General features: G+C 35.9%; 1 protein-coding gene across 1 annotated transcript; it reads right to left on the bottom strand.

The window, feature by feature from the left end:
* Positions 1 to 42,379: 42,379 nt before the first annotated feature.
* Positions 42,380 to 54,463, bottom strand: LOC149546191 (uncharacterized). The gene is made up of 2 exons (XM_089791053.1): positions 53,229 to 54,463; positions 42,380 to 42,607 (listed from the first exon to the last, which is right to left on the bottom strand). The coding sequence occupies exon 1, from the start codon at positions 54,307 to 54,309 to the stop codon at positions 53,929 to 53,931; it is 381 nt and encodes a 126-aa protein (XP_089647179.1). The 5' UTR covers positions 54,310 to 54,463; the 3' UTR covers positions 42,380 to 42,607; positions 53,229 to 53,928.
* Between the last annotated feature and the right edge of the window lie 17,626 nt (positions 54,464 to 72,089).

The raw sequence follows: 72,089 nt of genomic DNA, 5'->3' as shown, positions 1-72,089 counted from the left end.
AAGAATTTATGTCAAAACAACCCAAACCCAAATAGAAGTTTCACAAAGCCAAACTCAAGCCATCTCAGTTATACCAAGAAATTTTAGCCAAGAGAAAGGAAGTAACACCAAGCCCTCGAATTACCAAACTCCACAAAGCAAAAGACAAAGCTGTCGAAAAAGCCCTTCAAGATGCCTGGTTAGATCACACTATCAGATTTAGCAAACATCTAGGAGTTAACCCTGCTTATGGCTTACCAACTAGGCATGATTTCTATGATTAGGCCCCCTTGTTTCTCCACATCTTCTTGCATAAGTTTCACTTTAGAGTCATCTTTGTAGGAAAGCCAGCCATTCTAGGTTATCCCTTTAAGCATTTTAGCTCATCCATCTCATCTAGTTCCTTGCCTTAGAACCAAACCATCTAACCAGCAATCAAAAAGTTCACATCCAAGCCTTCAAAATTGTTGTCACACTGCCAGAACTTTCTTTTCCTATCATCTTGCAAATCCACTAGTCTCACCAAGGTTATCCCTCTGACAGAGATTTGTCTAGGGTAATCTAGCCTTGTCACTTGTCATCCCTCATCACCTTGAGCTAAAGGTTGGGATCCACAAGTGGTCAATCTCGTGTTTTTACTAAGGGATCATTAGTCTATCCTTAAATTGACACAATCACCACCAAGCTTGCACATAAAAAATTAGACCTTTTGTGCTTTGGCAACATATCTTTGAAGTTAGAATCCTCAATGCAGTCTTCCTTAGGTTTGTCATATAGCTTTGCCTCAGCTTAGGAAATCATTTGCATAAAAAAGCCCCCCCCCCCCCCCTTGCATCCATCAAAATTGTTGCACCTCATCCCTAGGAACATTTTCATGCCACCCGTCACTCACTTAGCCAAGAAGAAGAAGGAAACAATGGAGCCCTATCATTTGGATCAGACAGCATCGCTCCCCTTGAGCACTCAACCATCCTTCAGCCCAAAGAATGTTATACCATCACCTACTGACATTGAAGCTTTCATGAACCAACCAAGAAATGCAGTATTGGTGAACGCCATTATAGACAAGAACAAAGAAACAATCATGGAAAACTTTTAGAGGGACAACGTAGGAGCCTTCGATTTTGGAAGACCTCCTCCCTTATTAGATACTTCTCACCCTCTGTTTGGGTAGCTGCCACCACCCATAGGCTCTTACGATCCAAATCATCCTTTGTATATACCAAAAGAAGAGCCTCAACCCACCTCATATGATCCAATAGACCCAAACATACCAGCCTCCACTCAAGTTGAAATCTCCATTCCGCAAGCCAATCGAGCTACCACCACTCCACCATTGGTCCATACCACTCCATCCCAAACCCCCTTTGCCAAAAACACCTCATTGTTCACTCCCTTCACTATTACTGTTGCTGCTCTCCAACCCTGTCTTCCAAATCCACCCATCTCCCAAATCAGTGCTAGCATCTTTGGCCAAGCTCAGCAATATACAACTGGGATGCCACCCATGGGGCCAAGTAATCAACCTTTTATCATCCCCAGCTTGTTTACCTCAACTCAAAGCACAATTCCATCATTTCCACTAGGTCCTTGGAGCTCAGTGCCATTAGCCACAAATCCACAAGCTACTACCAATGTTCTGCCAAGCTCTCAAGTGACCCAAGCTCCTGCCACCACTCTACCAAGCTTTCAAATCCAGCCACCAAGCTATCAAACCCCATTAGTTCCATTTCCAAGCTTTCAATTCCCACCACCTCCACCACCAACTAATCCATTACCTCTTATTACTAACTATTTTTCTATGCCACTTCTAGGATAAAATCCACCACCACCAACCACCAATTACTTGGCCTCTTTTTCCATGCAGATACCCTCCCAAATGGGGACACAACCCACATATATTGGTCAAACTCCTCAAATCCAAAGTCAAGTTCCACAAGCTCCCCGATCCTTTCCCCAAGCTTCACAACCATCTTATACCTTACCTCCACAAAGCAATCCATTTATCCTACAGCCAGCTTGTGTTCCTCAATCCCAACCTCAAATCCAATATCAATAGCAAGCCTCGCAACACATGCAGCAATATGTGCCACCTCCGCCTCAGCAACCCATCATCCACCATTCAGTTGCCCAAGCCATGTACAATCCCTACCAACCCATACCTCAAAGCCATCCATATTCAATTGACCATTCAACGCATATCTCCCTCAAAGTGCTCCTACAGTGGAGGCACCACAACTATCACCCATTAATTCAGAATGGGAAGCCATGAAGACAGCTTTGAAGAACATCCAAGAAGGAAATGACCCAAAAAACTTCAAGTTTGAGAATATGTGTCCTTACCCATTTGACAGAGCCATTACCATGACACCATTTACCAAACACTTTGAGATACCCAAGTTTGACAAATTTAGAGGAAAAGGAGACCCTGTCACACATATCAAAGAATTTTACATGCACTACTAGGAAGTGGCATACAGTGACATCTTCCTTTTGCGCCTCTTCCCCAAAAGTTTGGTCGAACCAGCTCTTGAATGGTTTTATAGAATCCCATATGGCACAATAAAAAACTTTGTTGAATTGTCTGAGGCATTTGTAGCCCAATATGCCCATCTTGTTAAGACAGAATTATCAGTGGTTGATCTTGTCCACACCAAGTAAAAAGGTGGAGAAAGTGTTGGTGAATATCTACAAAGATGGCAAACCCTTACCATCTGCATATCTTGCACCTGCCAGAGCGCCATTTGGTGAAAATGCTTATTGATAATGCCCATCCTAGCTTAGCTCACCACATGACCATGAACTATTTGCAGACCTACAAAGATATCAAAGAAAAAGGAATGATCCTTGAGCAAGGACTCATTAAAGATGGTGTGGTCAAGATTAACAAGGAAGCCAACCAAAATCAAACACATTCAAATGACAAGTCTTGGTATTGGAACAAAAAAAAGCACGTTGCAACAGATGGGGTCATTGACACCAGACATGAATATCAATCAGTCCAACCTACCTTATCAACCAAACAATCAACAAGCTATCAACAACCAACAGCAGAATCAGCAAAGCTTTCAAAGCCACAATCCAAAGCCCAACTTTCAAGGGTCTAACATTCAAGCTAATGCCATCAATGTAGCTACAGGACCAAAGCCCAAGTTCCAACCTACACCTTGAAACTATACACCCCTTGGTGAGCCATTGGATGTCATTTTTGAGAAATTAGTCAAGGAAAACCTCATCAAATTTCCTCCTACCCAAAAAATTGACGCAGGCCAATCCAAAGCTGCATGGTATAGAGACAATGAGTATTGCAAGTTTCATAGGGTGAAAGGGCACACCACCCTCAAATGCATGAAGCTGAAAGATTATGTGCAAACCTCATTGATTGGAAAGAAACCACAGTTGGAGCACAAACCTCTCCCAATGTAGGCTTGCAAATCTATCAAAATGCTTTTCCTCCTCACAACAACCAAAATCCTAGAAAAGAACCCATCCAAACCAACAACAACAACACCAACAACTGCCAGCCAAACCAATAGCATGGGTAGAACAATGACCACACTTCATCTTACATAGACTATGGTAGCCTCATAGGTTGTATATCTGAGAAAGAGCCTTCTATTAATGTTATCAATATCTAAGGCCCAAACAATGAGTGTGCAGTCAACACTCGAAGAGTGCAATTGAACATCGCAACCCCATCAATCCCATCAGCACTATCAACCCCAACAACATCATCAACTCCATCAAAAAGCCAGTACAATATCTTGGAACACCTTGGGAACATGCCAACCCAAATCTCCATTTTAGACCTTCTCCGCACTAGTCTTGTGTACAAAGACATCCTTGATAGTGCTCTCATAGAATCCTGTGTCCCTTCGGATATCAATGTGACTAATTTTCATAATCTTGTTGGACACCTTTCATCCTCATGTGCCTTATCATTCAAGCCCACTGACATACCCGTGGTCAAGCCAGATCACACCCTTCCACTTCACAGAGCCATTATGGTATCCAATTCTGTCGTAAAAAGAGTAATGATAGATAATGGATCAACCTTGAATATTTTTACCCTAAAATTTATAAAACAAGCTAACTATACTGAGGCGGATATCATCAGTGAGGTTATCACCATCAAAGCTTATGACAACTTGGAGAAAACCACGGAGGGCACAATTTTGCTACCCATCAAGGTTGGGTCGGTCATCCAAGAGACAATTTGCCATGTTGTTGATCTAAACCTACCATTTAACATCCTCCTCGATCACCCATGGATTCATGCCATGAAAGTTGTTCCATCCACATATCATCAGTGCCTCAAATTTCCACAACAAGGCACTGAAGTGATCATCCATGCCGATCCAGAACCCTTTGCTTATTGCAATGCGGTTGAAGCCTCATATACAAACCATTGCCCTAGCATTGAAATCGGCCAATCCATCGCCAGTTCATCCAACACCTATAATGACCCAAAAACCATCCTCACCTCCACCCTATCTACCGTAAAGATCAAAAACAAAGGTTGCGGAGAATATAGCCTGCCTGATGCATTTGCACTTGGTGCATTGCCACTTGATCCACACACCCATGGACGGTCTACATATCATAATGCCAAGGAGACTCCACCTCCTCAATACACATAGCTTGGCCAAACAACCTTTGTATCCCCGAGAATCCCTCTTCATGAGGAGCTCACTCTAGATATCAACAATTGGTTACATAAGGATGCACCTCCAAGAAAACACGCATGCCTTGATCACTTCAGCTAGAAGTATCCCCAAGCACATAAGCTCATCACTAAAAAATGGAACTATCAAGGCGGTGGTCTAGGACGAGAGGAAAGAGGCATGCAGTGTCCCATCGAAGCACACAAACGAAAAAAGAAGTTAGGTCTAGGCTTTGGCATACCCACAACTAGGGGCACCAATACGGACGGTCATGCTTTTTTGAACATCCATCGTGACCTTTTAGAAATTGAAGACATTTTGGAGGAAGTTAAAAAGAGAGCCTACGATGATATCCCAGACCAAATCTCCCTGGGAGACTCTGTTCTCCAAGAACTATCCATCCATTTCATCGACCTACTACTCGCTCACCCTGAACTCATAGATTGGGACCAACCAAGTGTCATACACATTGATGAGTTCACATCAGAGTTAGCGCTTCTAAGATTCATGGGAGTTGAAAATCCTCACAAGAAAACAAAGCCAGATTCTGCCTATATCTATAAGCTAGATCCCAAGGGGTATTTTGGAGAAAATCCCCAACCTAGTTCCGATACACCCAAAACTAGAACTAAGGCAAACCTGAGACTAGCTTAGGCAGATGAGAAAATCTAGAATCACAAGTAGAACATGAGGATTTAGCATTGCCTCCTCAAGATAATCGACCAGAGGTGTCTTCTATTCTAATTGAGGATACTAGAGAAGTCAACATCGGTTCTTTAGAGATCCCCAGACTTGTTCACATTGCTACATCCCTATCGCAAGACCAAGCTGATCTCCTCTTTGAGGTCTTAAGAGAGAACATTGGCCAATTTGCATGGTCATATCAGGACATGCCAGGACTTGATCCAAAGCTTGTAGTTCATCATCTTGTAGTCGATCCAAAGATCAGGCCCGTCAAACAAAAGCTTAGAAAAATGCACCCCAAGGTGGCATTACTAGTCAAAGCTGAATTAGAAAGAATGTTAGCTACTAAGGTTATCTAACCTATCGACTACTCAGAGTGGATCTCCAACATGGTATCCGTCACTAAGCCTTCTGGTGACATCAGAATCTGCATATATTTTAGAGATCTTAACAAAGCTTGTCAAAAAGATGATTTTCTCTTAGCCAAAATAGATATGATTGTAGACCTTACAACTGGACATGAAATTTTGTCCCTCGTGGATGAGTTTTCTGGGTATAATCAAATCAAGATTGCAGAAGAGGATCAGCATAAGACAACATTCACTACCCCTTGGGGAACCTTTTGCTACAACATGATGCCTTTTGGCCTAAAGAATGTTGGGGCTACCTATCAAAGATCTATGATAGCCATTTTCCACCATCTTATCCATAGCATTTTGGAGGATTATGTGGACGATATCTTGGTTAAATCTCACACCTTCATGGATCATCTTGCTGACATGGAGAAAGTCTTTGATAGGTTAGCCAAATATCATCTCATGCTAAATCCCAAGAAATGTGTCTTTGGGGTCACATCTGGCAAGCTTCTAGGCTTTATAGTTTCTAAACGAGGTATAGAGATCGACCCCAAGAAGGTCAAGGCTATCTTAGACATGCCTCCTCCCCAGACACTATGACAGCTTCATACTCTTCAGGGAAACCTTCAATACATTTGGTGCTTCATCTCCTAGCTTGCAGATAAGTGTACGCCATTTGCACATCTACTAAAGAAAGATAAGAACTTCAAGTGGGATTCTTTATGTCAATGCAACTTCGATCAGCTCAAGCAGTATCTCGCCAATCCCCCTATCTTGGTTCCACTAGTTGTTGGTCATCCCTTCATCTTGTACATATCAGCAACGCCTATTTCTCTAAGGGCACTTCTAGCACAGCACAATGACTATGATAGAGAAAGAGCCATCTACTATATTAGTAGAACCCTAGTTGGTTATGAACTCAATTACACTCCTATGGAAAAAGCTTGTTTGGCAATTTTTTTCTCAACTCAAAAGCTTTGCCACTACATGCTAAGTCATCTCGTCTAGCTAGTATCCAAAATTGATCCTCTCAAGTATATGCTCTCTAGAACAGAACTCATAGGCCATTTGGCCAAATGGGTTATGCTCCTTAGCTAATTTGACATCCAGTATGTGGATAGAAAGGCAATCAAAGCACAAGCTATAGCAGATCACCTAGCTGATGTACCTCTAGTAGATACATATCCTTTGATCACGGAATTTCCAGATGAACATATCTTTCTAATTGAAGAACAACCCCCATGGAAACTTTATTTTGATGGCTCATACACATCTCATGGATCAAGGGTAGGAATATTGTTAGTCACACCTCAAGGAGATTACATTCCAAAAGCTTTTAAGCTATAATTCCCTAGCACCAACAATATAGCTGAATATGAGGCTCTCATAGCAGGATTAAAGATAGCCGCAGAATGGAACATCATGGAGTTACAAATCTTTGGGGATTCTTAGCTCATCATCAAGCAAGTCCTAAATGAATATCAAACCAAAGATGAAAAGCTATTACCCTACAAAGAGCTAGTTGATCAGCTAACACAGCATTTTACAAAGCTTCAGTTTACACAAGTGCCTCGAATGCAGAACAAAGCAGCGGACGCTATGGCTACTATCGGCTCGCTCTTGGAAATTCCCCAAGCGGCTACACAGTATGAGTTTTTAGTCGAGCAGCTCCTCACACTCACCTATGCAAATGAGGATTCAACTCGTGTTTGCATCTTGGTTGGTCCTCAATCCCCTTGGTACCATGAAATCCATGCTTACCTTAAATATGGTATCATATCCCCTCACCTCACACGAACCCAATGCCAAAACCTCATCCGAAAATCATCCCGCTATGTCATCATAGCCAATACCCTATATCGTCGGGGTTATCACAATACTCTCTCTAGGTGTTTAGGCCAAAATGAGGCTGCGATGGCGTTAAAAGAAGTACAGTCTGGACTTTGCGGTGCCCACACGAGTGGTATTGTCCTAGTGTGACAAATCCTTAGAGCAGGCTACTATTGGCCTACAATTGAAGAAGACTCTTGTGACTTTGTCATAAAATGTCTCACATGTCAGCAACACACCAATCTTGTGCACGCTCCAGCACAAGATCTACAGCCTATTGCACCACCTTGGCCCTTTGCATGTTGGGGCCTTGATCTAGTTGGAACTATCACACCTCTCTCATCTGATGGACATAAATGGATAATAACAACTACAAACTATTTCACTAAATGGGTGGACGCGGTCCCCCTAGTCTCAACTACAGAAGTTCAGGTCTCCAAGTTCATCTTATACCACATTGTTTGCCGCTTCAGCATCCTGTCCACCATCTTCACCGACCACTGAGTTAACTTTGAAAATCTCAACATGGAAGAATTATGCACTTCCCTCCACATCCATCACCGCTTTTCTAGCCCATATTTCCCACAAGGTAATAGCCAGGCAGAGGCAACTAACAAAACCCTCCTCAAAATCCTAAAGAAAGTTGTCAATGATTCCGGCCATGATTGGCACCTACAAATAAATTCAGCCCTATGGGCCTATCGAACCTCCTTCCGTACATCCACAAGAACAACTCCATACTCCCTAGACTATGGTGCCGAAGTAGTACTACCCATAGAGGTTGAACTTCCCTCCTTGTGCATATCTTTGCAAGGGAAAATATCAGATGAAGAATACAAAGTAGCTCAGCTCACCCAGCTAGATCTCCTAGACGAGAAGCAACAACACGCCTATGATCACCTCACAGTCTATCAATCTCATCTCAAAAGGAACTTCAATAAGAAGGTGCTTCCCCGACACTTTTGGCCGAGTAACATAGTCCTCAAAGAAAATATGAAAGTCCAAATCGATCGAGAAAAGAAAGGCAAGTTTGAACCTACATGGCTTGGTCCTTATGTTGTCACTGCCTCCTTTGGCTTTGGAGCCTATCAGCTATCTACATCGGAAGGAGAACTCTTGAATGATCCTACTAACATCATTCATCTCAAGAAGTTCTATGCTTGAAGATCCTTGGTATACCCAGCTTTTGAAAAATACAAAAAAAAATAGTAAAGAGAAATAAGCGTCCAATGGTGAAAACTTGGCAATTCAAGCACCTTGGATAGGTACCTTAGTGAAAACCTGGTAATTTAGGTACCTTGTGTGCTAAGACTAATCCATTATCTATCATTATCCTATCCCTCATCCATCCAGTCACCATCCCATAAAACACCTGCTTGTTCCCTTGGTGTTCCAACCAAATATCCAACATCTAATGAAGCTTGTAAATATCTCTTGTATAGCTTGTAAATATTGTACCTCAGCTTGTAAATCTTGTACCAAAGCTTGTATCATACCTTGTAAATCTTGTATCATCCCTTGTATCATAGCTTGTATATCCAAATCTTGTCCAAAACTTGTACCATATTCCAGCTTGTAAATAATCTTGTATCCTAGTTTGTATCCTATCACATGCACAAAAAGAATCCCATTTTCCTTAAGCTTTTCACAAAACCATCAAATTATCCAACTATCCATCCAACACACTCTAAAATATTTCCATCTCACAAAACCCAAACATGAAGAACCTTGTACATTTGTAACATATCTTGGTCTGTCAGCTTGTACATCCTCTTTAGCTTAGTACCATTGTATCTATCCAGCTTTTAGTCCATCCTTGATCAGCATCTTGCACACATCGCACAACCCTTGGTTAGCTATTCCAATGCATCTTTTAGGTAGATCTCTTATCACCAAAGTGTTATCCTTCTTAGTTCAGCTTGCCAGACGCATCACTCATCCAGATCCATCAGCTTAGGTGCTCTCTGATAGATCCTTGTAGGATATAGCTTTCCTCATGTCTAATCTTGGTCCGTTAGTACCTCATCCTACCCATCTCATTGGCAAACGGTTCTCTTTTGGATTTTCGCTTTCTTTTGATTTGGAATCTTCCCTTTGGGTCTTGAAGCATATTTTCCAAGCAATCTTTTTGTTCCCTCCTCAAGGTTGCCACGATCTTCCATACCATGGTATACTGTCAATGGGGCAATCTGAGCGTAAGGTTTTGATCAGGTCTTTTGTTTGTTTTTCTTTTTTTCTTGTGGGTTACCCAATGTCAATTCCACGCTACTTTCTCTGGGATTCATGTGTGCTACTGGGGCAATCCTTGCATGTTTTGAGTCAAGTTCGTTAGTCCTCTAGACAGTTGGTGAAAAGGCCTTGATGTTCTTGGTAACCTTGGCAATTAACCAACAGTCCTATAGCAAATCTAGTGCTCAACTACATGGTGGTACTTCTCTTTGAAGTATCCCCCCACTCAAAAAGCTTCAATGGAATCCCTTCATCTCCATTATTCCCCATCCATATCCAGCATCTGTCTCTCCTACCCTAGCTTATGCATCAGTATCTCTTTGAATCAATCATCACTCTTAGCTTTAGGGATCCACAATCATAGTCTTAGGATCCACCAATCAAATCAATCCACCAAGCCTCATCTTTCGAGATCCACAATCCTAGTCCTAGGGATCTCCGAAACACATCTCTCGCCAATCTAGCTCTTTGAAATCATGTTGCATCAGCTTTATCATCCCATCATCCATCTCCCTATCCTGGATTCCTTTTTATAGCGCTCTGCTCCTTCATCCTCCCCCCAATCCTAAAAGTCTTGAGCTTATTTACTCTTGTGCCTCTGATTTTCCCCTTTATCATTCTCCCATAGTGAGAGTTTGAGCTAACTAAACCTCTTCTCTTAAGCCACTCTTTGTCCTCCCACCCACCAAGATTCTTGTACTTTTCAAGAAGTCGTCGAGCCTCGCTTTCTCTCCCCGTCGCCTTCTTGAGTGGGCATCTCGCAGTCCATTCTCTCCTCTTCTGCTCTAGCCTTGGGCATCTTATTTTCTTATCTTTGATGCCATGCCACTTGCGGCATCACATCAAAGAGGGGCAAAATGTAGACACCTTAAAATCCTTTAGAAAATAAAATATTTTTATTTTCTAAAAAAAGTCTGTGATGACATCATCATTTTCTTAATTAATTATTTATTTAATTAATTAATTAATTTTTATGCCAGTAAATCTCTTTATCTTAATTAAAAATATATAATTAAGGAATCCCTCCCAAAAATGTTTAAATCTTATTTAAACATTATTTCCTTATTTATTAATTATTTAATTAATAAATTGACCCAAAATCCTAAAATAAATAAATTATTTATTTTTTGCCCAAAACTTGGCCAATTTCCTTAAGACCACTAACCTCTTCCAAAATCTTCTAATCCTTCTTTGATTTCGATTAAAGGCTAATCCCATCATTTCCTATCCCCTAATCCCAACTCAAAATATTTAATTAAGATTAAATATTAATCCTCATGTTTATTAAAAATGTTTTAATAAATATCTCCTAAACCCAAACCCTTGAAATAAATAAAATTTTATTTCTTTTTTAAAAAACCTTTTTTATCCTCATCCTAAGAAGTTCTAGACTCTTCTAGAAAGTCTTCATCCTCATCCAAAGCTTAGACTCTTCTAAAAGATGTCAATCCTTATCTTTAATCCTAATCCTAATCCCCTCCTAACCTTGTCACATTCCCTAAACATGGGTTAAGACTTGCTAACCCAAGCCAAAGTTAAAAAATATCTCCTCCTTCACCCACCCTTATTTATTTCCATCCACTTGCCTATCCCTAAGCTAATCCTAAACCATCCTAATCCATCCTCTAATCATTTGCACAATCTTAAGCAAGCTTAAAACCTTCCTAATCCAACCCAAGTCAAAATTCTTCACCCTCCAACATAAATGACCCTCAAATATCTCTTACACTCTCCTTCAATGCTCTTACAAAGCACTTATGAAGGGTCTTTATGAAGATATTATCCCTTGAGCCTCCTTTGTTGACTCATCCTTGCCCTTTCCTCCATCCTCTCACCCTATGACATGTGTCACTCATTGATTGGTTGTAAAGAAGCACAATCCATGTGCTCTCCTCTCATTCAATCTAAGCTCTCCATAAGATTTCTCATTTCCTTCCATCTTAGCCCTCCATCCCTCAAGCCTCTTGCCTATACATTGGATCCTTCCCCTTTGCAAAAATAACACAATCTAGAAAGTAAAGCCATAATGTCATTTTGAGAAGCCATTTTTACATCAAATCCATTCACCAAAATCTATCAAAATTTTTCAATTGAAGCTCATTTGAGCATTTGAGCGTACATACATAATCAAGCCATCTTAGCTATTAGAAACACCTCTACATCAAGTCATCATCCTCATTGAGAGAGCCTATCCATGGCTCATATTCTCATTTGAGGACTTCACTTTGTCTCTCATGAAGTTATGTTAAATTAGTATGCAAATGCTTTTTGATTGTTTTAATTTAGTGTTTCTAACATACTAAAGTAGCATATACAACATTTAACAGTGTGTTGTAGCCTTTAAAAGGGTAGGCCTTTCACAAGGCACTACTTCAGAAGAGTGAGAATTGAGTAGCATGTTACTAGTGGTTTTTCCCAAATTAGATTTTCACATAAATCATTGTGTTATGTGTTGATCTTTTATGTTTTATGCTTGCATGTTGATTTACAATAACTTGTTGAATAGGAATATTAAAGCTTGGATGAATGTATGGTTGAATGGGCTCACTACACTTAGTGAAAAAACTTGAATTGGACATGTTGGACCTTAAATAACTGATTCACCCCCCCTCTCAATTATTCTAAAGAATTTCTAATAGTAGATACATTGTATTGTACCTAATATGTCCAAACCCTAAAATAAATGATGAAAAATGGCATTCTAATTTCCTATTTATAGGAATCTCTGGTCATGAAGCAAAGTGTAAGAGAGAGAAGATCAGAGAAGACAAGGGGAAAAGAAAAAAAACTAAGGAGAAAGGTTTTGCTTCATCAAGTGACCAAAGAGGTGACTGCATTGGCATGCTAAGAAAGAAGGCTTAAGGAGATATATACTTGAAGGGTGAACAAGCTATTAGAGCTGCAAAGAGTGAAAACCAAGCAAGATTGAGAGCTAAATAGAGATCTAAAATCTGCAAGAGAAGTTGTAAGTTGTATGATATCAATGCTCTACTATTACTCTCTAACAATTGTATCAATTTAGAGAAAAATCCTTTGGACTAAGGTTGACCTAATAGTCATTTGAAAATCCTTTAATAGGGTGGCATTCCAATTGAATGGCCTAAAGTCCTCTAACAAGGCTCACTTCTAGCAGGGTGATTGAAATCTCTTAAGCGGGTCACATTTAACAATGTGTATTGTAACCTTTAATAGGTTTGGCATTTCACAAGACATTACTTCAAAAGAGTGAAAAAAGAGTAGCATGTTACTAGTAGTTTTTTCCAAATTGGGTTTCCACATTAAATCATTATGTCAAGTGTGTTGATGGATCTATTATGTTTCATACTTTACATTTCTACAAGTTGATTTGATAGTAACCTACAAGTTTTAGATAATTGCTTATTCACATGGATACATGCATGGATATGAATGTTTAATGGGTTCACTAATGCTATGAAAAGTTTTATTTGTACATCTGGACCTTGGATAACTGATTCACACCCCCCCCCAGTTATTCTAAAGAATTTCAACAAATTTTTTGTTCTTCCTATCTCTGCAAATCTTCACACCAAGGATTTATTTTGATGCCCCCAAATCCTTCATAATAAATGAATGTGCTAATTATTCATTTCACCCCTTAACGTGTTCTATGTTAAACTTAGCTACAAGCATATCATCAACATATAAACATAAAATAATGTAGTTATCATCATCCAACCTCTTAAAATTAAGACAATGATCTGAGTGACACCTAATGTATCCATGTGCATGCCTAAACCTATCAAATTTTAGATACCAATGCCAAGGTGCTTGTTTCAAGCCATATAAACTTTTCTTCAATCTACACACTAAGTTTTCCTTACCTTTGACCTACAATCCCTATGGTTGTGCCATATATATCTCTTCATACAAATCACCATGAAAGAAGGTTGTTTTAACATCAAGCTACTCCAAATGCAAATCTTTAGTAGCCACAATACTTAAAAGAGTGCGAATAGAAGTCATTTTGACAACATGAGAAAATATCTCATCAAAATCAATACCCTTTTTTTGTGCAAATTCTTTGACCACTAACCTAGCTTTAAATAATTTCTTACCTCCATCCTCTTCTTTTAACCTGTAAACCCATTTATTCTGTAAAATCTTTTTACCTATAGTCAACTTGCATTAATCCCATGTCTTATTTTTCAACAAAGAGTTTATTTCTTCTTTCATTGCAAACTCCCACTGAATCTTTGTATCCACTTGTACAATTTCATCATAACATTTAGATTCACTAGCATCAGTAAGTAAAATAGAATAAAAACAAGGAGAAAATCTTTTTAGAGTTCTACTTAGCCTTGTTGATTGTCTAACAGTCACTGAGGTGTGTGGTATTTTTTGTTGTTGATGTTGTAGATCACGAAAAATTACTAAAACATCATCTTTTGGAGTATCATCCAGCACTACATAATCATTTTCTTTCTTCTCATATTGCTAAAATAGATTTTTGTACAACAGTTTTTCATTGAATATGACATTCCTGCTTCTTACAATTTTATGATTTTCAAAATCCCAAAGCCTATAACCAAATTCATCAATGTCATATTCAAAAAATACACATTTCTTTGACTCAGCTTCCAACTTGGTTCTATTTTTAGAACATTTATGAGAAAATGCTTCACTACTGAAGTTTTTGAGAAAAGAATAACTCATCTTCTTACCACTCCATGCTTCCTCTGGAATACCATAGCCCAAAGGAGTAGAGGGACCTCTATTAATCAAATATACAATAGTATTTACAATCTTTACCCACATGTTTAAGGGAAATCCTACATGTAACCTCATGCTCCTTGCACGCTCCATCATAGTCCTATTCATGCATTCAGCCACTCCATTTTTTTGTGGAGTCCTTGGAATAGTTTTATGTCTATGAATACCATTAGTGGAGTAATAATATTCAAATTCATGACTACAATATTCACCACCATTATCAGATTTAAGACATTTTAATTTCTTTCTAGTCTCATTTTCAACCAAGCATTTCCATTTTTTAAAAGTTTGAAATACATTAGATTTTTGTTTAAGGAAATAAACTCATATTTTTCTAGTTGTATCATTAATAAATATAACACAATAATGAGATCCACCAAGGGAAGATACCTAAGTTGATCCCCATACATCTATATGCACAAGCTATAATCTCTCATTTTTCTTTTCCTCCCCACTCTTTACAAAACTCATTCTCTTTTGCTTTCCATACACACAACTTTCATAGAAATTCATATTAACACATTTCAAACTTGGTGAAACTTTTTTGAATGAAGTACTTTCATATGTTTCTCACTCATGTACCCAAGTCTGTGGAGTCATAACGTTGTATCAGAATCTACAGCAGTCATTTGTTCTCCCTACTCAACTACAGCAACTATTACTGAACATTCATCTTTCTCTAAAACAATCAAATTAGAAGGAACAGTATGACATGTACAAAGATATAAGGTGTCTACTTTCACACCTTTTGCTACTACAAGGAAACCTTTTCAAAACTTCCAATTTTTATCATTAAAGTAACTACACAACCCTCATCATCAAGTTGCCCTGCTGAGATTAAATTCCTTCTCAACCTTGGAACATGTCTTACCTTGTGTAGTAGCCAATGATTCTCATTTCATAACTTAATCTTAACTTTTCTCTTTCCAGCAATCTGATAGGTTTCATTATCTCCCAAATAAAGAAGCCCAAAATCCCCTTGGACATAATCAATAAAATAACTTCTATGAGATGTAGCATGAAATGAAGCACCAAAATCTAAAATCCATGAATCATCAATACTTTCTAAAAAAAGAAGCAAAGAATCCTCTTTGGATTTTTTACTTACCACATTTGCCTCCTTATTCCCTTCTGGTTTATCTCCTTCATTGTTCTTTCAAGTCCAACAATATTTCTTCTTATGCCCTAGTTTACCACAATATCAGCAATCTCTTGGTCCTCTAGATTAAGACCTCTTTCCCTTCGACTTTCCTCTTGATTTCCCGTGATTTCCTAAATTACTTCCTCTCTCAATCATTTTGCCTATGCTTTGTGTGTTCAAAGCACTTCCTGATTTAGATCCACTTGAGGTTTTCCTATGAGTATCCTCACTCAAAATAACACCAATCACATCATCAAATTTTAGGGTATTAGATCCAAAAATAGAATTACTCACAGCCATCACCAAGTCATTCTAGCATTCAGGAAAAGAACACAAAATCAAGAGAGCCCTAATTTCTCCATCAAAATTAATATCCACAAAAGATAGCTAACTAGTAATAGTATTAAACTCATTTAAATAATCTACAGTTGATCCACCTTCTATCATCTTCATATTAAATAAATGCTTCATGAGAAATACCTTGTTTGAAGCAGAGGGCTTTTCATACAATTTCGCTATGGTTTGCATCAACTCTTTTATCTTCTTTACTTTTGTGATGTTAAATGTCACCAATGGTGCCAGGCATAATCTAATGCTTCCAAGTGCCTTTTTGTCTAAATTATCCATGTCCTCATCTATCGTAGTTCCCTATTTCTTGGATTTTCCTTCCAATGGCTTCCATAAATCCTTCTGATAAAGAATCCTCCATTTGCATCTTTCATAACTGAATGTTCTTCCCATTAAACTTCTCCACCTTTATCTTACCCTCGTATGCCATTGTTCCCACTCAACCATGAGACCTTCCTATAGGTGATCGCTAAAAAAGAAAAAAAAATGGTGATAGTCTAGCTTTGTTTTTTTTAAATAATGACCAACCTAACATTGATACCACTTGTTAGGATTAACCTCAGACAGAAATAATAGTTACATGCAAATATAAACAATATCAAAAAATAATAATCGCATAGAAGAGAACACAAGACACCAAGATCTAACTTGGTTCACCCAATCCCTAGGCTACATCCACCAACAGCAAGTCCAATATTATTGTTATCCAATGATTACAATCTACAACCCCTTACAACTCAATACCACTACAAGAACCTACAATATCACCATTACATTTTCAAAATCCCTAATCCTAAGCCTTTTTATACAAGCCTTTTACTGCTTACAAAATTAGGGCTAGAATAATTCATCCAATAGAAAAATAGTAGCCGACACCTTTTACAATATAAGGTCATTTTTGGCTTTGGGGGTGCTGCCCCCAAAAACCCCTGTGGAGTGTTATCCCTCAACCCCACCCTATACTACGACAGGGAGCGCTCCTAGGGCATTACCCCAAGGCCCCGTAGAGGCACTACCCCCAAATGCCTATAGAAATAATATGGGGAGAAAATCATGCCAAATAAACCTTTGAGTCTGATTACGCTCCACATCACAGCAATTTCTTAAATTTCAATTGTTGAAGATCAATATTCTATCTATCATCTCATCCAATCATCATAGATCACCCTATCCACCCATACAAAAGTGAAGGATAGTGAAATACCATTGTGAAATCCACCAACACAAAATTTTGACAATATTGGTTGAATTTGAAATTTTGGTTACTAGTTTTCTATAAAAGTTTTGATGAAAATGAATAAATTATAGTATGATCTTTATGTACTACTGATACAAATTGTGTATACTTATCACTGAATACATATTACATACTTAATATGGTCATATTTATAGTTGATACAATTTTTAATGAATATACCTATCACTAAATACACATTGTACCTATGCCTTTTATAACCATCACTAAATAAATATTATAATTTCTTCCTTATTTGACTATCATTAAATTAGCTTTATAGTAAAAAAGTATAGTTGTATTTGTTGTATGATACATAGGAAACCTTGGAACACCTTGCTAGTGATCAAAGCCTTTAGAAACTTAAAAAACTCATATACCAAAAAATTGAAATAATGGAATGTTTGTATTTTAGAGCAATTATTGTGAATTAAAGACCATCCAATATGTGTAAACCTTTTTCCCACATACTCTTCAATACATTGATAATGATCTATGATTTAATATAAATACATTATGTGTTTTCTATGTTGGATAATAAGTTAATGATCAAATGTATTGGAAGAGCTAATTAGGTGCAATAGATTTACAGGTTCAATCAATTTGACAATATATTGTGGGGTAGCTTAGTCCATTGAGAAGGTTGAATAACATGCTTCTACTCAAGTTTAGAAGGAAATGTAGAGGATTAGGTTGCTCATGCTTAAATATTTGGAAAAAGAGATATGGGCTCAAGATAGAGATTGATTCATGTGCCAAAGACACCAAATTGAGCTCTACAAAAGGGTATTTATGATGAAGTCCAAAAAAGTATAAAGAAAGGTATAAAGATACAAGTTGTGCACTTTTATCTATTACATTTCCTCATTAGTTAGATACATGTGAATCTACATGAATCATGCATGAGAGAACATAGAATGCAATAAATAAAATTATCAAACAAATATTAGATATAAAATCGACTTATACAACAATATATAGAGAAATGAAATCTTATATGCCTAAACTCAAAAGAGTTTAGACGCTCACAAACATTATTAATCAAAAAATAATTAACAATATTAATAACATTAATTAATACGATTATACTAATCCTAATCTATGTCTAATATTATGATAGGAAAAATCCTTTAAAATGGTCATGACAAAGTAATAAGATATAACCTACACCCTTTAGGTATTAATGTTTAATCTAGGTCAAGTGATGGAAATATACTAGGGGCTTGAGTTGGTTCTCCCACATAATCAAAGACCGCATCTATGACCTATCAATGAAAAAATGATGCAAATAAATCAAAACGCATATGCAAATATAAATATCCATCTATTTAAATGAACTTATTCAGATATTGAAAATGATCAAACATTACAAATGCATTACTTATTCAAAGTTTTTTTTTTTAACAAGCACAAATGTTGAATTATCTATATTGTTCCTACGTAAGCAATTCTATCATACAATGTATGCACTTTCCTTGCAAAAATAACACATATGTTTCATTTAAGACACATGGTATTTACCTAAACTAATAGTTTAGAGAACTTGTATCATTTCACTAATCGATGTGATGACAATGACAGATGATTGCATTGTATGCTCATTGTTTCCTATAAAAAAAATGTGCAAAAACCAAGAGAGAAAGAGAGAAATGGAAGATAGGGTAGGAAATTTACCAATAGTTCCACACCCTGCACCTGATGATATGTACACCCGACTAGGGAACCCAAAAGAAATTAATCTAAAGTTTCACTAAGTTTGTCAAACTTTTTTTTTGAAAGATAATAACCAACAACAGATAATACAGTGGAAGCAATAATAACAATGAGATAAAATGGTGGAAGCAATAACTCACATACATACAATCATCATAAATATATTACATCTCCTAAGGGTCCCATGAAATTGAATCACATTTAAGTTTAATTAAATAATAAATCTAACACAACCAAAACCACATCATGGAATAATCATAAGTACAAATCCATTTAAACAATATACAATCCTATAAGATGCCACTTGGCAATACTCTGAAATGCTTAATCATTCGATGTACAAGTCACAAGGTATGAAAAGTTCAAAGAATATACAACATATATAAAATGCATCATCTCATAAGATCTATGATAAATCAAGTACAATATAACATGATATAACCATCCAAGAGAAATATAAGATCAGAAAGAAAGGAGCATTTGCACAAGCAAATCCAACAATGGTATCCAATGGTCAGATCTCAATGGTATAAGAAAAATGCATTACCACCCGACCTGGTAGAACCTAAATGGCCCACTCCCACCGCACTGAGGAGATAAACTCAAGTCTCATACGTATATCAAAACACAAGTCATAACCAACATCTAGGTCAGGAAATACCTGAAAGAAAACTATCTCAAAGGGTACAAAGACAAGTATCATCTAAACCCAGAGGCAGCAAGACACATAAGATGGATAAGATAAGATAAATATATTAATGTCCAAAAAAAGACCACAGCGTGGGTATATGGGACTGGAAGCTTACAACAAGGAAAAAAAGCAAACAAACGGAGCACCAAACGGTGTCCAAAAAAGAACAAGCACAACAAAAGAAGAAGAAAGCAGGAAACATCATGGAAAAGATTAGGTATCCATCTTCACAAGGAAAAAATCCAACAGTGACTGATCTGTGCGGCTACCAGAAGCCCTATGATGAAGCTGAGTGCCACATAGGAAATCTACTATGTAAGTGGGCAAGTGTCATCGCATAAGCCAACTCTAAGGTTACCCTGGCAGCCTCGCTAAACTTCAGCCCCCTAGTGTCTCTATGCGGCATTAGTATCCTTTTGTAGAGACAAGGCATACTAATGAGTCAACTCTAAGGTTACCCTAGAAATCTCTCAAGACTCCACCCCCTAGTGACTTTATGTGGCACTAATATCTTATTAATTCATTTTAAACACATTTAATGAAATGTTATCACTTATTTAAACAACCTAAAATGGGTTACCCAAGCAGCCTCTTAGGGCTCCGGCCTCCATTGCAAGCCACTTCCCAACATGGCATACAAATAACCTACCCTAAGCTCAACAAAAGCAGAAGATCTCATACAATCATAAACCACACATCAGTTCTTAAATAAGCAACTGGAAAGCATTGAAATATCATTGATCAAAATCATAGATTTCACCAATACAATCATCTTAACAAGATTGATCCAAAATCAAGTACACATATACTAATCCATGACATCACATGACATCACCAAAAACAAATCACAATAATCACTTCAATCCTAAACAAGAAACTAGAAAACAATCCAAAGATAATTGATCGAAGACTTAAAGGTTATATCGAAAAAGTCATACCATTCACTTCAGTTTTACATAAGAAAATTGGAAAGCATAACAAAACATCTGATCAAGCTCATCATAGAACACAAATGACACATCACCATGATTGGGTATAAAAGATCATAACCAAAATAAGCCATAACACCATCATAGAACAAAACTCTCAAAGTCTCTAGTAAACATCTTAACTAGTCAAACCACTAAGTCAATCTCAAAACCCAACATGAAATACCACGCATCATAAAAAGTACATCGCAATGTTAGTTTCATAAATCAATAGGTTTTGAAAACACAAAAGTTTAATTTTCACTTATAAGTTTTCAAGTTTTCATTTTCGTTTTCAAGTATTACATATTCGCTAAAGTTCTCGAGTCCGCATGAGTCTCAACACTCAACAAATAATAAAAAGTCGTTTAAACATAAAACTTTAAATGAAAAACCACACACATCTCATCAGAGTCTTTTAAACATTTTTTTTCATAGTTCGTTAGGTTTTCTTCAAACATAAGAGTTCAGTATACAAACAGGATTTCAGTTCTCGTTTCTAAGTATTGCAGTTTATAGAGTTTTCGATTACAATCAAGGTTCACATTTTCATCTTCTCAAAATATTATAATGACCAAGGTATTCAAATAATAAAAATTTCCTAGTATTACAAATCATTTTCATATATCTAACATCCAAGCTTATAAAAGAAAACATTAATTCTCCCAATTATTATTTTTTATTTTTTATTTATTTTAAAGTTATATTTAAATAATAAATTAATAAATCAAATTTTCAAATAATTAAATTTAAAAATTTTATAATACTTATTTAAATTATTAACAATAGCAATTATCAATGACTACCAAAATAATTTTATATTTATTAAACTTTGGAAAAACTTTCCCGAAATGGAAACCTACTAAAAATGGAAACTTTCTCGAAACATAAACTTTCTACAAATGATTTTTTTCCCAAAATAGAAATCTTCTACAAATGGAAACTTTCCAAAAACACAAACCTACTAAAAATAGAAACTTTTCAAACATGTAAACCTACTAAAATGGAAACTTTTCAAAAATGGAAACTTGCTAAAATGAAAACTTTTCAAAAATAGAAACTTGCTAAAACATAAACTTTCTAAAAATGGAAACCTGCCAAAAATTGAAACTTTCCAAAAACAAAAACCTACTAAAAATGAAAACTTTCCACAAATGAAAACTTGCTAAAAATGGAAACCTACTAAAAACATAAACTTTCTCGAAATGGAAACCTGCTAAAAATAGAAACTTCCCTAAAAAGGAAACTTGCTAAATACGAATTCCCAAAATTTCATCAAATAAGGGTTTCAATCTTCATTTGTTTGCAGACAATTTAGAAATGAAAAATAATAGAATCACAACAAGGGTTTCAAATTCCCACAAGATCCTACATGGTTATGATGCTAAAATAACGAGCATGAAGCTCGCAAGCAATTCCCTTTCTTCTGAATGTGTTGCACCCGATTCCTATAGTCTAATAAAAAAATAAAAAAAAATTCCCTTTCTTCTAAAATCCTTCTCAGAAATTGGCTCCTCCAAATCTCGATATGGAGAAATGAACTCTAATTTCCTAATAAAGAGTTTTTCCCCAAATTAGGGCTTCGATTGTACAATCATGCAAAACCCCTTTTCCTTAATTACTTTTATTATATTTTAATTTTCATGTGCAACCTATTTACAATTTAATTAAAATATTCTTTATTAAATCAATTCTTTCTCTCTCTTATTAAATCATCAAATGCTTTTAATATAATATTTATTAATCTAACTAATAATATTATTTAGAGTTTATTATTAAAATGAAACTCATAAATAATTATCATTAAATTAAATAACTATAAATATGTCAAAATTAGAACTTTAATTAAATATTTTAAATTTAATTATTTTATTTAAGTAATTTCTAAATTAATTAAATATAATTAAATATTGAATTTTTTTATAAAATTTTCATTAAATTAAATCAATAAATTATCTTTTAATTTGATTTAATTACAACTGAAAATCACACCATACCCACAAGACTAAATATGACAACTTAACTGAAGACAAAGAACAAAATCAAACTCCAGGGTCAGAATCATGAATTCACATCACTTGACGAATGCAAATGGATAAACAATGCAGATACTTGCCCTAATTTCTAGGACAATTGGCTTAGGTTAGGATTTGGACTCAAGAATTATCTCCCCACTTATACCATTGGGATATTGTGATAGGGTATGCTCATCCTAGTAATTCAAGGAAGTTGATAGCTAGTACCTACAATCTGCATAAAATCCATGGATGTACATACTCATATATTCTAAACTAAACATGCAATGGCAAGAAGTGGTGGATCATGTAGATCCTGACTAGCAGGTGACAATGACTCCCTATCTGAACCACATCAAAAACATCAATCATAAAGTAAAACATACATGTGCACCATACACATGCAAGTATGGAGTAACCAAAGAACTGCATATAAATCATTCCTCTAACTAACATCATGAAATAACTAAAATCACTATATGAGCATACATGTAACATCATCGAAATAATCTTGAAGACATGAAATAACTAAGTAACTCATCACATAAATCAATTGAATATGAAATAAATTTAATCTAATTTAGTGACCGAGTACCAATAATCATAGAACAGACATAAAAGAATCCAACAAAACAAATCTGAAAAGTCAACTAGGGGTAGGCATTACATGATATCTTTGGAAGTTACACTGATGCTTCTCACATTTGATGCCCACCATTGCTATCCAAATGCACTAGAAGACTTTTTTTATCTCCTTTAGATTCCAAATGCTAAATGTGCACAATGACCTCCAAAATTGACCAAACCAATAATCCAACTAAATGACATAATTAATGTCTCAATCCTTAAGGTTTTATCACTCTTCCTTCTTTACTAGGCATCACCAACACCCTTAAATAAGGATCCCACCTTCATTGACTTGTTCCAATAATTCAAAGGGCTTCAAAATACCTTATGCATCTTCACTCAAAGGTCTATACTTCTTCTGCAAGTGATCACACACCAACATATTCAAGAAACATTACAATCTCGTTCCCAGTAGCCCTTTCAATCAAGTATTTCTAGTTGTTCACCAAAATTTTCCAAACACCAAGAAAGAAAATACATACTCAGATACCCTTTTCATAGTCATGTAATATATTCTAAAATCAACTATGACTCCTTTGGACTAAGTGTCTAGACTATAACTTCCCATTTTACGAAGGGGTCATATTGAAAATACTTCACTCGAATACTCCACACCATGACACAAACTTGTATTATGATCCTAATCAAAGGATTTTTTTCAAGTTTTAATGGCTTTCATGCTCATCTAACCAGTGATTTACCAAAACCTCACTTCTAGGCCTAAAAACCTAGACTTTCTCAAACAATATCTTCTAATGACTTCTCGATTCAAAAATTGATTCTAACACCATGTAAACATCATGCCCTAACACTTCCCAACATAAAATTTACCCTCATTACGGTATACCTCTCAGACCTTCACCATGCATCGGGTATCTCACCATTCACCATGCATTTTTGTCTGAATTTTGGTGATCACCATTCACAAAGCCTTCTCCTTGCAACAATGTTAGTATGTATAAATATAATATATGATTTCAAACCCATCCCATGAGAAAAATTAGGTGCTTAAAATGGGAGAGCCTATGTTTCCATTGAGAATCTCAAACTATACAAAATTGTTCAACAAAATGCCTTTTTACACAATCAATCAATATGGTACATGAAAATTACTTAAGTAACTTCAAAATAGATTGTAATATCCCTTAGAGAAGGGTTATAAAATTTGCAACATTCATCCAATCCAAATAAGGCATGATAAAACTTTTGTCATATAAGAAATGCCCTAAAATGTCATACAACTTATAGGAAACAATTTAATGCTTTATTCAATTTATCCAAAACTTACATTCTTCCTAGCACTCCCCTTGTCTCAAGAAAAAGTATGCCTCCATAGACTCATTCAACCAATCAACTACCCAAAAATTAACCTTCAAATTAGCTACCATTAATTGACAAGTTTTCAATGACTTTGCAAAGTTGTCTTACAACTTATGTTGCAATTTCACAACTTTTAGCAACTTTACCTGTCTAACTATCCTATCACCCAAACCTTACTACATTTTGATTATTTAAGGAAAAAAATTACAAAATAATAGAAATCTTCCCTTGGTCTCACAAATTTGATAATTTTGACCCAACTGGCAACTTTTGCACAATTGACAATATTTGAACAATTTGACTTTATAAGTTGAACTATCACATCCTATGATCCTATGTGGTTTTATTACATCAAAATTGGAAACACAAGACCTTATTACATACAAAGGAACTTAATTATATAATATTTGGGTTTCAAGTTTCTCAGGACCTTTAGGGGCTCTACAGCATAGTCCCCCTATTGATTTGTGGTGATTGATCAGGAATGTACTGTACAGTTTTCATATGTTGTGGGGTTAACTTGTTAAACCAACATAAGTAATGTAATATTGGCTTAGGGTTAGGGTAAAAGAAAAAGTGTCAATAGTCTAAAGTACGAATGTGTTAATATGAATTTCTATGAAAGTTGTGTGTATGGAAAGAAAAAGAGATTTAGTTTTTAAAAGAGTGGGAAGGAAAAAAAAATTGAGAAATTAGAGCTCATGTATATAGATGTATCAAGGCTATATGACATATCTTCCCTTGGTAGCTCTCTATATTATGATACATTAAATGATGACACAACTAGATAAGTATGGATTCATTTCCTTAGATGAAAATATGATGTATTTAAAACTTTTTAAAAATAGAAAAGCTTGGTTGAGAATGAGACCATTAAAAGATTTAAATGTCTCAGATATAATAATGGTGGTGAGTGTTGCAACAAAGATTTTGAAGATTATTGTTCCACTAATGGTATTCATAGGTAGAAAACTATTCCAAGGACTCCACAAAAAAATGGAGTGGTTAAATGCATGAATAGGACAATAATGAAATGTGCAAAGTATGTGATTGCATATTGGGAGGCCCTTAAACATGTGGGCAAAGGTCGTAAACACTATTTATGTGATTGCATATTGGGAGGCCCTTAAACATGTGGGCAAAGGTCGTAAACACTATTTTTTATTTAATCAATAGATGTCCCTCTACTCCTTTGTGTTGTGGTATTCTAGAGGAAGCATGGGTGGGTAAAAAAGTGAGTTAATTTTTCTCGGAACATTCAATTGTGAAGCTTTTGCATACGCAAATTCTAAAAATAGGACCAAGTTAGAATCTAAGTCATAAAAATATATTTTTTGGATATGGCATTGATAAATATAGATATAGACTTTGAGATTTTTAAAATCATAAAATTATAAGAAGTAGGATGGCATATTCAATGATAAAGTATCATCAAAAAGTTTGTTGTAGCAACATGAGAAGAAAGACAATGATTATGTAGTGTTGGATGATACTCCAATAGATTATGTTCTTGTGGTCTCTCATGGTCCACAACCAAAACAACAACATATACCACTAAACCTAATGAATGTTAGATGGTCAACAAGGCTAAAATGACCTCCAGAAAGATTTTATCCCTCTTTATTTTATTAACAAAATTTGGTGAACCATAAGGATATGATGAAGTTATGCAGGTGAATACAAAGATTCAGTGGCAATGATAGGAAGAATGGAGTCCTTGCTAAAAAAATCAGACTTGGCTGCTATGTAAGTTTTTTGCAAGCAAAAGGGTTGTACAAAATAAATGGGTTTATAAGTTGAAAGAGGAGGATGGTGCTACAAAAATATTTAAATCTAGGTTAGTTGTAAAAGGACTCATGCAGAAAAGGGGCATTTTTTATGATATATTTTCTCCAGTGATTGAAATGACTTTTATTTGTATTGTTTTAAGTACTATGGCTACTTAAGATTTGCATATAGAATAACTTGATTGTAAAATGAATTTTCTCCATTGTGATTTGGAAGAAGAAATATATATATATATGGAACAAACATAGGGATTTGAGGTCAAAGGAAAGGATAATTTAGTGTGTAGATTGAAGAAAAGTTTATATGGTTTGAAGCAAGCACATCAACTTTGGTATATTGAATTTGACAATTCTATGCCTGAGCATGGATACAATCTATGTCATTCGAACCATTGTGTTTATTTTAAGAGGTTAGATGATGATAGCTACATTAATTTATGTTTGTATGTTGATAATATGCTTGTGGAAGTGTGTAACATGAATCGCATTAATGGGTTTAAACAATAATTAACAAATTCCATTGCAGTGAAGGATTTGGGGACAACACAACAAATCCTTGTATGATATTTTACAGAAATGGGAAGAATAAGAAATTGACTCTATCTCAAGATGATTATGTTGAAAAGGTATTACAGAGATTTTATATGACAAATGTAAAAGTTGTCAGTACATATTTTCCTTGTCATTTGAAATTTGACTAAGGAAGAGGAGAGTGAAATGTCCAGTATTTCCAAGCTTCACTAAAATTAAGATCCTCTAGATACAAGCTCTTGAATTCCTTCAATCCAACAACCTCAACCTATATCTTTGTCAGCAAAATCTACAGAAATGTGAAGAATAAGAAATTGACTCTAATCTCAAGATGATTATGTTGAAAAGGTATTACATAGATTTTATATGACAAATGTAAAAGTTGTCAGTACATATTTTCCTTGTCATTTGAAATTTGACTAAGGAAGAGGAGAGTGAAATGTCTAGTGTTTCCAAGCTTCACTAAAATTAAGATCCTCTAGATACAAGCTCTTGAATTCCTTGAATCGAACAACCTCAACCTACATCTTTGTCAACAAAATCTATCTCTTGTTAGACTTTCCACTCTCTTGTTTCGAACCAAAAGTGTAACTTTTCTTAAATTCAACCCATTTCAAATGCCTTTAATTCAATTTTCCTTGACTATTCAAATATTGTGAAGCTTAATTATTAGTATATAAAACAAAATCCTTAGGAAAAGATAATGTCTCCATTTCTTCAGTGCCTAAACTATACAATAAAAAATTTGATCATAAACAAATATTTTCCTTTGGCATAATATAACTTCTTGTTGGAATATGTAATGGGTCGACCTTCATGACTCAAAATAGGTCCAATTCTATTTCCACTAGCATCATAATTTGCCTGAAACATTGTTGGTTAACAGTTTGTTCTCCTATTAGATTTTATAATCTTGACCCTTTGATACCAAATGCTTGGAGAGACAAAAGGATGTTTACCAACAAATGGGTCAGTGTATGTACTCTATCACTCCCCTCTGAATTGACTAGGTGTAACTCCCTATGATTTGCAATGAATATGTTTTTATGAGATCAGAAGCCTTGATATTATAATCTCTTAACCTGAGAGTAGTAAAGGATAACCAAATTTTTTGTAGACATGAACAATTTAGGCAAAATAGATTTAGACAACCTATCACACCTAATGGAATTACTGTAATAGACTATCTTGAGGTTCCTAACTCTTACTTCTATTCTAAATGCAGTGTTAACCATCTAAATGCAAAGAGGGATGAAAAAGAGATGCACATGAGGGCAAATGGAATTGCTTTGACTACCAGACTTGAATGAAATGGAATTCAGCAAGTTATTAATAGATTCATACACATTTATTCATCAATTCTCAATGAAACTATCTAACATGATATGAAATGAACAAGAGAGGAAGCAAAATCATATATGAAGAAAGTAAATGGAATCACTTCTACTACTACAAATATCAAAATGAAATGAAATCCACGTAATTATCACAGGATCATATATAATTGTCCTTCAACTCTTAATGCAGAACTAATCTATCCATGGGCAACAAAACATGACAAGAAAATAGGGTAAATGGAATTACAGTAAATGGTTAATAGTTTGTTCTCCTATTAGATTTTATAATCTTGACTCTTTGATACCCAATGCTTGGAGAGACAAAAAGGATGTTTACCAACAAATGGGTCAGTTTATGTACTCTATCACTCCCCTCTGAATTGACTAAGTATAGCTATCTATGATTTGCAATGATATGCAATGAATATGTTTTTATGAAATAAGAAGTCTTGACATTATAAGCTCTTAACCTGAGAGCAGTAAAGGATAACCAAATTGTTTGTAGACACAAACAATTCAGGCAAAATAGATTTGGACAACCTATCACACCCAATGGAATTATTGTAATGGACTATCTTGAGAATCCTAACTCTTACTTCTATTCTAAATGCAGTGTTAACCATCTAAATGCAAAGAGGGATGAAAAAGAGATGCACACGAGGGAAAATGGAATTGCTTTGACTACCAGACTTGAATGAAATAGAATTCAGTAAGTTACTAATAGATTCATACACATCTATTCTTCAATTCCCAATGAAACTATCTAACATGATATGAAATGAACAAGACAGGAAGCAGAATCATACATGAAGAAAGTAAATGGAATCACTTCTACTGCAAATATCAAAATGGAATGGAATCCACCTGATTATCACAAGATCATATATAATTGTCCTTCAACTAACTCTTAATGCATAACTAATCTATCCATGGGCAACAAACATGACAAGCAAATAGGGTAAATGGAATTACAGCCCAATTCACCATCAAGTTTGCCAACCTTTGCATTATCAAATGAGGTTACATTTATGGTTTTATCTCATTTCTCAATTCAACAGAGCAACAATCAAATAATAAAAAAATGAAAATAAAATATAAAATTATCCAATCTGTATCATGATATGAGCATGTGGTATCTCTTCTACTAATGATTATGAATCCTTGGTATTCCTGAAAACACTCCATGACTTTTCATCTTCATGTAATCTCAGAAAATCCTACAGAAAAATCATTTACTCTTCATCTTCTATTGTTTTCGTTCCAAACTGTGTTTTTCATATTCCAACAATCATCATAACTTTGAATTCTCATTGTTGATCTCAAGTTGATGGTCGAGATTAAAACGTTATAACCTTCCTTTATAACTTCCTTTGCGAGTCTCTCTAAGTACACGTGTTAAGCAGTCATTTTTTCACCATGATTATTTACCTTGCAACTTTACACAACGAGATGGCAACAAACATAGATCCTTTTCCAATCTAACGGTTTTACGATATCTTTGAAAACTCTTTATCACTTTATGGGATGAACAAGTACTGCTTCCTTCAATAAATAAATTCATTCGATTTAACTTTGATCAGCTACGAAGGTGCGACAAAAGGGACTTCATAATTGGGGGCCACTGAGACATGTGTCCACTGCTCACTTTCCTACATTCAATAAACTTTAGGCATCTTTGGAAAGCGTGGAAGCGCCAATCGTAGATCAACTAAAAAATGTCAATCGCTAGGGAAACTGAAAAACTCCTTGTTATTATTGTGTCTGTGATCTCATGATCTGGGATGATACGATAACCTATCCATCGTCTAGTCGAAGGTCTTCTTTCCAACCCTTAGAATCATACGCTGGACAATGTATCGTAAGGTTGGAATCTTGAAAATATGCATTCACGATGTTAAGATAATGTGTAACACTTACAATCAGGTGACGATACGATCTGATGATATCATCGTAGTATCTCAACCTTGATATTGAAGGTCTCTGATCCTTTGATAGGAATCTCAACCTATGATGTGATGATGATACAATCTTATGATGCTTCATAACTTCTTAACACTTTGACCTTAGCCCTCCAATGATAAGATGCACTTGACTGTTCACGATCTAAAGACGATACGATCTTACAATTAGGTGTAACATCTTAACCTTTCAAAATCAACTTCCCGATCATACGATATCTCCTATAGCTTACGATCTTTCGACAATGTGATCTCATGACCAATCGTGGCATCTCAACTCAAGTTGTCAAGGCTTCCGGTCATGTGATTGTCATGGTATCGTATGTCATTTCTTCACCTTTTCTAATCTCACGACTAGGGCATCAAGGCATAACATCATAAGTCTTAGATCTTTTACGATCTTACAATACTCTAAAGCATCACTTGAAATGAACTAACTAGGACCTATTAGACAGGTAAGCACTTGACTTTTCAATAGGCCAATGGCATGCATTCTTTCATCCATTTGACTTTTCATCAACCCACGTAGCTTATCGTTATCACATATGAACAGTCCATTTACTGAATCAATGACACACATTCACCAATCTTTGATTTCGAGGGTCTTGACTGCTTTTAGCAACACGAATTGCTTTCTCTACATTCTAGTCTTGATCATCTACAGTGTCTTTAATGAAAACTGCAACATAGCATAAATCCTCATCTTCAACATGAATAGGAATAAAGAATGATGAGTCAGTAGAAAATCCATACCTTCTTCTCATTGGGAAACACATAATAAACCCTCCAAAACCTAATCACCTAGCCATGGGCTAATGCATTGCTCATATGATTTTCTTGCATCAGGTTAGCTCAAAGGAAAGATGAGAAGAAAGGTTATTCTATGGGCAATCTAGACTCATACTTACGACATTGACATTTGACTTGACTCAAACCCTAAGTTCAAAAAGATATGAACTGAAACTTGGGTAGCAAACACCTTATTAAAATCTGGCAATGGTAAAACAAGTTGTTATGTAACTTTCTATTTCAATAGTTCAAAACTCTTATATCCTTCTATAGTCCACTTAAACTCTTTCTTATCCCCTCTCATTGTTTCAGTTGAGGGTCCATGGATATTGCTAAAACTTCTAATAAATTTTATGTAAAGCCTAGCCAAAATCTAATTAGAAGATATATCGGTAGTGATTGTTTCCACAGTACTAGAGGTGACATTAGATACACTCAAAGGAGATGCATATTTTTATAGGAAAGGCATCTCATGTACAACATTGGAGGAGGCATTTGAAACACTTGGAGGAGATGTGGAATTTTAGAGGAAATGTGTCTCAATATACAAGAAAGGTTGGAACATTTATGTTATGATGACAACTTTAATTTTTAATGTCAGGAGATCCACTGATGCAATCAGTTTAATATTTCTTGAGTAAGCGATGAGGATTGGTAAAGGTGCTTCATCAAAGTCTCTAGATAAGATAAGATAAGATAAGATAAATTTATTAATGTCCAACAAAAGACCACAACGTGGGTCTATGGGACTGGAAGCTTACAAAAAGAAAAAAGCAGACAAACGGAGCACCAAACGGTGTCCAAAAAAGAAAGAACAAGCACAACAAAAGAAGAAGAAAGCAGGAAACATCACGGCAAAGATTAGGTATCCGTCTTCACAAGGAAAAAGTCCAACAGTGACTGATCTGTGCGGCTACCAGAAGCCCTGTGATGAAGTTGAGTGCCACGAGAGGAGTGTCATTGGCAAAAAGGTCCCCTGCGGGGTCTCACCGATATGGAACAGCCCGTGTTAGGGAAACTATACAGTCACTTCACACCTCGAGCTGGAGTTAAGGGCGAGAAGAAGGTCGTAATAAGTTGTGCCTAGGTCTGACTCCTAGGAAATGAAATCTGTAAAGTATGGTCACGAAGCTGTAAGGACTCGCGAAGATAGAGTGCAATGCAATGTTGATCGGTGTACCTGAAAAAATCTGAGAGGGATCTGCAATCTCTAAACAAACAGTAAAGCCTCCCTCTAATCTCGTAGTATATGGGGCATCTGAAAAGAAAATGAATCTCAAATTCTACCTTTGCTAAGGTACAAAGTGTACACACCCGATCCTCTCTAGCAATATGGTGATCAACCTGAATTCGGAGTTTGTGCGAGCCCACCCTAAAGGAGCCAAGGGAGATATGCAGGGCGTAAGTCCAGTATCTATGTAAGTACTCAGGGTGTATGATAATCCCATCTCAAATAACTAAGAAGTGCTCAGCGTACAAAGCCATCCTTGGGCGTAGTCCCCCTCGAGGATCCACCCAGGTCCGTGTGATATACTTCTTGTAAATGTCAAGTCTGACATGCCCGTTCAACTCCTACCGAGAAGGGAGTAGATGAGCAGGGGCATCCAATGAGAACTGGTAGGGAGGAAGATGATCAATGTCGATCCCCACTAAACTCAGTAGGATAGTAGCCTGAGCATACCAACCGCGGGCTCTAGTGGCAGGATCGACATCAACAATAGCAACTGAGGAGCAGTAGGCTAAATAAGGGTATCTGTGTTGGCCTTCCTCCGAGTCAAAAAAGCCACGAAGACAGTGGAGAAACCAAATCAAGTCAAAAATGGTTGCAAGTTTGAATGGGTGAGCACCAAACTCAGCCAAAATAATACTGTGGGGGGTAGAACCGTGACATCTGATAATCCGACAGAGGAACACAATCTAGGTACGCTCGATCATGGCCCAATCTGAGTCTAAAAGAGAAGGACCCCAAACCACCGAACCATAGAGCACTGTGGGTCTTACTAAGGAATCCAGGAGGGATAGCTTAGACGATGTATCCTGAAAGTGGTGTTTGAAGCACTGTCTCTCGAGCATGGCAAGGGAACCCAACCCTTTACTGATTCGAGGTTGAATAGTTGATCTCAAGCTGAAACAAGATCCAAAAAACTTAACCCCAAGGTATGTGTAAGATGATGTAATCTCAACTTCCCGACCCTGGAAGTGAAAATGGAGATGCGAAGTCTTCAGACCGTTGAAGACCATAACCCGAGTCTTCTCAAGGTTCACAATTAGCTGTCTCATATCACAAAAAGATGCAAGTCTATCTCAAAGCCTCTGAAGACCCTCAGGAGAGGAAGCAAGAAGAACCACATCATCATCAAAGAGAAGGATGGAGATCAATACCTGGTGTAGATGACAACCATCACCTGGAAGCGAGGAGTCACTAAGAAAAGCCTCGAGTTCATCAATGTAGATCCCGAACAAGGTGGGTGAGAGAGGGCAGCTCTGCTTCACCCCAATGGTGCTCTGGATAGGATCAAAGAGGCCCTCTATGGTCCTGAGTCTACCAATCACAGTCTCATATAACCTCATAATAGCTGTCAATAAGATCTCAAAAATACCAATATCTCTCAGTCTCTAAAAAAGGACTACTCTGGGGATGGAATCAAAAGCCTTACGAAAATCCACAAAACAACAGTAGACTTCTTCGAGGATGAGTTTAAAACTCTTGAAACTTCCACTCTTGTTCAAACCAACGTAATAAGGTGGGAAATGTCAACATATTACATTAAAGTAGGTTAGTTTAGGTGAATAAAAAAATGTTAGTTGAGAAGTTATTCCCGTGGTTAGTGATATTTTATAAAATTAAGGCTTAAAAAGCCATTACATAGCAATGTAAATTCATTTGATTACATACAAAAAAGTATAGATGCAACATTATAAATCAAAATATACTTTGATCAAATGTTTTTTGCTTTCAATGCTCTTATACAAAACCCTTTTGATTTTTTAGTGGAAAATAATTTAAACAACATATTCTTTGTGGGTTTTTCTCAAAGATTTATAAGTCTTCATCAAAAAGAAATGGGCCTACAAAAAATGCACATTAGGGTTCATGCCACTTGTTCTTTGTCTTTCCTGAAGTTTGTACCCAAATCTACCTTTCTTCATGCATTGGGAACCATACCTCGAGTTTCATGATCTATTTATCACCTCTTCATGATTTCTCATTTTCTATGCCTTGGAAAATATGTAGATGGTGTCTTTGACCAACACAATGTTGGAATGTAATAAAAAATTACAGCACATGGAAGCAACAAATGGTGACTATCTTCGAGCATTTCACATTGATGAACTCATATTGAGTAAGCATTCTCACCCTACTAGATTTGTACAAGATTGGAATAAGTTTTATGAGTGCAATTGAGAAGCAGACATGCTTAATATGCTTTTAGTAACTAATTATCAGTTACTGCAAGTACCATTTGACAAGATAGTTGAAGAAATTTGGACTATTCTGAACGACCTCCATGAGAAATCAGATAAAAGTCATTTCTTTTTCCTAAAGAAAAAAATATTTTCTATCATGAAGGATGAGTGTATATCCTTATAAGAGTATTTGACAAAGATTAAGGACATTTGAGATCAGTTCAAGGTCTTTGGCTGAAAAGTAGAGGAAGGGGATATGGTAGTTAAAACTTGAAGAGTCTTCCTAAATCCTATTATCAATTCATCAAAATGCTCAACATTACCATGAATGTTGACATAAAGTTTCTAAACATGTGTACCAAAATTTTGAAGTAGGACCATTGGAAGCAGTTGTTTGGTAGTAATGCAACTTCATCCTCCTCAAGACAAGCCTATAAAATGAAATCATTTGACAAGGATGAGGAAAAATCTCAATAAACTCGACTAAAAGACTCCAATCAACCTCAGGATAAATTGAGAAAGAAGAAGAAAGTTTTGTATATCTACTGCCATAAATTTGGCCACTTGATAAAGGACTATCAGAATCAAATTATTTCTATCAACAAAAGTAGGAAGGATCTCATCCTAAGGCCAATGCCTTATAGAGCACTCAAAGTGGACAGATTTTGCATTTTGTGCTTTCATGGTGAAACACCTTATAGATCAAGATAAGTCTTCTTAGTACATAGACTCCAATGCTTATCAACGACACTTATTCATTATTAGCTCATAGACTTCTAACCTTTTATTGATTCATTTATTTTTGGATGAGGAAGACTGTATTGTTGTCAACAAGGCAACATGCAAATACACTCTACTAGAAGGAATCACATATTCCTTCATGTTTATTGCATTCCTAGTATGGAATTGAATTTTCTCCCTGTAAGCCAAATTATGCAATTTTCCTCAACTTTATGTAGCATTAAGTTCGCAAATTGTTTGATTGTTGATCATGCAACTCACACTATTGTGGTTGCTGACATTGAGGATTGTGGTCTATACAAACTTGTGGATTTGGGTGATTCTTTTGAACATACCTTTGAAACCAAATCATCTTCCATCAATAGTTTCGAGCACCAACAATATGGTCACATAAACATCCACTATCTTGGTTAGCTTGTTTGAGAGGATCTAGTTCTTGGCTTACCTAAGATTTAGAATGAGCATCGTTGTGTTTGTGGAGCTTGACAAGCCATGAAGCACCACGAAATACCATTCAATGATGGTGACACATGGCAAGCCTCAATGGTATTGTAGTTAGTTCACGTTGATGTATGTGCTCCAATGTATAAGCCTTATGTTACTAGTGTGATGTCTCTCTCTATTTTTGTTGATGATTTCAATCAAAAAATATGGGTGTACATTCTTAGATAGAAATCTTATGTGTTTACAAGATTTCAAAAGTTTAAGGCCTTAGCATAAAAAAAGTTAGATTGTCCCATAATCACTCTTAGATTAGGAAATGAGGATTTTGTTTAAATATTTTCTCCAACTCTTATGATACACATGGCATCAAAAGTCAATTAACCATACCTTGCACTCCTCAATAGAATGGTATTGTTGAACTTTGAAACTGTGTTATAATCGAAATGGCTAGGCCAATGATGGAACGAAAGAGTGTTCCTAAGAAATTTTGAGTAGAAGCATTCACTGCAGAACATCTCCTTACTTGTTCTCACGCATGGGTTGTTAAGGGGGAGACTCTTGAAGAAGCTTGGATTGGTTGCAAACCTATGATCGGTAATCTAGAAATCTTTGGTTTTTTTGCATATGTTTAGCTTCCAAATGCCCAACACCCCAAGTTGGATTCTAGGATTCAAAAAGTTTTGTTCAAGGGGAATAGAGCATAATGACAACCCCAATGTTTACCAACTAATTGATGTAGATGCTAATCATCTTATCTTTCGTTGCGATGTTGTCTTTGATGAACATCCCAGACCTTTTCAACTTTTCTCATGTAGAGAATTATGAGAATCAACTTTTCAAGGCTACTAATTTGGGTGTTTGTTTTCCATTTGGTTCAATTCATGAGAGGGATCATGTAGACACTAAATTTGATGATGTCCTACTTGAATTTTCTCCATATGATGTTCATCCTATTGAATTGATTCCTTTTGTTCATTTGACATCTAATGTCAGTTCTTATGCTCTTCAATCAAAATGGTGAGCGAAAACATCCAAATCTTACAAAGAATAACACTTGGATTCTTTGGATTCTTTCTGATCTTCCTCTAGATAATCATCTCATTAGTTGTAAATGGGTCTCTATAGTCAAGTATGAAGTTGATGAGGCCCTTGACATGTGCAAATATTGTATCATTGTGAAGGGGTTCTCACAAATAAAAGGCATTGATTACGAGGAGACTTTTGCTCCAACAACCAAAATGAGTGCCATATTGCTCATTCTTGCTTTAGCATGTTAGTTTGGATGGGAAGTCCATCAAATGGATTGTTAAGAGTGTTTTCCTCAACAATGAATTGCAAGAATTTTGCATGACACAACCTTCTAGTTTCAAGGTTGAATAGAACATCATGTTCGTAGACTGGTGAGATCTTTCTATGGCTTGAAATATGCTCCCCGATTGGTATATCAAAATTGACTGACATCAAACAAATTTGGTGTCAATCCTTCAATGTGATAAACTTGGGACATCTGCACTAGTGTTTTAGTGTTGAAGCTTTGCATACTAAAGGTAGTATCTTCCTATCTCAATCTAAGTATGTTTGCAATCTGTTGACAAGTTTCACATGGAAGACTACAAACAACATCCACACTTATGGAGAAAGAGTTGAAGCTAATAGCCAAATCAAACTCATCTATGGTGAATAAACCAACATTCAAGCAATTGGTAGGTAGTCTTGTCTACCTTACTACAACTAGGCCTCACTCGATTTTGCAATGAGCCACATTTTGCACTTCATGAGACCTCCCAAAGTTTATTATTGAGTAGTAGTAAAGGGTGTTCAATATTATATAACGGGCACTTATGGTTTAGGTCTTCTATGCAAAAGAAGTCGCAGTCCTAGACTTATTGGTTTTACAAACTTAGAATGGACAAGTTCAATTGATGAACAACAAACTTCTTGGTATGTTTTCGAATTGGGTTGTGGTACAATCACTTGGACTACCAAGATGGAGCAGTGGTGGCTCTATATTTGACAAAAGTTCAATATTGAAGAACAATTAAGGTAGTTTGTGAGGTAGTAATATGTTGATATGGAGATGTCTCTAGTTGATCCTAATGCCCTTTACTAAGAAAACCAAAGGGTGTGGCCTTTCATGAGAGAATTGGTATTTAATGTTTTTTATTAAGGAAAACAAGTTTTGAAGGGTGCCTAAAACCCTGTTACAGATCGAAAAAAAATTCAATGAAGCCCATATCAAACAATAGTATAACACATAGGTGAAATAGGTCACCAACTAGAAAAAGGTGACCAGGGTGGCAACATAAATAACACAGTACTCCACAGCCACAAAAATAGGTTTTGAACGGGCACCTGAAACCCCATGATTAAAAAAGAGATAGACAATAAGTCCCTAACCACACCATACAACAAAGGACATCAGGCCAAAAAAAGCCAGGAGAGCCAAAACGGGACAAGGACTTAAGATTTCCCTTTCGGTCCCATCTTTTGAGAATGTAATGCAATATCAAAGCTGGAGTGGAGGGCTTGACCTTTTTTACTTTTATAGTTGTCCATCCATCCTCCACCAAACCAACAACCTTCTACCACACAAAGTCATCATCATCACAACCAGCCCCCAAAACCCCTGCGGCTTAGGAAGAAATCTGGACCACAGCAAGAGGAGGGACAGCAGCATCATCCAGAGACGAAGCCACAAGAGGGGCAACAGTTGAGTCACCAGTGACAAAAATTGAAGGGAGGTCACCACTATTGGGGTAGCATTCGTATCATCAACTGCCACCGAATCTGCCACCAAAGTGTTCTAAGACGAGCCACAATCCCTCACGAAGGGGGCTTTCTGAACCATGTAGTGATCATCTAAAACCCCCTTCCACCAAGAAAGAGACTTCTTCAGTCTAGATTTTTCAGAGGAGCATCAAACAACAAGGTAGCCGATCTTGTGGCATTTCCTACATCCGAAGGGGATACCCTCATAATCAAGAAACTAAATCCAAGAGCCAAGAGGGGAGACCAACTTGATCTTTTCAGGGAGTACCTTAAAGACATCAATCTCCACAAGAATGCAAGCATACGTCATCTGAAACACATTGGAAACGTCGTATCAACCAGCAAGAAGTCCCCAAGGGCCTCCCCCACCGCCTCCAGGACCAACCATAGGTGAAGGGGGAGATTCGACAACCTAACCCACAATGGAATTTTATTAAAGGATTCTGACGATGGGTCAAAATCCTTATACCAAGGTTTAGCCATCAAGGGGGACTTCTCCCCCCATGAGAAACCACGACGCAGGATGTCATTTCTATCTTCAGTAGTAGCAAATTTCACAATGAAAAAACCCCTTTCCACAAAGTAAAATTAGGTTGTTTCCGAAATGAGGGGCTCCGAAACTCGAGAGATCCAGGCATGCAAATCTGACAGAGGGCCAGAAGCCCTTAAAACGAAAAATAGCAATGGTGGAAGAGAAGTCATCGGCATAAGTGGAGATTTCGTCAACAATATCAAACTCTAAATCAATCATAATCAGGTTACTTACAGCAACAAGCACAAGTTCTCGGATCCCCGAACGCACAACCTGACCTTCAAAGCCCCCTCATAAGCGGCAACATCAGCGTAAGAGATGGTTGAACAACCTGCAGCACCACGAGGTGGAGAACAAACCCTTCTAGTAGGAACATCCACAGAAGGGCCCCCAAAACCAGCCCCAATGGCAAGGATGGAAGAGGACAGAGTTTGAATTCCATCTAGGGCCTCGCAAAAGTTGGAGACTGGAGTAGTGGAAGGAGACGCCAAGCCAAACCCAGCTACCCCTACACCCAAGGAAGAGGCCCGCACATTGGCCAACACAATGGCAGTACCAAAAATGGGAGCATTCACCCTTGCAGGCACACCAGTCACAATCACAGACGCAAGCATCGCAGAGTTCAGGGGAGATGCCTATTAAATGTTATAATGTTACTTCTATCAAAGGGTCTAATTTCCATCACCAATGGCCAATATGAGAACATTATCCATCCTTGCACATCAACCAAGGATTTAAGGCATGCATTATTAAGATATTTGCAAATGAATTCCATGCATAAAGCTTATTTGTAAATATTGATCTAGGGCATTTAAGCACAAAAATATAAGATTGGGAAGCTCAGCCATGTGGAATGAGTGGGACAAATCACCAAGGAAACATGTTTGTTAATTTAAGTGTTACTTTCCTCTTAGGATTGCAAATTATGTATCTTAACTTGTTGGCTTTTTTAATTGCCATTACCTAGGTCTTTTTGGGCATTGATAAAACATCTTTCCTTTCATTAATATAGAAGCAAGGAGCTAGTTGTGACCATTCTAGATAGTAATTGGTTATTGTAAAGATGTAACCCCTAGCAAATGTGGGTTTTTTTGGAAATTGATAAAACCTCTTTCCTTTCATGAATATAGAAGCAAGAAGCTAGTTGTGACTATTCTAGATAGTAATTGGTGATTGTAAAGATGTAACACCTAGCGAATGAGCCTTCTTATATTGGGTATGATGCTTTATATTTATATTATTCCAAAGATAAAGGTTGTTCAATGAAGCAAAAAGGTCTCGTGTACAGAGAGTCGTTATTATTTTCTTGTGTTCTAAATACGTAAAAAAGTGCCATTTGGTAAAGCACTCTTTTGATTTAATAGACTACAACAATTTGATCACTTTAACTGCAAACTCAACTAGGCAAAAGCGATACGTAATTATAAAAAGAACATAAAAGCTTTTCAAGAAATTATGCAGAAGGAACAAAATTTTACAATTCAAGGCTTGAATGATTGCTTTGAAAAATCCCACATAGAGAGGATAGTCATATCAACCCGTAACAGTGACCTGGATCCAAACAAATATCTAGTGGGCATTACAGTAAATGCTAAAATTCACGTGCAATATGTAGATAAGATAAGATAAATTTATTAATGTCCAATAGGAGACCAACGAGGGTTTGAGGGACTGAAAACAGTACAAAGGGGCACAGGCCAGCGGGGGGAAGCACCAAACGGTGTCTGTAGAAAGAATGTGAAAGCAAAACAACAAAAGAACCAAGAAAAGGAATGACAGCAGCTAAGAACTCCTCATAGGTGAGAAGTAGTCCAGAAGTAGAAGCAAATACTGAACAATCATTGGTCATGTAATAACATTTAGAAATAAAACATGAGCAAGATGTAAAACTACAATCAATTATTTATTAATCTAAACATTATGTCCATAGCATCCTTCCAAAAGAGATACATGGTTGTGTAATCTCATCTCTTGCTCCTATCTTGCTATGAATACATGTAAACATAAACATACATTGTTGCAAGGAACTATCCATTATGGTGGATCTAAAGTTGTCTACTAGAGTGTCATCAAGCTGCTTCATGATGTAATTGACAAACCTCACCAGTATTAGAGTGAGATTACGTAGTAGATCAAGTTTTGCATCCTTCCTTGTTCAATAGCTAGTTGACCGACTGCATCAATTGATAAAAAAGATGCCCTACTATTATATGGGCAAGAAGTCAGGGATGGATCTATGCCCAAGTGAACCTGAGGAGCTAGACTCCGAACCTGAGGGAGAAGCGTAGTAAACCGCAACTTCTACCACCCACTCACCCCGAGAGAGCTTCTCGCTATATAGATATAAGCCCCAACCCCCCAACTATGGATGGATCAATTCTTCATTTGAGTATTGTGCCCACATACTCTATTTGGGATCTCCACCTATACACACCACAAGTGGGCAATGTGTTGCACACCCACTAGAGGTTTGCACCAAAACATAAAGGAAAACTCTCAAATCATGTAGTGGCTTACACACTACAGGACATAGGATCATGAATGAGAATAAGACTACTTACCATTAATAGTGACTTGAATTGTTGTGTGATATAATGATATTTCAAATAGGCTAGACAACAACCACTAGGTTAATACCACAATGATGAAAGCAATAAGATAAAATCATATGGCTAGGCAAGAAGTCACAGATGGATCAATACCCAAGTGAACCTAAGGAGCTAGACTCCAAAACTGAGGCAGAAGTGTAGCGAACTGTAACGTCTACCCCCCACTCACCCTGGGAGAGCTTCTCCATATATAGATATAGGCCCCAACTATAGATGGATGGATTCTCTGTTCGAGTGTTGCACCCATATACTCTATTTGGAATCTTCACCTATATACATGGCAAGTGGACAATGTGTAGCACACCCACTAGAGGGTTGCACCAGAACATGCAAAGGAAAACTCTCAAATCATGTAGGGGCTTACATGTTGCAATACATAGATGCATGAATGAGAATATGACTACTTACCGTTAAGAGTCACTTGAATTGTGGTGGGATATATGATATTTCAAATAGGCTAGATGACAACCACTTAGCTAATACCACAATGATGAAAGCAATATAATAAAATCATACAATAACACACAAATTTTGATGCAATTGTAATCATATGAATAGACTTAGGTGAAGTGTAGGTTCTTAGAGTAGACTTCAAATAGTAAATTTTCACATATGTACAAGTGGTAGCATATAATTTGGTTTGCAAAGGTTGTATTGATTATTGGTGCAACAAGCTTATCGATGCATTTGTTTGTTTTATATCTTGAGAAGACTTGTGTGAACTTGTACGTCTTATCTTGGAGTTATGTTTGTATATAGCTTTAGCTGAGATGCAATTAATGGTAATATTTATAATTAAAAAAATTAAACAGAAAAAATAGTATCGAAAATGCTCCAAAAATTTGAGGAAACTGAATTGCTTAGTTCAATCAATGCTCATGTTTATGTCGGAATACCTGAAGTATATTCTAAAGACAATTTGATAGCATAAAATTAAACTGCAATTTTGAAGCTTTCAAAATCATCCAATCATATTTGCAATTGTATTGGCATACAATCGTTGTCTGAGGTTCTAAACTATTAACGAAACCCTCAATATAAAATCACAAGCAAGGTTTTCCGGAAGAAAGTCAAGATTTATATTGGAAATATTTAACGTATAGATTTGCATAAAACATACTACAAACATCAATTACTTGCACGGAGATCTCTGACTTCATTTCATCCTCAATCTGCATCCACAAGAGAAAATGAAAAATCAATTTATTTTTTTACAAACCCCAGATTATTACAAACAGTGCATGGCAATCCATGCTTGCATTCATTAACCTCTTTGGCACCATCAAAGTTGACAAGCACTCTCAACTCGGCCAATGTCCGATTTATCATCATTCAGGTTTGATTATTAAATTATCCACTCCTAAAAAACAATTTATTGGATGCATCAGAATAGTTAAGGAACTCCCAGGTGAAGATTCTCCTTCATGTTCTAAAGGTTAGGTTACTGATAGCATTATCTACTGTCTTGAAATAATGATGTTCCAAATTATAAATGACTTTTCTAAGTTCTTTCAATTCTATTAGTATCATCGACCTTTTTAAGTATGATGGAAGTATAAACATTTTGATTTTTCATTTGGAACAATTCAGTTACCCTTCCACTTTGACTTTCTGCAAACTGGGCTTCAAGCGGCCCTTATTTGAATATTATATTCACCACTAACAGAAATATCAGGGATGATAACAGCAACAGCCACCCCAATAAATGAAATTCAGCAATCCCAAGAGTTTGAATAATTGTTGTTGAAGAGAATAATGCTGATAATTTGTTATATAGTTGGCCATAACTCTGTTCCGAGTTTTTAAATCATGGCACAAATTTTCACAAGCTATGCTATCCACACAAATCTGTCTTCTATTTTAACAAATGATGGGGACTCAAACTCTTTAGGAGCTCTTATTTAGGATTAAAATACTAGACATTATCAACTGAATGCAGTGCTCAACAATGTTGAATCAAGTGAAGGTGTCAGATTCTCATAAGTCAGTAAGATTACTCTCACTCTCACAACATTCTTTTCATGATTTCTAAGACATCTTCTACACATTCTAAACATGGGTAACAAGCAATTCTTCTAATATTATTGGAAACTGTTCAACATTTAAGCACACACAAGCAGATAGTTTTGGGATATTTTATGCTATGTATTGTAGGAAAATTCTTTCCTTATTTATTAGGTCATTGAAAACATGCATTGTTACAGTCTCATTGACCTGCAATGATATTTAACAGATTTCAAATGGGGTAACAGATTTCAAATGGGGTTGCAAGCAGAGTGGGTTTATGTAGGAAACTCTGTAGTTAAGCACGCTCAAGCTGTAGTACTGGGATGGGTGACCTCCCGGGAAGTCCCAGTGCTTCACCTTTGTGAGCATCACCTAGATCCAATGGGTGCTAAGTGTCCCATTTATTCTCATTAGAGATACATTCATGTGAATCACTACTCATGAAACATGGGTCAATGAGCTTGACTAAAAACTACGCAGTTAAAATCCTGATAGCAATATCACAATTTGACTAGCTGTGCAAACATCTCCTACTTATCAAATTATGAATCAAAATCTTCTTCCCTAGCATTATAACTGTGTGATCACAATTCCTCTCACTCTTAAAAAACCACAACCTATCAACTGCTTGGCACAAACAAATTTAGGGATTTCTTAAGTAACTGAATTGAAATCAATTATTTTCAAATGAAGATAATTTCCCAAGCTTTGTTGCCGCTATGCATGGAAGTGCATGTTGAAAGCTTGCAGTAAGCTACAACAAAGCTGGTTTTTTGTGGTGTTGTTAATATATCTTGTATGTTTATATTTTTTTTGCATTGATAGGTCTATTTTGAAGTATAGCAGTTTATCTTTTTGTTCTGTGCTGATGGATTAAATTAAATGTATCTTACACTCCTTGATGATAGTGAGACAAACAAGATGTTAAAAAAAGGTGACTGTGATTAGGTCATCTTCACAAAAATGTAAAGAACTATTCAATTACAGGAAAAAAATGCTTTTCATAATTAGATTCATAAGACTGCATTACATATTTGCATATAGACCACTTGTATATAGATTCCAGGAGGGTTCGCAGATGCCAACCACCTAACATGGTAGAGTGGTAGTTTATTATATGATCACTACATCAGTAGATGTGTTAACAGTTGGAATTGTAGCATCTTGTCTTCCGTGGTTTTTATGTCATTCACAAGTGCAGGATATCTGGGATAATTTGATATGAAACACCCTGGTTAATGGTACAATTTTCATTCAAGATGCTGAAGATGGGGTAAAGACAAGTAAGAATTCCCGTCTCTGATACAAAATGCTGAGATTTTCTGTCCCTGATACAAGTGTTGAACAGCAGTATAGCTTTTTATGCAAGGACCCTATTTCTCAGCTGTCTCAATTAACACTCAAAACACATGTAAACCTGAATAATAGAATAGCAAAATAGACAGAAATGGACAGCAGAAATTCTTATTGAAACACGCAACAAATTTGCACTAAAAAATGGCGAGAGCCTATTGACTTGGCATTACAACATTCTCGTCTAGTTTTGATCTTTCATAGACCTGCAACAAAATACCATTCCCCCAAAACAGACATACCAGACCTGCAATAAAGAAAAAATCTTTTACCACCACCACTACCCCCCACCCCTAAAGAAAAAACTTCAAAATTTCTCCCAAAATTTGCACTAAAAAAATGGCGAGAGTCTATTGACTTGGAATTACAACATTCTCATATAATTTTGATCTTTCATAGACCTGCAACAAAATACAATTCCCACAAAACAAACATACCAGACCTGCAATAAAGCAAAAATCCTTCACCACCACCACTACCTCCCGCCCCTAAAAAAAGAACTTCAAGATTTCTCCCAAAACCTGCCCCTTCAATCTCCCCACATATTAAAATAAGTCCTAGAAAACAATCTACCAATGCGGAAACAAAATTCACTTACCCCCCCTCTTGTGTTATACCACCACTTTCAATCCCATGCTAAATATAGAGAAAAAGTTGTATTGTACGAGTGAATTGTTATTAAACAAACTCTGCCAGCCTCCCTCAATGTGGATGTTCCCGCATCAACTCCGCCTGAATTTCATTTCTTTTACTCGTATCATTTACATAAATGATAAATTACAACTACTTTGCAATCTTTTGTGCTTCAAGTTTCAATTATCAACCCTTTTATAGTTTATACATTATTTTCATTGCCATCCAAAGATTCTCAAGAAAAATTCACCTTGGAAATCTATCAGCATCAGACTGCCTTAAAATCTAGGTACCACAGTTAAAAACATGATTTTGAGAGATGATGTATATGTGGTAAACTTGCAAAAAGCTAAAATCTGAGATCAACTTTCAAATCATGCATTTGTTGCCTTTACTCAACTAATATATTTTGACGAAAACCTGCACTCTTCTACATTTCTGTGTTTTTGGTCGAAATTGTCTAAAGCTCAATCAATCTTGGACTGCCTTGTTTCAAAAAGTCAAAATCATTATTGAAAACCCTTAACACTAAAACTTAAGAAACTCGTCATCATTTTCAGCATTCATTTATTTAGCAGCAGTTTCTTTAAATTTGTAAACCCTCGGCAACTTGTTTAATTTATAAGTTTTCTCAAATTCATTAAATGATAAATTAAGAGCAATTTCTACTACGTGAAACACAGCAACCTGTTCATTGAAATTTAAATTGTGAGAAGTTGAAGATTTGGAATTGGAAACAATAAAACTCTAATTTCTCTAAGAAAATTAGATATTTTTACAACTATTTTACAAACTTTTGTGCTTCAAGTTTCAAATATCAATGTTTTATAGTTTATATTGTTTTTTTTGCCATCCAAAGATTCTCAAAGAAAATTCACCTCCAAAACCCATCAGCCTCAAGCCTGCCTTTAAAATCTAGGTAACACTGTTAAAAAACATGATTTTGAGAGATGATGCATCTGTGGTAGACTTGTAAGAAGCTAAAACCTGAGTTTAACTTTCAAATCTCAAAGACCTAAGATCACACGCATTAGTTGCCTTCACTATATTTTGACAGAAACCTGCACTCTTCTACATTTCAGTATTGTTGGTAGAAATTTTTTACAGCTTAATCAATCTTGGACCACATTGTTTCAAAAAGTCAAAATCAGTATTGAAAGCCCTTAACACTAATAATTAAGAAACTAGTCATCATTTTTAGCGTTCATTTATTTAGCAGCAGATTTTTTAAATTTTTAAACCCTCAGCAACTTGTTTAATTTATGAATTTTCTCAAATTCATTAAATCATGAGCAATTTCTGCTACACGTAACACAGCAACCTGATCATTGAAATTTAAAGAGTGGGGAGTTGCAGATTTAGAATTGGAAACAATAAAACTCCAATTTCTCTAAACATAGAATGTTTTAATTTATCTGGCCAGTGCCTGATCAGGCTCACCCAAAATTCTGCTTCAAACCATTTATTAGTTGACTTCAACTTATAATGTTTTGTGATATAATTGTTAATGAACTTCCGCTGCAAATGCAAAACCCTACTGTTTTGGTTTACCGGTTTCATCATCATGTAGTCTTGAAGAACCGACTTCAGTGTTGTAAATGTTACTACATCAAACTCATAATTACAATGTCTGTAAACATTTAGGGACTCAGATACGTGTTTTATGAATGGACTGTTCACTCCTTGCACTAGCTTAGTTCCCATTTGGAACATTACACTAAAATTTCTAAGATAATTTTCAGCTGTAATAAAACATCTTTGCATTAAATACTTACCAATTATATAAAACTTAATGACTGCGGTGTTCACAATCAGCTCACCTAAATTATTTAATGTCTATGTTGCATTCCTTGCTTGAAGAGCAACTAGATCAGTTCTTTCGTTGTGGCTTATGAGTATTGGTTCTCAGTTTCTCCATCCACAATTATATTTTCGCTTAGCTCTTTGTAAGATTGGAGGCATTAGAGACGGCATTTTCATATATTGTCCACAATGCTTCAGATTCGAGATGCATTTTTATAATATTGTTAACAAACTTTGCCTCTGTCATCAGCAATACCGTTGAGAGAGAAGGATTCACGTCACTGGTGGTTTTGATTTTCCCCCACACCAGAAACCTAGGCCTCAAAGTCTAATGCAATGCAAGGCAAGAGAATCCCCAGAGGAGATGTCCTAGCCCCCAGCAATAACCACACAGCGAAAACACAACACAAGACAACAACAATGCAAAATCTGATACCAAATCACAACTCTTTATTTATAAAATAACTGTTTAACAATATGCCCGACTGTAAGGCCTTCCGGGTTAGGGCCAAATACAATAACAGTTCTGCAAGATCCCACAAGATCCAACTCACAACACTAATCCCAGCTAGTCCAGATCTGCACTCTAGTAGAAACCTCCAAGGAAGATCTCAACTTGTGCTTGCAAGCCCACCAAGCAATCTCCTTGTTTTCCAAGCCACAGCTACTAGCTCTTCAAAGTTTGCTCCTCCACTTCATCTCCTTCTCCAAGTTGGATGATCATATCTTATACCCACAAGACTCCTTACTTATACCCAACTAAGCCATGAGTCGGCCTAGCAATTACAAATTAAATAAAATCCCTTGCATTAAATGCATATTTAAGCCACAAGTCAGCTCACAACAAACATTAAATACAAAATGTTAACCCTCACGTTAACATGCAATAACTACACAAAAATACTTAGGATAAGCCTCAAGTTTACAACACATATTAAATGCACATAGAAGAGATAACCAAGACCACTCATAAGTTCACACAAACTCTCTGATCGATCTACATCACGATCACATGCCAAATGCACCAAGAACTCCAGTTGGCACCAACACACTGTCGAGTGTCAACAAACTCCCAAGCATTGTCGAGTAACCAACACATGCCGAGCAGCCAACACATGTCAATCACAACAGCAAGTGCCGAGCAACAGTATTTGTCGAGCTCTTCAGCAACCGAACCCCTTCAAAGACCAAGTAGCTCGGCTAATACTACTTTTAACAATGATCGAGCACCACTCGTTTGGTGACCAAGTCCACAACTCCAAAGCCAATTACCCCCAACATGCAAGATCACAAGAAGGCCTAGGTTGCTCCTGCATCAGACACTCCAAGTTCGAAAAGAGGTTCTAGAAGCTAGAAAAACATCTTCTAGGATTCAGCACATAAATCCCAAACTAGTTCTTCACATACATGTCCTCTAAGTCTTCAATTTGCACTCTTTCCCTTGTTTTTCTTCTTCTTCTTCATATCCATCACAGGTGTTCTATAGGTCTGCTTTGTATGTTTATCTCCAACCTCTCAGAATCTGCCAACTTAACTCGGCTGCCAATACTCAAGTTCCTCCTACTGAGCTCTTCATTCTGCAAAGGACTCAAGGAAAACTTCCTGCCACCTTTCTCAATAGTAAACACATTCCTGACACAATCATGCAAAGCCCTACAATCATACTGCCAAGGTCTACCAAGTAACACATGACAACTATTCATATCCAAAATATCATACAACACTTGATCCTTATACTGCCCAATCTGGAAATTAATAAGGCAGTGCTCCCTCACTTTCAAAACATGCTCACCTTGCAACCAACGAATCCTATAAGGATAAGGATGTCTCACTCTCTTCAAGCCAAGTTTTTGAACCATCTCCTCAACAACAAGGTTATCAGTACTACCACTATCCACAATCACCTTACAGACTTTGCCACCAGACTTACAACAAGTCCTGAACAAACTAGTCCTCTGACAAGAATCCAATCTTTCTCTGACCCACCAATACTCGCCGAGCCAGCAAATTCTCTCCTTGCACAAGCTGACTGTCCTAGACTTCAACCTCATTCACAACAACAGTTGTCCTACCAATCGGACATTCAAAAGATCTATGTTTGCCACATTTGAAACAATTACTTTTGAACACACCTCCATCTGTCCTCCTTTTCTAATCAACAGGTTTTGGTTCACCTTCTGCACTCGGTTTAGCTTGTGCCAAGCTATTCTGCTTCTCCTTTCCTCAAGGATTACCTTGATGTTTCCTCTTCAACTTCTTTTCTGCTCTCAAAGAATATTGATAAGCATCCTCCACCGAAGAAATATTCAGCATACCAACCCGATCCTGAATATTGCATCTTAAACCATTAATGTATTGAGCTACCTTCTCCTTTGACAATTCTTTGTGCCCAAACCGAATAGTCAACTTGTAGAACTCCTCGGTATAATCCTTCACAGTCATATCCTTCTATTTCAAATTCTACAACTTCTTAAACAATTCAAGTTCATAATCAGTAGGAATGAATTTAGCCTTCAATTTAGTCACCATCAATCTCCATCTAGAGATCTCCATTTCACCTTCCTCCTCTCTGTCACTTTGCAGTTCCTTGCACCATGTCCCTTCAACTTTGTGCCAACCTCACTCTGAGTGGATCCTCACTATCCTCAAGCTCAAAGTAGTCTTCCAATTCGCCAATCCAATCAATCAAATATTCAAGATTCGAAGTACCTAAGAAATTAGAAACCTCCATCTTATGCTTCAGCTTCAACTGAGATCCAAGTCGAGCAAACTGACCAGCCCTAATTCCAATAGGTCTCTCCACACGATCAGTTTTGTCCTCACCACTCAATCTGACAACTTCAAAGTCTTCGGCAACTTCCTCATAACTACCTTCAGTACCCACATGCCTAGGTACGCCACCTAAAGCACTCACGATTTCAGCAATCATGTCACTCTTCATCAATGCAATCTCAGATTTGAACTCTGCTCTCATCTTCTCTAAGATTCATTCTTCCACAGCATCACAAAGATCATCAATCGCCCTAGGGTCCAATCTTCTTGGAGGCATCTTCCAAGATTTTCGCAAACCCTAAGCAATAGATCCACAAATCAAGAAGATCAATTGGCTCCACCAAATCAACCTTCTCCGACCCATGATCCTAGTGCAAACTACCTCAGCTTCGGTGATCTATCTACACACTCAGGAACAACCTTTGCTCTGATACCACCTGATGCAGTGCAAGGTAGAAGAATCCCCAAAGGAGATGTCCTAGCCCCCAACAATAACCACACAGTGGAAACACAACACAAGATAACAACAATGCAAGCTCTAATACCAAATCACAACACTTTATTTATAAAATAACTGTTCACATGCAATATGCCCGGCTGTAAGGCCTTCTGGGTTAGGGCCAAATATAATAGCAAATACAATAACAGTTCTACAAGATCCCACAAGATCCAACTCACAACACTAATCCCAACTAGTCCAGATTTGCACTCTGGTAGAAACCTCCAAGGAAGATCTCAACTTGTGCTCACAAGCCCACCAAGTAATCTCCTTGTTTTCCAAGCCACAGCGACTAGCTCTTCAAAGTTTTCTCCACCACTTCATCTCCTTCTCCAAGCTAGATGATCATATTTAAAGACTCCACAAGACTCCTTACTTATACCCAACTAAGCCACATGTCAGCCTAGCAATTTCAAATTAAATAAAACCCCTTGCATTAAATGCATATTTAAGCCACAAGTTGGCTCACAACAAACATTAAATACAAAATGTTAACCCTCGCATTAACCCGAAGTTAACACGCAATAACTACACAAAAATACTTAGGACAAGCCCCACGTTTTACAACACATATTAAAAGCACATAGAAAAGATAAACAAGACCACTCATAGGTCTACACAAACTCTCAAATCGATCCACATCACAATCACATGCCAAATGCACCAAGAACTCCAGTCCGCACCAACACATTGCCGAGTGTCAACAAATTCCCAAGCATTGTCGAGTAACCAACACATGCCAAGCAGCCAACACATGACGAGCAACCAATACATGTCGAGCACAACAGCAAGTGCCGAGCAACAGTATCTACCAAGCTCTTTAGCGATTGAGCCCCTTCAATGACCGAGTACCTCGGCTAACACTACTTTTAACAACAACCAAGCACCACTCCTTTGGTGACTGAGTCCACAACTCCAAAGCCAAATACCCCCAACATCAGGATCACAAGAAAGCCTAGGATGCTCCTACATCAAAATCTTCACCAAACTGACTGTTGGCAGAATCCCACTACATGACATGAAAGAGTGGTAGTATATTCTATGATCAACAATTAACAGTGAGAATTGTAGCATCTTGCATGCATGGTTTGTAGGCCATTCACAAGTGCCTGATTTCTGGATTTGTTGATATGAAACGCCCTAATTAATGGTATAATTTTCATTCAAGATGCCAAAGACAGGGTAAAGACATAGTAAGAATTGATGTCTCTGATACAAAATGCTAAGATTTGCTGTCTTTGATACAAATCTTGAACACCAGTATAACTCTTGCAAGGAGTGTGGAACCCCCTTTCTCATATGTCTCAATCAAAACTCAAAACACATACAAATCTAAAATATATAACAACAAAGTAAAAGAAAATGGACAGCAGAGTTGCAGAAACAACCCTTCAAATTCTCGCAAAAAGAACTTCAAAATTTTCCCCAAAATCTGCCCTTGCTACGAATGCCGAAAAAAATGAATATCACTTACTCCCATGCTGCTTTACCCTACCACTTTCATTTCCCATGCTAAATATACAGTCAAAGTTGTAATGTAGGAGTGAGTGGTTATTAAAAACTCTGCACAGCTCCCTCCACATGGATGTCCCTGCATCAACTCTGCATGAATTTGAGCTTGTTTTACTCATACCATTTACATAAATGATAAATTGCAACTCTTGTAACCTTTCATTGTTTCTATATTATTTTTACTGCCATCCAGAAAGCGTGAGAAAATTCACCTCTGAAACCCATCAGAGTCAGCCTGTCACAAATTTAGGGTAACACTGTTAAAAACATGGTTTTGAGAGATGACGCATTTGTGGTTAACTTACAAAAAGTTAAAACTTGAAATCAACTTTCAGCTCGCAAAGACCTGAGGACATGCATTTGTTGCATTCACTCAATCAACTCATGAATTTTGACAGAAACCTGCACTCTTCTACATTTCTCTGTTTTTGGTAGAATATTTCTCAAGCTCAATTAATCTTGGACCACCTTGTTTTAAAAAGTCAAAATCATTATTGAAAACACTTAACACGAAAACCTAAGAAACTCATCATCATTTTCATCGTTCATTTATTTAGCAGCAGTTTCTTTAAATTTTTTAACCCTTGGCAACTTGCTTAATCTATGGATTTTCTCAACTTCATTAAATCGTGAGTGTTTTCTGCTAGGTGTAACACAGCATTGTGTTCCTTGCAGTTTAAATAGTGAGGAGCTGAAGATCTGGAATTGGAAACAATGAAACTCTAACTTCTCCAAAAATACAATTTTTAAATTTATTGTACTAGAGCCTGAAATTGACCTGATCAGGCTCAGTCCAAAAATTCTGCTTTAAACTATTTATTAGCTGACTTCCACCTATTTATTTTTTGTGATGTTATTGTTGATGAACTTCACAGCAAATGCAAAACCCTACTGTTTTGGTTTCCTGGTTTCATCATCATATATTATTGAAGAACTCACTTCGGTGTTGTAAATGTTGCTACATCAAACCCATAATTACAACCTCTGTATAAACATTTGGGGGCTATGAAACTTGTTTTCTAAATATTATGAATGGATTGTTCAATCCTTGCACTAGCATGGTTCCCATTTGGAACATAACAAGAAATTTTCTAAGATAATTTTCAGATTTATCAAAACATCTTTGCATTAAATATTCACCAATTATATCAAACTTAATGACAGTGACGATCGCAATCAGCTCACTTAAAATATTTAATGTCTGCATTGCTTACCTTACTTGAAGAGCGACTAGATCAGTTCTTTTCGTGTGCCTTATGACTACTGCCTCTCTATTTCTCCATCCAGGATTATGTGTTCTTTCAGCCCTTGGTGCGCTTGGAGGCACTAGGGACGGCATTTTCATAAATTGTCCACTGTGCTTTAGATTCAGAGTGCTCTTTTATAATCTTGCTAATAAACTTTGCCTCTGGCATCGCCGATACCGTCGAAAAAGAACGGTTGGAGTCACTAGTGGTTTTGATTTTCTCGCAAACGAGAAACTTGGGCCTCAAAGTCTTCGCCAAACTGACTGTTAATATCCTAGGGTCCTTCAGTACATAATTTGCCGGGAACTGCATGTTATTAACTAAAATATTCATTGTTTCCTTAACATTTTCCTTAGACAGAGTGAAGATTTTAGGATTCGCTTCCAGGAGTTGCCAGGTTTCTTAAGCCATGAGCCCGCAGAGTTTGAGATTCTCTATCTTGGCCTCTAGCGTTTCCACGCGCCTCATAGCCACCTTACTCACAATATATTTGTAACGTTTGCTCATTTTGCCGGCGCAAATCTTGTTGATGAGATTCACTTGTGCGGGCATTAGAGATGTTCGTATGAGAACCTCTGGGTATACCTGTAAGAAGCTTGCGAGCTCCGTCCCAGAAAAACCCCATTCTTCCCAGAAAGCAAGCGAGGTCTTCAGGGTGTTCTCCAAGCTACAACACAGAAGTCTTGGTCTTCTTAAAAAGGGCTTTCCGAAGCACATCCTGGGACTGAAATGCATTCTTCAGAAACTCCATCGTTGGAAGAATGTTGCTCTTGAGGCTATTGCGCAAAAAGGATGAATTTTTCGTCATTAGTTTGGCCAGATCTCCGCCCAGAAAACCGAAATCTTCCATTAGTTTGAGCTTTTGCTCCAATATTATTTCTGTAGAAGCGATAAGCTGGTACTGTTTCCTTAATATATTGGCAGCTTCAGATCCAGTACAACCGTGGTTCATTAACGAATGAATGATCTTCTCTACGTTGTCAAGAGTTCGAAGGTTCTGCAGATTGGGGGCTGACTTCAAAGCCCGAGTGATCTCGACCTCAGACATGTTGAGTTTGGAGGAGGCAAACTATGAAAAGAGGCTCTGTGAATGAGCTTCTGTTGTGAAAGCATTGTAATAAACATGATATGGGTGGATAGAAAACAACTTCAGGTATAAAGTGGAGAAGATGGAAGCTGCTGCAACAGCACACAGGTCGCGGCACAACATGGTGTTCGGTATGAGTGTAAGTTAGGGCTTCCACTCAGAAAAAATGGATTGATAACTCGTGGATTCCGAGTTTATAGTAGTTGCATTTTGAATTGGTCACTCATATAATAAAACTTTTATGAGATAATTTCTTACTATGTGAAAGTTATTTCAGGTTGCTTTAGAAGTCATTTAAAATTGGAAAAAAAAAAATTATATATATATATATATATATATATGAATTTTATAATAATGGTAAAATATATTTAAAATTTTATAGATGATTTATTTAGTATAAGAAATTCATTTTAAATTATGTTATGAATGAATTGATGAATTCGTTTAGTTTTTTCAATGTAGATTAATAGAATATGAAAATATTTATGAATAAATGGATGAATATGTTTAGTCTTCATATAGAATATGAAAATATTTATTAGACTATTTTATAAGTATTATCAAATCAAAATTCTTGCATTATTGCATATGTCATTTTTAGACACTCTCAAATTATAATAAAATATTATTATTTATTATTAATTTATGTTGTATTGAATTTGTCACATGTTTCTAATAGGACGAAAATGTTGATATTATATAAAAGGCAAAAAAATAGTTTAATGGGGAGGGAAAAAAAAATCATTAGTCTTTGCTAAGCCATGCCTTTTTTTATTTTGCACATACAACATGTCATGCACATAAACAATGCTTACTTATGAAATGTTGAAATTATTGAGAAATTAATAACTAATCTATAAATATTACTTAACACTATAGAACTTATAGAGACTAAATAGAAGCTCATACAAATTCCATTAGATGTCATTTTCAACTAAATAAAAATAAGTCAAGCCTATCAAATTAATTAACATGATAAAAAAAAATGCACTACATTTATTGGTTGGATATTGTTATGTTGCAAGACATCAAGTTGAGTTAATTTAGTGAATCCATGTATGGTTGTTAAGTTAAAAATAAAATGTATTGCGACATTGTTAATATTAATACATTTTATTGTATTCTTAGTATATTTTTATTAATAGAAAAGGACTATTCATCAAAAAAACAAAATGCATTAATATCGTGCTAATTAGGTACTTTGTCAATATGCCAAGGATAGAGAAAGAAGGAAAACCTTGAGGGCTCTACGGTTGAACTCTAGGGTTGAAAGTGGGGAGGCTTTCCCCACTAGGGGAAGACCATCCTCCATTACTCTGCCCTTTATTACTATTTTTAGATAGTGTTAATGTGCTTGGGTCGTCAGTCTATTTTGCCATGGAAACTAACTCTCTAGGTACCAAAGAAGGCTTCTCTTTGCAAAGCAAACCATTGACATGGCTCAAACAATCTAGATCCTTGAAGCAAGCCCTCAACAATGAAGTACCTATTTGAACAGGAGCCAAGTTCGAATGTAGGACAAGCAGTGAAGAAGGAGATGGAAGAGAGCAAGATACAGATAAGAATCTGGCTACCCTTTTTTTTTTGTTAGGCCTAATACCCAAATGGCCATGACCATATAGGAAGAAACTAATAGAAGTATAAGGAAGTCAAAGACAAGACTGAATGTATAAATTTGGGAAGATTGTAAGGACATTAAGGAATAGAGGAATATCCTTCATGCTTTTCCAAATTCTACTCAAAGTTTTGAAGAAGATGGATAGGGTAGATAGTGAGATGCTTGACCAACATCTATCTAGAGAAGAAATTACTAATGTAGTTTTGAAGATAGGCAATGAGAAGGCTTTTGGGCTTGATGGGCTTCTCATAGAATTCTATAGTGCTAACTTGAATGGATCTGGCAAGATCTTATGTTGCTATGTATGATGAAGCTATAGAGTCAAGATCTCATGGTCTTGTTACTAACTTGAGACTTATTAAACTTATTACCAAGGAAGGACATAAAGCCTTGATCAAGAATTAGAGGCCTATTACTCCACTCAATGTGTTTGAGAAGATTCTTTCCAAGATACTTGCATTAAGACTAGAAGACATCTTACCCAAAACAATCATCTCTATATAAACTAGTTTTATTAAAGCAAGATATGTTATGGAAAATTTAATTACTTTTTGGGAGGCTACGGACTAGGGTAGAAGTTTAGGCCAATGGGCTTGTATGTTTTTTATTGATTATGGAAAGATATATGATAGCATATCATGGTGATGATGGAAGGACTAGGGTTCCCTCATTTTTTTAACAAAATAGGTTTTCCCCTCATGATTGATGCCATAACTTTGGTGGAGATTAATGTTGTTATGTGTAACTCATTTATCCTTTCCAAATCTATTAGACATGGTTTCCCTTTAGTCCCTGCACTATTTTTCATTTGTACAAACTCCTTGTTCTATATACTTAGAGATGACTCTAAGGTCAAAGGGATTCTGCATCTCAACCAGAAGGAAATAACCAACATCTAACATGCAAATAATATAGCTATGATAATCGAACTATCTAAAAAAATAGTGGTAATATTATTTCCTAGATAGATACCTTCAAATATTCTATATTAGGTTGGGATGAGCACTCTGTTTTCTAGTGTGATAGATTTGTTATTTTTTGGGGGTCCAAATCACCAGGTAAGATGCCTAGGAATTACTACTTTGGTCCATCCTAATCTTATTGCAATGTGGGATTGGGTTAGAAATAAGATTGACAAGAAGCTTTCCAAGTGGAAAAATAGGTATTTGTCTTTGGCATGAAAAATGCAAGTTTGCCAATAATTTCTATCAACATATAATGTATACTGCTCCTCTTCTTGGCATTCAACCAAGCCAACAACACTTATTTTTAAAAGGAAATCATGGATTTCCTCTATCTGGTGGAAAAGGAGAAAAAAAAAAAGACATGTTCTTAAATAAGAATGGTGTGTTAGAAGGAAAGAGATGAGTGGACTTTGGTTGAAAGAGATGACATTGAAAGGTATATCCGTGGTTGTTAAATGGATTGCTAAGGCCACTTAGGGGAATGAGCCTTGGAAGATACTAATTAGAAATGTCGCTAGGGAGTACCCTTTACTACAAAATCTTGGAAAGGATTACACGTCAATGACCTTCTCTCTAGTAAATGGAAACTCAAAGTTGAAGTCTCCCTGGTTTTTCAAGATATCTAAAAAGATTGGGAACACATTAGATAGTCGACCTCAATAAATGGGTTGATGGATCAAGAACTTAATATCTGTGGATAAAAAATAATATAGTTAAATCTTTAAAGAAAGGAGAAGTCCCTATACCTTATCCAAGGTTTCTCTATCGAGTATTGGTCCAAAAATGGTATCAAAAAATTCAATAACATCATCTTTGATGAAAAAATTATAGAATGGCAAGAGCTAGTTGATAAATTTAATATCCCTCACTCACATAAGAGAACCTTTTCCATACTAAAGGAGGCTTGTATTGATCTTAATCTTCTTAGAGACTGTAGTGAGGCTATTGACATGCTCCCCCTATTGAGGTGTCCAAATGGTTCCCCCTTATTCTCAACTAAGGTAAAATTGGTATGTATTCTTCTTGATCCATAGGGGTTTGTGGTTTAATCAAACTAACCACTAACCTAGTTTTTCAAGGTCCTAATAACCATCCAATGGTCAATACACAAGTATCATTCCCCAAACCTCACTTTGAACTTTCCCTCCACATTCCCAATGTATGTGATAAGAGAATCTAACAATTCTTGGTTGAGTTACAAACTCCCCAACCAAACTAGTCTTGACTCCTAATCCTTTCCAATGATTACCTCTCCACAATATCTCTACCAACTAGGATCTAATCAAATTAGAAATTTTCATGGAGTATGAATGATATGAGAGGTTTTTTAGGCTCAACATGTAACTACTAATACTTTGTTTCTTTCCCAAGAAAACCTACAATCTAATTTGTTGGAGTAAGGCCTAAAAGAGACCTAATACAACTAGCCCTCCTAATTGATTATTGTGACTTTCTTTATGTTTGCTTCTAAACAAACCCCAAGTCAAATGGTAGATTTGAACACTTTTTTGGAGATACTAAACAATATTGAGGAAAAAACTAGGTTTTTCTCATAAACCTCCTAACCCAGATTGAGCAAGATTAGGCCTAGTTTGCAAACTAAGACCAACTTTGCAAGTTAACTCTAAAATACTTCACCAATTGACTCACCTCAAGTTTTGGGCATTCAAATAGATTTTTTCCTTCTCAAGGAACCCTAAGTATTAGGTTCCACCATTTAATCCTCCTTGCAATTCTATTAATCTTCTTCCTCAATTTCTTGCCTCACCACATCCTAGTGATTAGCCTAGGGCATCACTTTACAATTACTAGATCGAAGTTCAAAACTCCAAATTTGAAATGGAAACATACTGTATAGTCTATCCTAGTATTCCAAGTAAGATATTAAGATTCTAATAGTGGAATGCTAGGATATGGCCATTTTTTCTCCTAACCCTGAGTTTGTACAAGTTTTAAACTTAATGAGCTTCAAAACTATGACTCTCTCTATACATTCAACTTCAACACTTTAAAAAAAGCTCCTTAGTGAGATAATTCACTAAGTTTGAAGACCAAATTGAATGCAAAGCTAGATCAATAAAAAAAACAATACCTACAATACAAAAACTAACAAGAAAATATGAAAACAGAGGAAGAATCGTTAACTATAACTGCACAAAATTGTTTGTACTACCTCAATTGATAAAAAAAACTTCAAATTTTGTTTCCAAATCATTTTATTTGGTCTTGGAATTGTTGCACTCAATCATAAATTATTTTTGGGTCTGACATTTTTACGACATTGTTGCGATAGTTGCAACATTATAATTTTACATCATGTGTGCTCAAAGTCACCATTGAGTGGTTTTGTACATCATAAAAAAATTGATCATGCCTAAGAATTGTTTAAGCATTGTTTACAATATTGAGCCACTTGGTGGCTTTTAATCCAAAAGTTGACTAAAGCCTCATTTAGGGTTCTCAAGTAAAATGGATATAATTAGGTTCAACCCAACATGATTTGACACCTTTAGACCTTATTACAAATCCTTAACAAGACATCACAATAATTGGAGGTTCTCTTGCACCATACTTGTGGGGTAGGTAAAACCTCAATTCTCTTGAGTTGATAAGGCTTGGACAATAGCTCCATGCTTGAGGATATCTACTTTAGCCATCCAAATGACCTTTAATTTAGGGAGTGTAGGCCACTTCAATGAATTTTCTTTATAGATTCATTTCCTTGTCTATTTAGTGATACGATACACTCCAACTACAAAGGTTGGATAGGAGAAAGGTCTTTGACCCAATATAATTCTTCTTATATCAAAGTATCTCTCTACCCTACATATGCCACAGTGCCCTTGAATGGATAAAAATCACCATTGTTCAAGATGGGTGAAATGCTCAAGATGGGGAAAAATTCCACCTTATATGCATTATCCAAACTTATGCACTACCTTGAGTGGTCCAATCTTCTTCTTGAGAAATTTAGTACATTAACCCTTTAGTAATCTTTCTTTTCTTAGATATGCCATCACTAAATCACCCACTTTGAAGTGTGCTTCCCTTATAGTTTGATCTGATTGAGCCTTATACTTTTGTGTGCTCTATTGCAAGTTCTTCATGTCATGTCCACGTACCTCCTTCGTATTCTCTACTAACATTTTACCTTGTGCACTTATTTTATCCATTTTGAGCTACATTATCCCTCTGGGATGACATCCATACACAAATTCAAATGGATTATTATTAATACTTTTGTTAATCAATTTATTATAAGCATACTTAGCTTGACCTATTACCAAATCCCATGATAGTTCATGTTGCTTGGTGAAACACCTGAGCAACTTGCCTAATAACCTATTGACAACCTCAATTTTTTCATCAAACTATGGATGATATGATCATGAGAAAGAGAGATTAATTCCCATATTTTTTCATAAGATTTTCCAAAAATGACCTACAAATTTGGAGTCCCCATCACTAACAATTCTAAGAGGAAGACAATGAATTCTAACAATCTCCTTAAAGAACAATATTTCAATGTATGAGGCCTCATTGGTGCACTTGCATAGAATGAAATCTGCCATTTTGTTGAATTTATTCCCTACCACATACCAATTTTCAAATCCTTTAGATGTTTTGGGCAAGCCTAGAACAAAGTACATGCTAAGGTATTCCCAAGGTCTTGTAGGTATAGCCAAAGGTTGATAGAGCCCTTGTTTAGATGAAGTACCTTTTTCTCTTTGACAAATAGAATATTTTTTTACAATCTTCCTAACATCACTTTGAATATTAGGCCAATAACATAATTTTACACCTATTCCAAGGTCTTGTCAAGACCAAAATGTCCACCAAGACTTCCAAGATGTTTTTATTTGATTCTATTTTCACTCATGGAGCATTGAGGCATACAAAGTAAGTGCCCTTTAAGAAACAATCCATCCAAAAACTACAATTAGAATAATCAACATGATAGCCAATAATAAACAAAGAAAAAATAATATGTCTCAGCAAAGTCTTTATCTTCCCTATACAAGTATTTTAAGGAATCCAACCCTATGTTTTGTAAATGCATCTCCTAAATACTGAGTACTCTCCTACTTAAGGAATTTACCACCTTATTAGTAGCACCCTTTTTGTCTTTAATGGCAAAGGTATAGGTTTGCAATTGTTCAACACTTTTGAGATATTTTTTATTCAACTTTTCTTGTCTATTCAAATAGTTAAGTGTGTGATCATCAATGTAGACTATAAACACTTTGGGCAACAAATGGTACCTCCATTTCTTTAGGGCATGGACTATGGCATACAATTCTAGGTCATAGGTGGAATACCTATGTTTAGCCTCATTAAGTTTATCTAAAAAGAACCCCATAGGTTGGTTTTCTTGACTCAATACTACCCCTGTGGAAAACTTGCTAGCTTCACACTACTCCACTGTAAAGACTTGATTAAAATCAAACAACCTTAAGGAAGACAATTTTTCAACTTTTCTTTCCAAACACTCAAAAGTATTATTATCATTGTCAACTCAAGTAAATTGACACTTTATCTCTATACCATCTTAAATTAGAAGCACTTCAATTAAATGGTGGTTTACCACCCATTTAATGTGATTTCATTATTCATTTATATTTCTCATCTTTCTTTATTCCTCTTAGACAAAATCAGGGTAGGGCCTAATAGATCCTCCTTTTTATTCATATTTCACAATGAAAGGATCAAGGTAGGATAAACCTATTTGAGTTTTCTTGGTTATTTTCTATTAGAAAGGTTAATCTTTCCTTGGATATATTAATTGGGATATTCCAAGGGTCCCTAAATGTAGTTTGTCCTCTTGTACACATGTGGAGGACATGTCATTGCTTGTCCTTTATTCCACATGTAAGGACAACTCTTGTTTATTTCTTTATTTAGTTTATCCTCCTTAAGAGGATTGTGACACTTTGCACACACCTATTATGAATGTGGCATTCATAGAAATGGGAGTTACAAATGCAACTCCTTTCTCATCTCTATATAAGAGATGCTCCTCCTTTCTTCTTCACACTCTTAGCACTTGATGTTATTGTATTGAGCTACTTTTGCTCCAACACTCTCTCTCTCTCTTCTCTAGGCATTTGCCTTCATTCATAATACTCACAAGGGGTTTTCTTTGCTTTCCCCTTATAAATCCTTGTCTCCATTGTTGAACCATCTTGGTGTATGCTCTTGGAGTTTGCTTATCTTATGGTAACATTGTTTCACACTTAACTTACTTGGATTGTTTCTCGTTCCTTGCTCAACATTATCATTTCTTACATGGTATCAGAGCTTGGCTATCTAATCCTTGTTTTAAGTTTTGTGTTGAAGGTTGCCATTCATTGGAGCACACCTTATTTGGAGACGTTATTGAGAGAAGAAGTTTGTGTTGTGATTTTAGCTCTTTTTTAACATATCTTGTGTAGGCAGGTTTCATATTTTTTTTACTAACCCTCTTTGGAAGGCTTGCCGCCAAAGGGTTTTCTTGTTAAATTTCAATTTTTTTTTCTTGTTTTGGAAGGCATGCCGCCAAAACAAGAAGTATTACATGAGTAAAGTTTTCAATAAGTCTCTAATTTTCTTACTCCTTTAAAACAATTTTTTTTTCCTTCTCTTTAAAAAAAACTTCTAATATATTGTTCTATATCTATTTGTTATATGCTCTTGAAAATTTCAAACATAGAACATAGATATTTTCATAGGATTTTAATCCTTATAAATCTATATGCATTGCATTTAATTGTTTTTTTTTAAAATTGCGCATTCACATTTGTTTGGGCAGACGCGCCACCCGCGCACCACCTACACACCGCCGCGAGCCGCCAGCGCCGCCGCGTGCACATAGCGTCGCCGCGTGCACATAGCACCGCCGCATGCACATAGCGCCGCCACGTGCACCGTCACGCGCTATCAGCGCTGCCGCGCGCAACCTGCGCCCAACACTGCGTCCTCTGCCGCGAACATAAACCTCTGTCATTTTTTGTTTTTCTTCCACCGCTGATCCACCGCTTCCACCGCCCCCTTCTCACCAGCGGTAAACCCTAAGGCGTGGCCTGCGTTCAGGCCACGCGTCAACCGCCGCCTGCGCAACCACGCCAGCGGCTTCATCCATATCTTCTTTGAACCATTTTTTAAAAACATAAAACTCCACCCTTTTCCACCAACCAACCACCTCCGCCGCTTTGGCCACGCGGCAGCCGTCACCTACGCTCTGCTCCCCTCTCATCCTCCACATGCGCACTGCGCATTTTTAAAAAAAAAACTCCGCCTTCTTTGCCCGCCCTTTCACCGACTTTTTAAAATCTTGTTTCATTTCTTTAAAAAAAACAAAAAACCATATAACGTTTATTATATCACATAATTTTTTATTCATTTTGTTATTAAAAAAATAAAAAAAATAAAAAAAATTCATTTTATAAATTTTTTTTGTTTTCTTTCAAATAAATAATTGAAAAAAAATATATTCTTAATTTTATATATAAAAAAAACAAGATTTTTTTTCTCAATTAATTTGATTTTCAAATTAAGGAATTTTAAAAAAAAAAGAAATTTTTTTTCTAATCATGTCAACCTTAATTCCAAAAATAAAACTTAATTATTCTAATTATCATTCTTGGAGAACTCATATCTCATTTATTTTTTGTTTTAAACACCTCTTCGAAATAGCCACTAATCCTTCTCTTGAACCTGGTTCAGCGGCTACCCAAGACGAGAAAGATACTTGAAAATCTAAAAATGAAGAAGCTTTAGGGTTAATTGGTATTTCCATTATGCCATATTTATATGTGTTAATTGCTCACTGTTCTAAGGCTCATGATGCATGGTCCATCTTGAAAACCAAGTATGACAGTGGAGATGAATACCACAAAATACAGTTGCAGGATCAACTTGAAGATCTCAGGTATGCAGATTTTAAAAGTATGGATGAATTTCTGTTAAAATTTGATTCTCGTAAAAGTCAAATTATTGCCTTAGGTGTTCAATTAGAGGACATTCGTTTAATTCATCTTATTCTTAAAAAGTGTCTTCCTAGACAGTTTTATAACTAATATTCATGCACAGCTTGCTATTCCTACTTTAACTTCTCAGTTAACTTATGTTATTTTTCAAACTTTATTAAGACAGGAAGAAGCTAAGCTAATTCAGTTTGGTACCCTTAAATCAACTGAACATGCATTTGTGTCTAGAAATTCAAATAATAATTCTCATTCTAATAATAATAATAACCACAAACAATATAATACTAATTCAAATAATTCCAACAATAAATTTCATGCGAAATATAATAATAATACCAATCATCCTAATAACACTCGTAATACTAATAATCAAAGGAATCATTCCAATTCCAAACCTCATTGTTCTTATTGTGGCAAAGATGGTCATATTGTCAATAACTGTTTTAAAAAGCAAAATGATAAAAAACCTATGAATAATAGTACCAATAATCAAAACTCAAATCATAAAAAAAGTAACTCTACTGGTTTTAATCCTTGTCATGCTTTTACTTGTAGCTTTAATCTTTGTAGACCTTTAGAATGGATTGTTGACAGTGGTGCATCACAACATGTCACTTCTCATAAAGAAATTTTTGATTCTTTACAACCTGATATTGCTAACATTCCTATTCAGTTAGCTAATAATCAGACTTGTAAAGTTGAAGGATTAGGTGATGTTACTATTCCTAATGGTAAATTGCATAATGTATTATATGTACCTGACTTGAAAACTAATCTGCTTTCTGTTTCACAGTTATGTCAAGACTATAAAGTTGAATTTTACAAAGATACATGTTATATCATAGATCCTCAAACTCTAAAAGTGATTGCTCATGCTAAAATGGATAATGACAATTTGTTTAAATTCCATGAATTTGCTAGTTCACGATATTCACTACATACTTCTATTGATTTCAATATATGGCATGAGAGACTTGGCCATTTAAATTTCGATTATATTACTTTCATGCAAAAGTATAATATGGTTGATGGCTTGCCTCACATTATTCCTTCCAAGATTGCCTGTACAGGTTGTATGAGTGGTAAGATGCATAGGGAGCCCTTTCCAAGTGGAAAATCATGGTGGGAAACTCATAAGTTGCATCTTGTCCATAGTGATCTTTTGGGCCCCATGGAGAATAACTCCATCCAAGGTTCTCGGTATGCACTTACCTTTGTTGATGATTTTTCTAGACGAACTTGGATCTATTTTTTGCATAGCAAGGATCAAGTTCTTGATATATTTATTGAATTTCAGTTATATGTTGAAAGGCAATCTGGTTTTAAACTTAAAATTCTTAGAACTGATAATGGGAAGGAATATGTGAATAATGCTTTTCATTCTTATTTGAAATCGTGTGGAATTAAACATGAGCTTACTATTCCTTATACACCACAACAAAATGGTGTGGCGGAAAGAAAGCATCGAACCACTGTTGAAATGGCTAGAAGCATGTTGCATGCTAAGAATCTGCATTATAAATTTTGGGCTGAAGCCATGTTTTGTGCAACTTATATCCTTAATCGGACTCCTACCAAAGCTCTCAAGCTTATCACTCCAGAAGAGGCTTGGTCTGGTAGGAAACCTAATTTACATCATTTACGAATTTTTGGTTCTATTGCTTATGTTCATACTCCTAAATAGAAAAGGCATAAATTAGATGCTAAGTCATCTCCTTATATGTTTGTTGGCTATGATGAAAACACTAAAGGTTATCGTGTTTATGATTCCACTACTAACAAAGTTCAAGTTGCTAGAGATGTTTGTATTGCAGAAAATGGAGTCCATGATTGCTCTACTACACATGATGCAGAATTCAGTGGCATTAAAATTGTGCTAGTGGAGGACCAACCTCCTTCTCTCAACCTTACTCCTCCTCTTAATCCTTCAAATCAAGTACCACCTATTATTTTTGCACCTACACCTCATGATATTCAAGTAGATACTAATGATACTTTTATTACTAATGATTCTTCCTCTAGTGATAATTCCATTACAACTAAACGTAAACCTAAATGGGCTCAAAACTTAATCAATGAAGGTGATGATTACATTTCTAGATCTGGTGGAATTAAACATAGAAGGATTAATTATTGTAATTATGCTTTGATGACTACTATTATGAATTCTAACGATCCTAAGTCTTTTGATCAAGCTAACTCTCAACCTCATTGGCAGAAAGCCATGCAAGAGGAATATGATTCTTTAATTGCTAATCAAACTTGGGACTTAGTCAAGTTACCTCATGGAAAGAATATAGTTTCACGTAAATGGTTATATAAAACAAAATTCAATACTAATAATGAAATTAGTAAATTCAAGGCTAGACTAGTTGCTAGAGGTTTTTCGCAAATTGAAGGATTAGACTATAATGAAACTTTTGCTCCTGTTGCTAAAATGCCTACTATCAAATTAGTTCTTGCTTTAGCATCTAAAATGAATTGGCCCATTCATCAAATGGATGTTAAAAGTGCCTTCTTAAATGGTGACTCACACGAAGAAATCTATATGGCTCAACCTCCTAGATTTGTTAAGAAAGGTAGTGAAAATCTGGTTTGCAAATTGAACAAATCTATTTATGGTCTTAAACAATCACCTAGAGAATGGTACTCTAAAATTAATTCTTTCTTTATTTCTCAAGGTTTTGCTAGAAGTCAGAATGATCCAAATTTGTATATTAAACATACTAACGATGACATTATTATTGTTATTGTTTATGTAGATGATCTAATACTCACTTCTAATTTAGACACTTTGATTTCTGATATCAAATTTTAACTTAAACAGAAATTTCAGATGACTGATTTAGGTATCTTACATTACTTCTTAGGTATGCAAATTTTCCAAACTCCTAAAGGTATCTTTCTTTCTCAAAGCAAGTATGCTTATGATCTTTTAGAAAAATTTAAGATGAATGACTCTAACCATGTTTCAATTCCATGTGAATTAGGAACTAAATTAATGAATGATATGAATACTCCTTTTGTTGATGAAACTTTGTATAGGCAATTGGTAGGAAGTTTAAATTATTTAACTCTTACTAGACCTGATGTTGCTTATAGTGTTGGTTTAGTTTCTCGATTTATGTCTAAACCTCAACAAACTCATTTTAAAGTTGCTAAATGCATCTTAAGGTACATTAAAGGAACTATTAATATGGGATTATTTTATGATGCAAATTCTGAATTTATTTTACATGGCTATACTGATTCCGATCTAGGTGGAGATCCCAATGATGGGAAATCCACTTGTGGTTATTTTTTCTTTGTTGGTTCAGGTCCAATTTCTTGGAAAAGCAAAAAAGAACACTCTATTTCCCTATGCTCGACTGAAGCTGAATACAAAGGTTGTACCAATGCAGCTAAGGAAGCTTTATGGATTAGAAGACTTCTTGATGATTTGGGTCTACCTCAACAATCACCTACACCTATACATTGTGACAATCAAAGTGCTATTGCCTTGGCAAAGAATCCAGTTTATCATGCACGAACCAAACATATTTCACTTCAACATCACTTCATTCGAGAACAAGTTGAAGACAAGCAAATTATTCTTCTTTATTGTAAAGGAGAAGATCAAGTGGCTGATATTTTAACCAAACCACTTTCTAAAGAGAGATTTCAGTTCCATTGTAAAAATTTGGGTTTACAACCCGTTGATGTAAGCTCCCCAAGTAAAGATTAAGGGGGGGTGTTAGAAAGGTTAATCTTTCCTTGGATATATTAATTGGGATATTCCAAGGGTCCCTAAATGTAGTTTGTCCTCTTGTACACATGTGGAGGACATGTCATTGTTTGTCCTTTATTCCACATGTAAGGACAACTCTTGTTTATTTCTTTATTTAGTTTATCCTCCTTAAGAGGATTGTGACACTTTGCACACACCTATTATGAATGTGGCATTCATAGAAATGGGAGTTACAAATGCAACTCCTTTCTCATCTCTATATAAGAGATGCTCCTCCTTCTTTCTTCTTCACACTCTTAGCACTTGATGTTATTGTATTGAGCTACTTTTGCTCCAACACTCTCTCTCTCTCTTCTCTAGGCATTTGCCTTCATTCATAATACTCACAAGGGGTTTTCTTTGCTTTCCCCTTATAAATCCTTGTCTCCATTGTTGAACCATCTTGGTGTATGCTCTTGGAGTTTGCTTATCTTATGGTAACATTGTTTCACACTTAACTTACTTGGATTGTTTCTCGTTCCTTGCTCAACATTATCATTTCTTACATTTTCGCATCATAGATAATAGATCTAAGATATCTTCAATGGGTTAAATTCTTCACAGTTGGTTAACACACTAGATTTTTGACTAACTTTGATGCTGTCCATGTTTCACTATTTTGTAGAAGTACTTTCTACCCCTTGCAAAATGGTGAAACCATTTCAAAGAATTTCCCATGTTCTCTTATGTTCAATCGATGGGTTGTGCCATGTGGAAGGGAGTTAACCTTCATGTTAACCTATTTTTCTATTTCACAGGAAGTCGTTTTGGAAACTTGAAAAATGGTGAAAGTTTTTGTTGGTTCTTCCATAATTCATTGGAAATTGTGCCAACCATGAAATTTTGGGGATTTCTTCATCTACAATTTTCTTTTAATCACTCATTTGGAGTGTATAGGTGAGAAATAGAAGTAATCCACCTTATGCACAATAGAGGGGGAAGACCAAGATCCACCTCTTAGGTTTAGGTTTGATTGACACAAAAGGAATTATCAATGCAAAAGGATGAATAACTCAGATATATTTCTCTCTCACCTCTACCTTAAGAGGATTTAAGCAAGATGATATGCAACATAGAGATGAGATATAAATCTATATGATGAGATGATAAAGTGTATGGAAATGAAAGAGGGGAAGATGAGATACCATGTGAAATATAAACCTAAAAATGGGTTGTCAAACGATGTCAGACATTGTTGTAATTAGGGATCTATTTTGAGACAATGTGATGGACAAAACCTATAAATCATATAGTGATCTATCTGTAATGTCCCTTTACTGATTTTTTATGATATTTCCAGCCTCAAATCAGAACTTTAAAATTAAACAATCAATATTACAAAGATCTGCCAATTCTCCAATAAAACCCAAATCGGGTATGTCCAAATTAGTGCCAAAAAACTTCACAACTTCACAATTTTTTAATAAATCTGAAAATGGACATTTTTAAAGAAATTTCAGCAGCATAACAGCCTAAAAAATGACATTTCCAGATTTGTACAGCCCTTACACAACAGATCACAAATGTAGAGCAAAACTATGCTCAATCGGGCTCCCGAAATTAACACAAAAATGCCCGAAAACACCAAAAAACACTCATAAATTATCTCAGAAGTTTAATCACAACCCAATACATATATTCAGCTCTATTTTAACATCATAAATTCTGAAATACAATAGCAAACCAAACTGATATGAAACACTCAACTGAAAACCCAAATTCAAACCAAAAATAACCCCGGAAACACCCAAATCGGCACTATTCAGCACAAGGGCAAACTCTGTATGAGCATGCACATGGAATGGCTTCAAACTCCCATCCTTAGCCTTCCTGGAAACCTGCAAACTCCCATTCTTGGGTCTCCTTCTCCACAGGTTTGGCAGCCTCTGAAGAACAACAAGAAAATTAGCAAGAATCAAGATGTAGAATGAGCCCAAAATGCCTCCAAACCCCTTTTAAAGAGGGCATAACCCTAACTCACGTCCAAGAGGGGTTAATAAAATATAATTTAATAATAATTTTTATTTATTAGTCCATTGGTTTCCAAAGATTAACCCCTTTTTCCGAAATTTCACCTTTTTGGAGCCTGCCTGCCTTAACAAAGTTTATTTTTTTTTAAATTATTTGAATAGGGGACATGACACTATCAAAGTAAAACTGGATGATTAGGGTAAGCCCGTTCACTATTGTTGTGTCAAGGGCAACTCAGTCAAACCCTAATAGAATGAGTGTGACATTGATTTTAATTTTGCAATTTTGTAGAAATCCAAAAAAAGTATCTAGATCTATAACTTGTTTGCCAATCTGAAATCTAAAACCTACAAAATAAAGGATTTGTTTATTTTTTGTTGGGGGAAGTTTTCCTCAGTCAAACCTTAGTATAGGAATTAACCTTGTATTATTAGAATGAAACTAAGTAGTAATCATAGCTCTAACATGAAGCAATGTAAATCTATGAATATGCTCTTAAATTTGGAATATAATCAAGTACGTAGGTGAAATAGCTTTGACTCGACTTCAAAAACCCTACAAAGGAAATCAAAGTGAAACTAAAACCTTCATAAATGAATGTGTTTGAAATATTCTTTATGAATGCATGTAGATGAATATAGATCTTCGAGAGGATGAATGTAGAAGATGCAAAAAAGGATCTTGAATGTTGAAATTATAATTGAAGATCTTGCATAAACTCTTTCAATAGATTAAGTGCATTGAATCCTTGATCTTCAATGGAGGATGCTTGAATCCATTGAATTCTTAAATAATGCTTGAGAACTTGAGATCTTGAGTGTGTGAATGCTTGAACACTTTATGATGAGATATATGAAATGGAGAAAATGGAAGGTCTTATATAGAGCTCATAATTGACTAACTCTCATAGGTTGACCTACCTAGGAATTAACACCCTAAACGTATCTATACACAGGACCCAAAATAGAGCATAATTAGGAGTGCACCATAGCCCTTATTAGCCCATTAGGGGCACAATGTGCCCCTTATTGGTCAATGATGCACAAGAAGAGGTCATATCCTCTGAGATCCCTTCAAGATCCCAAAATAGGTACCAAATCCCATAAATTAGGCATAGAGTCCCAAGATATAATCATTTCAGTTTGAAGAGAAAATTTCAATTGATTAAGTAAAGAGAGGGGAGGACCTAGGTGGATAGATCCCACCTTAATCTTTGTGCCATGAAAACAAGAGCTTTCAAGAGGATCTATTAGGTTTTTCCCCAATTCTACCTAGGAGAAAGGACATAAAAGGGAAGAAAGAAGAAAAGGTGTAAATGAATATTGACGTCAACTTAAATGGGTGCTAAATCATCATTAAATTGAGGAGCTTCCAATTTAAGATGTACATTTAGCCCCCATTTTATTGAGAGCTTGGGTAAATCCACACTTGTGGTAAAGTAGAGAGAAGAAGAATTTGGCAAATTACAATGAGATAGAACATCACTATGTCAAAGGGAATAAGTCTCCATGACCAATGGTCCTAGTTCCCTATTTACGCACTAGTGCAAATAAAAACAAAGGGGAAAAAAATCCAAAAAGACAAAAGATAAAATAAATGTGATAGTAGTAACAAACCCAAATCAATCAATGAAAGAGACCTCAATAAACATATCTCCCACTAATATCATATTTGTAAAGCTATTACAAGAGCATAAGTGATGACATAAGAAATACAAGAGAAATATCAATAATAACATGGCTAGAGGATCTATCTCTACTAACATGAAATAAAAAGAGAGAAAAGGAAGAAAGAAGTGATTACCTCATCCAATAGAATGTCCACCCTATGATGAATCACCAAAAGAATTGTTGTAAAAGATGGCATTGAATGGTCTAATAGGGTGGTAACTCGTTAGTCAAACGATCAAAGTTCTGTCCATAGATCAACATTCTTTGTATCCCCATGGGATGGTCCTATGTAAAAATGTGCTACCCGTGTATGGCACTTAACATTTTGCACTTGAATGTGTTACTTATATTGGGACTTAGTAAGTTCTTATGTGTTACCCATATATAATATTTAGCATATATATCTCGATGCATTACCTATAAATTAGATTTAGAAACTTTATTGATGTTACTCATTATGAGACTTAGCATATGTATTTGTGAGTGCAAAATAAATGAAGTAAAAATGCATATATTTGAGAATAACTTAGAAATCACACAAGCATCGAATGTAGAAGATGCAAAAAAGGATCTTGAATGTTGAAATTATAAACGAAGATATTGCATAAAATCTTTCAATGGATTGAATGCATCAAATCCTTGATCTTCAATGGAGGATGCTTGAATGCATTGAATTCTTAAATAATGCTTGAGAACTTGAGATCTTGTGAATGCTTGAAAACTTTATGATGAGATATATGAAATGGAGCAAATGGAAGGTCTTATATAGAGCTCATAATTGACTAA

This window comes from Cupressus sempervirens, chromosome 7, assembly GCF_028749045.1.
Source record: "Cupressus sempervirens isolate cs-2001-9-10 chromosome 7, ASM2874904v1, whole genome shotgun sequence".
Classification (NCBI taxonomy): Eukaryota; Viridiplantae; Streptophyta; class Pinopsida; order Cupressales; family Cupressaceae; genus Cupressus; species Cupressus sempervirens.
Note: the sequence above shows the minus strand (reverse complement) of the source record. Positions and strands in the feature narration are given on the sequence as shown.

Bases quoted from the DNA above. Each gene is read 5' to 3' on its own strand.
- LOC149546191 (XM_089791053.1), bottom strand. From the start codon at position 54,309: ATGTCTGAGGTCGAGATCACTCGGGCTTTGAAGTCAGCCCCCAATCTG.